This window comes from Pararge aegeria, chromosome 8, assembly GCF_905163445.1.
Source record: "Pararge aegeria chromosome 8, ilParAegt1.1, whole genome shotgun sequence".
Lineage (NCBI taxonomy): Eukaryota > Metazoa > Arthropoda > Insecta > Lepidoptera > Nymphalidae > Pararge > Pararge aegeria.
The window spans coordinates 1,587,851-1,652,248 of NC_053187.1; the positions used below are offsets into that span (position 1 = coordinate 1,587,851).

The 64,398-nt window shown below is 35.7% G+C and overlaps 3 protein-coding genes and 1 pseudogene across 3 annotated transcripts; all 4 read left to right on the forward strand.

The window, feature by feature from the left end:
- The first annotated feature begins 40,444 nt into the window (after positions 1 to 40,444).
- On the forward strand, positions 40,445 to 44,687 carry LOC120625959 (juvenile hormone esterase-like). The gene is made up of 4 exons (XM_039893239.1): positions 40,445 to 40,717; positions 42,424 to 42,567; positions 42,641 to 43,950; positions 44,522 to 44,687. The coding sequence occupies exons 1-4, from the start codon at positions 40,445 to 40,447 to the stop codon at positions 44,685 to 44,687; spliced, it is 1,893 nt and encodes a 630-aa protein (XP_039749173.1).
- Positions 44,688 to 45,376: 689 nt separating this feature from the next.
- On the forward strand, positions 45,377 to 50,864 carry LOC120625961 (annotated as a pseudogene).
- Positions 50,865 to 51,287: 423 nt separating this feature from the next.
- Positions 51,288 to 54,855, forward strand: LOC120625962 (juvenile hormone esterase-like). The gene is made up of 4 exons (XM_039893240.1): positions 51,288 to 51,323; positions 52,318 to 52,461; positions 52,535 to 53,841; positions 54,690 to 54,855. The coding sequence occupies exons 1-4, from the start codon at positions 51,288 to 51,290 to the stop codon at positions 54,853 to 54,855; spliced, it is 1,653 nt and encodes a 550-aa protein (XP_039749174.1).
- A 978-nt stretch (positions 54,856 to 55,833) lies between these two features.
- On the forward strand, positions 55,834 to 60,653 carry LOC120625963 (juvenile hormone esterase-like). The gene is made up of 4 exons (XM_039893241.1): positions 55,834 to 55,869; positions 57,849 to 57,992; positions 58,066 to 59,375; positions 60,488 to 60,653. The coding sequence occupies exons 1-4, from the start codon at positions 55,834 to 55,836 to the stop codon at positions 60,651 to 60,653; spliced, it is 1,656 nt and encodes a 551-aa protein (XP_039749175.1).
- Positions 60,654 to 64,398: the final 3,745 nt, after the last annotated feature.

Consider the following 64,398-nt stretch of genomic DNA (forward strand, 5'->3'; position numbering starts at 1 on the left):
GTCTAGTTAATGTTGAGCTATGAAGTTAGAGCAATTCATACCCAAGCTTTTTTATCATACGTGTAATCCTTAATATTATAATTGGATTTTTCTATAAGCTTACGTTTTGATGCTAAACTACTGTCTTTTTAAGAGAATGTAATGCTTAGCAAACATATGCGAAGCACTTGGCAAGGACTATTTTTTCTGGCTAGATTTTAATTCAAGCTAGATTAAAACAGAACTGTATTTTTTTTACGTCGGTTTAACATTTATTTCAGAAGTCGGTATTTTTTGTTAAATAATATTCTTCTATTGTATAACATAATTTTTGTAAAGCAATGTTTTAATAGTGTGAATTCCTCTCTTATTCGCAGAGTCGGTGCTCTTAGTGAACTGACACTCGGCGTTCAGTTCGCGCGGATGCTAACAAGAGATTAGTCGATTTGCGTAATCTACTTTGCGCGATCAAACTGTTAATCTGTTAATTGATGTCGCCCGGACATAATCTTGTTGGGGCGGTAACTGCTAGTTACTGCGCAGTATTGACGCTACACTTAGTTGGGTTTACGATTGGTTTAGTCGCAGCTACAACCACTATATATACCTACAGTTGTTGAGATATATAACAATTTTTTTGGGTACTCATTATTCAAATATTATTATATAAATGCAGGTTTGGTACTAGCCTCGGACTGATATAAAAAAAAAGCCATGGGTCGCAAATAGACTATTCACATAGAATTCCATAACCCGTCTGTATTTTCCACTACAAGTAATATCAGGTCGTAAACAATGTACGTCCATAACTCAGTGCAGCGTTGACTCGCGACAAAAAAACTATGTCGCGCGACATCTTGCAACTTGACGGATTTATACTGCACTCGGAGATTACGCGAGTGGGAAATATTATGCTATATTTTTAAAGTTTAACATAAATTTTATTTTTTCTTATATGTCTTATTATGTAAACAATCTTCCAATTACTTTCTAGTGAAAGTAAAGGTCGTTTTAAAAAATATAAGAGAATAATAAAAGCATACATTCATAAACACTATCTCTTTTTAACCCCCGTCTAAAAAACGACGGGTTGTTATAAGTTTCACGTCGTGTTTGTGTGTACTAGTGAAACGACTTTGGAAACTTTGAGAACTCTCACGCATGCGAGTATCCTCACGACGTTTTCCTTCACCGTAAAATATAAAACATGAAAGCATATGAAATGGCCGCCATCTTGGGCCGATTTTCATCAAACATAGTTAAATCAATCATTTTTTTTCATCACAAAAAAAAACTACATGATTTAACTATGTTTGATGAAAATCGGCCCTAGATGGCGGCCATTTCATATTCTTTCATGTTTTATATTTTACGGTGAAGGAAAACGTCGTGAGGATACCCGCATGCGTGAGAGTTCTCTATAATGTTCTAAAAGGCGTGTGGAGTCCACCAATCCGCACTGGGCCAACGTGGTGGACTACGGCCTTAGCCCCGTCTCGTTGAGGGAGGAGACCCGTTAAGGAGGAGACTAGTTAACCGTACTTGTACGTAACCGTAACTTTACCCTACATACCCTACAACTGCAAATATTTCGGACCATTACCATCTTAGACTGCATTCATCACTTTTTATTTTGATCATTTCAGGAGTAGGTACAGTCAAGTGATCCTAGAGGAATATAAAAAAAGAAACTGACTATATTACTGACTACAACGTTATCAGTGGCGTGCACTTGATATATCCACAAAAGCACTGCCCACCCTATAATTTTTGTATGTCTCATAAAGGAGAAGGATTTTTCCATTTCATGCCATATTCCTTCTTTATAGTCCTGGCAAGGACCTTGTGCCCGCAACTGAACGTTATAGCAGAGAGGTTAGTTGAATAATGAAAGGAAAGAAATAGCATGATTGTTCGCTAAACAGAACCCATTTGAACTTTATGCGAACTAAACTGTGAACCCGTTAAGTGGTGACGCCTAGGCTTAATCCGATTTGGAATACCATCATGGGATCAGCAGATTATTCGACTATAATACATATATAGATGACTATATACGAGTATGAAGTAGATATAATAAAATAAACCATATTTAACAATGTTTCGTGGTGATAGCCTAGGGGGGACAAGTTCGAAGCGAACTACGCAACGCACCTCTTCTTGTCTAAGTTAAGAGAGTTTTAAGCAAACAAACACTTGCTTTAAGGATAAGAAAACATCATAAGGAAACCTTCTATCTGAGAGATCTCCATAATATTCTCAAAGGCGTGTGTCTATCGCACATAGCCAACTAGTTGTGTTAGACTAAGTACTTAAGGCATAAACCCTACTCATTGTTTAGAATCAAAAATTGAAAATTCATTTACTTCAAGTTGGCCTGATGTTATCACTTTTGAGACGTCAAGTATGTCTGTTTGTAGTGACGCTACCACCTATTTACTTATTATAGATATATAAATATATATTTATAATAAGTAAACAGTGATAAATATACTATGACAACGATAGATAATGCTCCTTTACATTGTGTTTAAAAGAGTGCACCCATCGGCAGTGTCTAATATGTTCTGGTAGTAAGTTCCAAAGGTTTTAACCTCACCGACAAATATGTGCCCTCAAGTTATTATTAACTTTAGATGTCGCCAAACGTCGATGGTAAACATCTAAGTTTCGCGATAAGCCAACATCATTAGGCGTCTGATTTAAGCGTTTCCTAGGTTTAGGCATTATTCTCGCTTTTATCGAAACAATCTCCTCGATCCTCCAGCGTCAAAGCGAAACGTGCGTAGAGAGTGCATTGTGGAAGATAGGACGGTGTATAAAGCTTAAAGAAATTCTAAATTAGACCATACGCCACCACCACTTTGTCTTATTGCGGATTTGCTTTGATTTTTGCGGATTTTTGTGTGAATGTAATTTTTGATTTATTATGAAAATATTACAGGACATCATCCGAAAATCCCGTAAGTTAAATAATAGTTTAAAGACTTTTTTTATATTGTAGAAAGTACAAAAGATAATAATAATATAATTATTTATTTCACATTCAATAACGATGGGTTCAAAACTAGTATAAAAGGATTAAAATCAACTGTCTCTGAATTCCGACGCAGACAAGAAAATCATCTAAGAAGATGTAGGAATACAGATACAGATACAGAATATACAGATACAGAATATAGATTGAAACGAACAGAGGTCCACTCGGGAAATCCCCGATGATGCCTTAGAGTCGATCACTCAACATTGCAATAAGCATTCTGTAACAACGTTTGCTTTTACTTTGGCTAAAGATATGTCCCGGTGTGCGCTGACCATTATTCGCACTTAGTCGATTTTTATTGTTATTTCAGATCTCGAATATAAAAATCTGTCCTCATTTTTATACGAATCTCTGTTTGGCGTCTTCTCTAATGATATATGTATATCTGCGACGAACAAATCTGTTTGTATACCGTCATTCTCATACACTTAGACCATAAATTCACGTCTACTATTTTTACACCACCTTGTTATGAGAATAAATCGCCTCCGAGACTGAATTGTGTTCTGGACGTGAAATGTTGGTACCATTTCATAATAAATTCACGCTCACATAAACGTCCTAAATGAATTAGAGACGAATCCTGAGGGAGATTTTACGACCATTTACGAAATTTTATATCTATGAGACACTTTAACCGTATGGGGATATTAAAAGGGGTGTTAAATAACGTTTTAATTAACATATTTTGTTTGTTAATTTATATAACCACCCGGAAACTGTAGTTAATAGTAAAAGCTACACTATTGGAAGCTTGACAACGCTACGTTCCACCTATCTTCGCTTCGCGCTATCACCGCTTTCATATTGTATACTCATCGTTAACTTTGTGTTGACATGATTGCTTGGTGGATCCGTAAAAAAGTTTCTAATTAGGAAGACAATTGGAGTGTGATTTCACAGGTGTTCAACACCTAACGTTTACCTTCAGGCAAAGGTCGGTTACTGGACAACGCTTTTATTGGCACACGTTGGTTTTTGAGAGGTCGTTAAAACGGGTGTTCCTTATTTGAAAGTAACTGAATGAATGAATTAATGAATACACTTTTATTGTAAACCACAGAGAAAATTTACAGAGATACATATACAACAGCACAATAAGGTAGAACGTACAATTTGGCAACCAAAGGCATACGAGAAAATGATATACGAAATTTGTAGGTGGTACAACACACATTGGTGAAATATTAGGATTTTAACTAAATTAACATAAAATAAACATTTAACACAATACATATTGAACATAACATATTAAAGATATGTGCAAAAATATATTTTAACTTATCAGTTATAATATATTGGTGCTGATTCCTCTGGACGTATATAAATTGGTATATTGGTATATTATACTTTTCTTAGTTACTAATTTAATCAACGATTTGTCTTTAAGACAATATGAGATCAAAGTTTCAATTTGACATATCAAGGTTTTACACAAATCAGTCCTTAGTCAAACAGTATAAAATGAAAACCATAATAAATTAAAATAAACACTAAAAAAGGTACGTGCTTTTTTAATTTGAATTTGTCCACCTAAAAAAAGGAAATGAGCTTTTTATAAAAACTCCATTTATTCCTCGTGGAAATAAGATATTCAACAGTATAGTATTTGTCATCAAAGCTGATTGAACATGGGATTGCAGAAAAAAATCTATAAACGCAATGAAATGAATATTCTATGCATTCCATTCCGATATTATTGGCATTGTAATAGGATTCATAATCGTTTAATAAACTGCGAACAATTATTGCCTCCCGATATGTTGTCATGGTTACGTCACGAACAAAAAACATAGATATATTTGCATTTAATATAACCTTAACACCCTATAATAAGGGATAAAATTGTCTGTTTGATGTGAATTTTTATGTTGGTAGTCAAAGTATGTATAGTGGACACTGCATTCAACTGTTTGCTACAAATCGAAGGGGACTTAAGTTCTATTTGAATCGTCTACGGGTCTCACAATGGCCTTTCCTTGTTTTTTTCCCCTTTTGTCAAATTACAATGTCTGAACCAATGAGCAAATAAACCTCTAGTAGTGCCCTCGCGAACTAAGACCTCGTGGATATTAAAACGTCATTTTACATGAAGGCACTCACCTTTTACTTGCGGTGATAGCCCAGTGGATAGGACTTGTACTTCACTTTCGGGGGAGCAAGTTCGAATCCTAGCACACACCTCTAACTTTCTAAGTTATGTGCGTTTTAAGTAACTAAAATATCACTTGCTTCAACGTTGAAGGAAAACATCGTGAGGAAACCTGCATACCTGAGAGTTCTCCTTAATGTTCTCAAAGGTATGTGAAGCATACCAGTTCTTTCATAACCCCTTCTCATTGTGGGGGGAGACCCAAGCCCTTTAGTGGGCCGATAATGGGTTTATATGATAATGATGCTGATGATGATTAAAAGTATTAAAAACATTTTTTTTTTTTTTTATTATCTTGTACATAGTTTTTTTTAGCAAGTAGGTACCTATTTACTACATAACATTAAAACTTTAAGTTCCCCAGGATATTTTTATCTACGTCTGTTTCCACGATGCTATTTCTGCGCAAAATTATACCAAAATCGGTTTAGTTGTGCAGCCGTGCATAGTGACAAATGGGTTTCATGTACATGGAAATCTACGATTGTGTTTCGATATTCTACTACATTTACAAGCAAGGAAATGAATGTATTTTTACATGCATAAATAGTCGTCTCTCTTCTAATTCAAGAACTTTTATTTTCAGCCTGAAATTCTGTCGCCAAAACGTTCGAAACATTTCCCTCGAAAAGCTTGTTTTTAATTAGTACTAGGGAGGGTGGGAAAAAGGAAAAGTTGCAAACTGCCCTCACTGATAGGAGTTTAATTAAATTTGATTAACCCAAAAAACGTCCAACACAGACGTAGGTATAAATTGGCCGATTGTTCTCATTTAGCTTTACTCTTAGCACGAGGTTTGCATGCTCGTAATTAAATAATTAGTATCGAAATACTATTACGTCCAAGTAAAATAAACCTAATGTCTAAAAGATCGAGACTTTCAAAAGTCTTTTTTTTATTTTAATTACGTTCTGCTGGCTATTGAAGTTTGGAGTCAAACACGTATAATTATTACACTAACAGTTGTGTAAAAATATGCATATAGGCTTGTCTTACATTAAAAGGTGGTCACAGAATTTTATAAAAAATTACCGCTTCTAATAAGGCATAATATATTAGTACACTTTGGGAGGCTTATAATTTAAATACGTACATTGCAATAAAACTAAATCACAAACCACTGAAAAAGTAAATAGCTTAATGTGTTGAATGCTGGCTGAAATTAGGATAGCCAGTTAAGGTTTTTCATAGAATATACTATTATTATAATAATAATAATCATTTATTTGCAAAAAACATATCAAATTATAGCTGTTACATAAAGTTATACAGAACGTTTAGCCCATTTAAAGCCATGCAAATCTTAACAAAAAAAAAATTAGAAACATTCAGAATTTGATTAATAACGATTAATTTCATTAAAGCTTTATAATTACAATTAATATTTAATTAGTTATGTTTTAGTTTATTTTGTTTATGAACTGTAGCAAAATATGACAGATTTTCATATTATAACAAATTCATTTTTGAATAAATTAATTAATAAAAGTTCAACATAAATCACAAAAAAATATATAAAATATTAATATTTGGACTCTCGGGTAATATAGTACTTTAAAGCTTGCATGAGGTAATAAGTTCATCCCATAGAGGCTACTTGAGACAACTCACTTAAATAGAGGTATGCAACAACCAGCTCTTAAAATCTTAAATATTGGATAGAAGCATGCGTTACTTTGCGGAATTCCATGATATATAATTAAAATCAAGCTTAAAATGCTGTATAACTGGATCTCAATCTCGATACTGTAGTACTAGAGAGATAAATACCTACTATTGTAAAATTAACAAGTTTTTAATTAAAAGTGGGCCGAGTATTTGTGTTATGAGATAAGGTCAATGACTGTAACATATATTATCTAAATATATCAATGTTATTGTTTGTGCGGGTAAGTTATTTGGACATGCTTATACTGTGCTTGTGTATCTGCTGAATTCTTATCCTAGTTCGTTCGGTTTCCAATTTTACTCCCACGATACTATTTTGGTACGCGACAATGACTTATCGATAGCGGTCGTGCAAACTCATGCTAAGGTTACAATCTGGGAAATTTTCTGAAGGCCCGTTAAAGTTTTTTACGAGTTCTTCTCAAGATTTCTGGACGAATTTTTAGGAGGATCTCTCCTTTTAGGAGTCGTAAAATAATTCTATTAAATTTTTATTAAAGGATATTACGTGAGATGAAGTTTTCAGAGTTATGCGGCTTTGTTATTAGTTTTAAATAATGGTACTTAAAAACCATATTTTGTGTGTAATAGTAACGGTTTAATTTCTGTTTATTCAAAGATACTAATATCATAAATGAAAAGTGTATGTTTGTTGGCTTTATTCAGCAACACAAATCGTGGTGAAATTCGGCGTATATTATGTAGTTTGCATCTTGGATATGTATTATATGCTATATACATGACACCATTCAGATTCTCCTGCTTTTCACGGAGTATGGCAAATTAAGATTCATTTTCATAAGCCTTTGTTAACAGGTTAACCGATTTTTTTGGAATTTTTTCATATAGATAGCCTGCAGGCCTGGATAATGACAAAGGATTCTTTAAATTCGGGGAAAACAAACATTTGCGGGATTGTGATCTGCATGTGATAACTATTCGGACGAAAAAGTTATAAAACCCTTTGGAATAAAGTAAAGCTTTTTACATTAAAATATGGTGGAGGTAGGCGTAAATAAAATGTCACCATCACCAGTTAAGACCGTAGTCCCCCACTCTGGCCACGATTAAAGCTCATTCGCACATAACCTAAAAAAGTTGGAGGTGCTGTTGGGATTCAAACTAGGTCTTCGGAAAGTGAAGTCGAAGTCCCACCCATCGGGCTTTCATCGCTTCCGATATTGAAATGGCAAATGAACACTTTGAATTTATAGCAAAGGCTAAAATAAATTTCTTAGTAAATGTGTTTTGAAATTAAATCTACCTCGAGCTCGTTATAGAAATAATTTAAAATATTATCCTCAGTCTTGCGTTTTATTCAGTATTGTTTTTCTAACAATTCTATTTATAGATATATATATATATATATATATATATATTCAAATGTAATTTCTAAGAGTGCGAGCACATTATCAACTTTTAGTTTTTAGTTTCATAACTTTTTGCTTTGCGAATACTTGCCTAGACAAAGATGTAATGGGGAATTATTATAAAAAATAGACATAGGTCTGGTCTGGTGGAAAGCTTCGGTCACGCCAAATTACCACTCTTAGAAAAGAACGTATAAGCCTTGTTTCTAATACGCTCCACAAAGATCTGGAACGCCCTTTAGGCTTCCATCTTCCCCGTTACTTATAACTCCGTCAAATAAAGAGTAAATAGGCATCTTCTAGGCTAGTGTGTAGGCTGTATCAATTTGAAAATTCAATAAAAGGTTACTAATTAAATATTTACACGTAGGGCATTAGGAAATAAGTTAGTGACAATATCGGCTAAGAATAAATATGGTAAAAGCACAAGCACGTACATAATTCCGCGCTTAATACATCATCTTGATGACAGGCAAAAAGGAAATCATCATCATCATCACTTAAACCGATTGAAGTCCACTGCTGGGCATAGGTCTTTTGTAGAGAGTTCCAAAATCCACGGTCCTGGGCCGCTTGCTTCCAGCGGCTCCCAGCGACTCGTTTGATGTCGTCTCTCCACCTCGTTGGGGGGAGAAAGGATCAGTGGTAATATTAAGAGCAAAACTTAAATTCTTCCTGTCTATGTCTTTATACGAGTAGACGGTCGGGGCACCCCGTTAAACCTGAGTGACTGAAATACGAGGTTTACTACCGTCGTTAACATTATGTCAAATAAAGAGTAAATAGGCATCTTCTAGGCTACTTTAGAGCGTGAATGAATGAATGAATGAATACACTTTTATTGTACACCACACAAACACACGGAAAAAATAAATTTATAAATTAATAATAAATAAATATACTACGACAATACACACATCGCCATCTAGCCTCAAAGTAAGCGTAGCTTGTGTTATCGGTACTAAGATGACTGATGTATATACATATGATTAATAAACATAAATACTTATGATATACAGATAAACACCCAGACACTGGAAAACACATGTTCATCACACAAACATATTCCAGTTGTAGGAATCGAAACCACGGCCATAGAGGCTCAGAAAGCAAGGTCTCTGCCCACTGCGCCAGTCGGCCGGAAAAGCCTTATCGATACTTTATTTATCTCTTCCAGGCAATCAATGGCCTAAAACGCGTGGCGTATATAAGACATTCATATAAATGTGCATATATATCTACATATACATAAATACGTGGACTAAACTAATACGTGAAACGTGGTAACTAAGTCAAAATGTTGTCTAGCGAAATGTTAGTGTATTCAAAAAGTAAAGCATCGTCATACACGAACAACACATCGGGGTTCACATATTATACTTTTCCAAGAATCCCGTGCTGACGAATATTTATTAAGACATCCGTGAACGACGCGCAGAACAAACGTCGTCCACATTTTGTGTCCCGTCTCGGCCCGTAATAAGCGGGGGGCGCCATTTGTCAAACTAAACGTACCGTGCGCACGCGCAGGATATTCTGCCTAAACTAATAATGTTATGTCTTTGTATACTTTAGTTACACTATTGGATCACAATTTTAGAGGGATAATTTGTAATTTTTATGACAGGTTTGTGCTTGACTACGGTTTCACTTCGCCTTACTCTCTTCAAGGCTAAATCCAAACTGTACAGTGTACATAATTAAATCAAATTTAATATTTACCTGCCTGTTACTGAGCTCATAATTAGGATATAAATAGGCAAAATTATGATGTTAAAAGAAATATTTAGTTTCGTTTTTGAAAAAGAAAAAAGACATTTAAATGTCTTTCTTCTCTTTCATGTAACAAACTGTGCCGCCGTTAAAATTGAATTCTCATTTTAGTATAGACGCTTAATAGAAATAAAGTTTTATAAAAAAAGAGAAAGCTTTGCAAGGTGTGATCTAGGCTTTAAACCGCGTCAAGATGGGAAAAAAAACTACCTCAACAAAGTTTTATAATAAGTTGTTTCTGGACTGCGTTCTCACATTGATAACAGTGCAGTCCAAGATAGGAGTGCGTTAATCTGGAACGGGTATGGTTTGTTGAACTCAAAACCCTAAATGGTTTCTACGCAACTTTGTTTTACTGTTCTTAGGCATCGTACCGGAACGCTTATTACCCCTGAGTCAATTAACGAATTATAAAATTTACAATATGGCCCAAGTCTGAGAACCGTTTTTTAATCTGGACATTCAAAAAAAGGTTGAAATGAAATAGTTAAACGTAGGGCATTACAAAACAAGTTAGTGACAATATCGGCTAAGAATACATATGGTAAACACACAAGCGCGTACATAGTTCCGCCTTAATAAATCATTTGATGATTTGGCTTAGAAAGGAAATAATCAGTGATCATATTAAGAGTAAACTTAAATCATATTTCCCGTCTATGTATTAATATGAGAAGATGGTTGAGGCACCACGTTAAACCTGAGTGACTGAAACACTGGGCTTACTACTGTCGTTTACATGAGCATTATTTAAATACTAGCTGTTTCCCGCGTTATACGCCAGTGTTTATCAAAGTTTTTTACAAATCTCGTTGTAATCGTTTGTTCTGCTGGGATACCAAGTAGCCCGTGCTACTCTTTGTCCTTTCAAATAAATATATGCCAAAAATCAAGTTTCTTCGTGGCTTACTTAGGGCGCGAAGGAAGGACAGACAAATAAACACGCTTTCACATTTATAATATTACTAAGGATTCTTGACTCCCTTGTTTCATAATTATAATCCTTATTTTGTGGACAATAAGGTAAACCGCCTTGTGGTCTTACGTTATTCTTCCCCGAACGAACAAACGAGCTCTGTACTGAACTTAAAAGTTTCTTATTGAATTCTCGTATTAAGGGGGCGTGATAACTTATAAATAAATATACTAAGATAATTGATGAATAATTTTATGAATAATATACATAAATACTACCTACCCGGGAAATAAGAGAGTTCCGGCGGGAATAAAAAACCTTAATTCATGCTAACGTGGTCACAGGTATCAGCTAGCATATAAACACCCGGACACTGAAAAACATTCATGTTCATCACACACAGTGGCGTGCATAGCCCTTGGACCCAGGGTATGCACAAGGTGTTCAGCACAAACATAAAGTAAAATTTATATTTTAGATATGTCGGTTTATAATCAAATTACTTTACGAAAGTTATATTTTTGATTGATTTAATACTATCGTCTATCTACTGCTAATTGAATAAAAGTACATACGTACATTCGGCAGCATTATCTAAGCACACTGAAGATGATAATATTTTTTTCCAACAAATGTTTTTAGCGTCTTGATGAAAATTATTAATAACACAATATCCTTTATCATTCCACACTTTACGTATATTGGACAATAAAACAAAAGGAAAGCAAAATAATCGATTGGTGTGTACAAAGCCGCTTAGTCAAGAATAGTTTTCGTAATATTTATTATTACACATACGTTTTACTTTATCACCTTTTTTTGTGGATGTTTGTAACATTGGTACACACCTTCCTTTGCGAATGATTTCTAATTTTACGATAAAGGGATAGAAATTAAAGTTGTCTCTAAGTACTTTTTCCAGGCACACTGAACCCAAACAAAGACCGCACGAATATGCTTTCATTATAAAATGAATGAATAAACTATAAAATAACGTTAACACATTAAACTATCACTACTCAAACTTTTATAAGTTGCTGAATGCACTTTAACCGTTTATTTATCACCAACGCCATAGAGCATTGTTCGAAGGTAAACAATAATGGCGATTGAATATGCTAATGATAATATTGCAATCGAAATTAGTCAAAATATGTCTTTAATTTTTTTGTAAGTATGGGTACGAACGCTATTTTATTTTGATATGTCAACAATAAATAGAAACAATATTTATTGTTAACTTTCTCACTTTCCAATAATTCCTGGAATACTTTTCATTAAAAAAATCAAACACGTAATTGATTATCCACTTCCGTAAGCAGTGCTTATAGACACCCATACATAGAGAATTTATGAATGAAACTGTTCACACAAGACCGATGCTATTCTTGTAAGTACAAGCGCACGATTATAACATTACACGACACACACTACTAACTTGCACGCACACACCTAACAGAACGATTCTTTCTTTGGGCGTGCTTATTTTATTTGATATTTCTATGCAACAGTAGATGGCGTCATATGTCGAGTGATTCATAATAATTGATTTACCCTGCAATCGATAACATGAGATTTAAATGATAATATAGGTATTTTTACGTCTTTTAAAAGGTAAATGTTTAGCATTTACGGTTAAAAATTAAAATACGAAGTAGAAAATTTTATTTTATAAGCTATACCCACGCCTCGCGCGCGCTGGTTGCACTGCCGCCTGTCTAGCGACAATTGACCTAGAAGTTTGGCCGCTCATTACTAGATGGCGCTTTCATATATTTTCTACTTAGTGTTTTTTTTAATTACAAAACTTTAATGGTCCTATCTGAAGGTTCTTTAAGACCCTGAGGGTAGGGTATGCACTGCTTATTTGCATATATGCAATGCACGCCACTGATCACACAAACATTGTCCAGTTGTGAGAATCGAACCAACGGCCTTTGTCCTTGGTCTTAAGCAGGGCCGCTGCTCACTGCGCCAATCGGCCTTCAAATGGCTCCGAAACGTGTGCGCTGGCTTTGGCTCTCAACAGGCGATGGGAGAAAGCTATGTTAAAATCAGGGAAGATCCATAGAAGAACCTGATTTAACATCATAGCTTAACATAGTCACGAAGCTGAAGTGACAATGGGCTCGGAGTCCAATAGAGCTGGAATGGAGATCTCACCGGTTAACGCAGCGTTAGTAGACCCCTAATGAGATCAAACGAGGCTCAGTGAGCGGCACAAGACCGCCGTATTAGGAACTCCCAACAAAATACCCATGTCTAACCGTGGATGATGATGAATAATGGTAATCTATTCTTTAGTTATCTCATGTAAAAATCATTTATTAAAATACGACCAATTACTTAAGTAAATCGGGCGTTTGTATGAAGCATTCCGTGAACGCAATAAATCGGCTCGAGTCGGAAATATCAATTGGGATTCCTTTAAATTCGATACCACATGCGCGTGAGCGGAACGCCTTTTGCCAATTAGAGGTGATCTGACAAATGAAGATGAGTTATGGCGTCATGTGACGCGCGGTTAAAGCGAAATCAGTGACACATTGGAGTTATCTTTAAGCTAATAATAAATCTGAGGTATTTGATCCTTTTTGTTATTAATAATAATAATAGTAATTATAATCTTAGTCTATTGTCTATTGTTAATAGTCTATAGTCTATTGTTAATACAAGAATTTGAACTGAATTATAAACAATTTTTTTTAACAATACGGCAAATGGCCGTAAACTAGGCCTTATGCTGTGCATTGGCTACAATGCTCAGCGCTGATTTTCAGTCTGCGCCAGTATCAAACTAAGCAAACAACCGCGTCGCCCGTTGCGTTTCTATTATTACTAACAGTGAGAAATTTTAATAAACACAATCAGTACATATTTAGCAGTGAAAGTAAAAAAAAAGGTATAAAATTAATTGTATGAAAAACCAAAATAAAGAAAGTTCAAAATAAACAAAACTATAAATAAATTAATTAACTGAATAAAAGACTTACTATTTATTAATTTATTTCAAACAAAACTCATTTGGCATAGATAAAACCTAGCTGCTTCGATTCGTAGAGCTAAGGTACTGTGGGGTAATGCTGCTGATATTGGAACTTTTTTCGTGGTGCAGAAGAGGGCTGTTCGTGCGATCTATAAAATGGGTCCGAGAGAGTCATTGAGAGATAAATTTAAAGATGTTAAGATAATGACTGTTTTTAGCCAATACATATTTGAAAATTTAATGTATGTTCACAAAAATATATCTAAATTTAAGAGAAAATGTAACTGCAATAAATTGAACATTAGAAGCAAAAATAAACTTACAATACTAGACTGCATAAAATAAGTAATTCATTAACAGGAAATTGTATACAATTTTACAATAAATTACCAGTTGATATCTTGGAGATGTCTCTGAAAAAGTTCAGTTTGTATTAAACGTAAGCTTATAGAAAAGTCCTATTATAGTATTAAGGACTACGTCAACGATAAAAATGCTTGGTTGTAAATTATTGCTCTAACCAGGTTGCTGGTTTATTAGTTTTTAAATGACAAAGTGAGATGGTAAAAACAAAAAAAAATAACAACCGACTAAGTTTGTTGTGGGCTTCTTCTTAGACCAGGGCGCGTTTGGAACCCTCGTAGTTTTAGTTTTAAGTCGATGAATTTATTTATCGCCATCAACTCACTCCTATGTCATATTTTACATGTAATGTACGTATCAAAAGTGCCTATTTGAATAAAGAAATATTTGTGTTTGTTAGAATTTCTTTAGTAGTGTTTTACTACTATTTTGCCAAGAGTAGTATCGATAATTTTTAATTATCAGTACTAAATTGTTGAGTACCAGAAGAGAAGATGAAAATTTGTATAAAATACTATTTATTTTCATTGTATATAATAGAGTTACTATTAAGTGACGCTTATATTCAATAGTATTACATCGTAATAAAACATTTTCTTGCGAGTGCAGTAGGTACTGGCATTCAGGGAGGTCGAATCATTAAAGGAATGTTTCAAACAAAACGGCCGATTTATTTAAGTAATTGGTCAGTTTTATTGGACGGTTTTCGTTCATTAAAGTTGATTAACGTATTCAGGCCGCCGTCCGCCGTCCGCCCGTGGACGTGGAGATTGAACACACACTAAATTGACAGATGTAGGTATTTATAATTAATGCAATTTTGTTAAGTTCACCAGTACGGCTTTGCCCGCGTGCAATTAAGCGGTAACTTAACAATTGTTCATTGTAAAGTCAACATCTGAGGATGCTCTGGTCTCGGAGGGTACATTGCCGAAGATCTGTTTGGTGTGGAGTATAAGGAAGAAATTACACCATACAGATTCTCCTGGTTTTCGTGGACTATAGCAAATTAAGCTTAATTTTCTATTAATAATATATCATGGATTTCCGCCTGCTTCTGTCCAATATTAAGAGTTTTATATTCCACTACAAGTCAGCCCTCAACTGCAATCTGATCTGGTGGTAAGTGATGATGCAGTCTAAATGGTAGCGGGCTAACCTGTTAGGGGGTATATGACTATCATAAACGGTTTCAACGCGACATCGCACCGGAACACTAAATCGCTTAGCGGCACGTCTTTTTCGGTAGAGTGGTAACTAGCCACAGCCAAAGCCCACCAGACCAGACCAGAAAATATTCAGAAATTATAAATTCCCAAAATGCCCCTGCCGGGAATCGAACCCGGGACCTTCTTCCTAAATTCACAACGCCCACCGTTGCGCCAGGGAGGTCGTCTTCTTCTCTAGCTAAAGAGCTGAGCGCTTGTTGTTGTAGCCCTATCCAAACTTCTTTTTGCCCTTTTTATTATTCCCCACCCCAATCTTTCGTTTTTTGCCATGTGGTGACGGCAGATCAGTATACAGTAGTCACCACTAGCGTGCACAGGGTTTTGACCAGGTTAGGCATAAAGCAGGTTCACGGTATAAAATAAAAGAATTCCCCTCCTATACTTTATTTATTTTATTTTTATTTATTTATTTGTTAACAATAATATATCTTAACCACTAATGAATGAAACGATAATCACTGTAAAAGTACGAAACTGCGTAACAGTGATACGCCCACCTCCAAAACTTCAAATTGACCACTGTTCACTAGATATTTATCAGAAAATCTAAATACGTTCAACAAATATTAATTAAAATAACATAAGATACAACGAGTAATACACAAATAAACACGGGTAGGCAGTGCTTTTGTTCATGTATAAAGTGCACGCCACTGGTCACCCCCCCTCGTCTTCCCGCGGGTGTGGTACGAGGCCACTATGGGAATATAACGAAGAACGTGCAAAGTCCTCTGTGCTAGTACTACCATGTACTGCGATCCAAAGCCGTTTGCACGGCGTAGTGATTGTGGGCAAAGCCTTGGAGTGGCCTAGTGGACTGTTACAAACCATTGCTGAGTTCGATTCCCGGTTATAACAATTTAAGAACAAAATAAAATAAATAAATATACTACTGCCCCAAAGTAAGCGTAGCTTGTGTTATGGGTACTAAGATAGCTGATGAATATTTTTATGAATATAATACACATAAATACTTATAATATACATATAAACACCCAGACACTGAAAAACAATCAAGTTCATCACACAAACATTTTCCAGTTGTGGGAATCGAAACCACGGCCTAGGACTCAGAAAGCAGGGTCGCTGCCCCCTGCGCCAGTCGGCCGTCAATCGTCGTCTATGATATCTCTTAAGTATTTATTTATTAGCACATAACTTAGAAAAGTCAGCAGCCCGTGCTTCTGTTTGAGTCCCTCTGAAATTTAAGCCGAGAACAAGACCACTAGGTTGTCACCGCTTCTAAAAGTCTATCTATATATATATATATATATATATCTAGTTCTATTGATTTTAGTAAGGTGTTTCATGCTACGGAACACTACTTTATTCGTGCTCCAACACTTTATGTTTTGATGGTTTGGGTGGTCATATCACATATCACTGTCAACAATATTAATATTTCTCACGTGAATCTGACAGTCAACAGCCACAATTATGTTAATAGGCTTGTAATAGAAAAGAAATGAGTTGACACTATTTGCATAATCCGAGTGACGGGTGGAATTCGGAGGCAGTGATTGTGCGTACACATTGTGTAGGTGGCTACGTCATATGTCACTACGTGGACAGACGACGTCAAGGGCAACGTCGGGAGTCTTTGGACGCATGTGAAATACGACAGAAGAATGTGAGAGTCCTTACGAAAGGTTAAAATGATAGCGATGATACGTCATAACGTACCTATGTTAACCCCTTACGCGAAAACGACGATGTTTTACAACTTTGACGGGTTTGTGTGTGCCTGTCTATGGGATCGTTTTTCCGGAACGGATGAACAGATTATGATTTTGTTTTTTTTTATCTAAAGAAAATCGGTCTTAAATGGCCAACAAATAGCTGATTCCAATTTACTTCACAATTCCCTCAATATGGATATAAAATGAAAGATATAATAAAGAACAAGCTTAAAATTCAAGATGGCCGCTTCCTCAAAATGGCGAATTATATTTTGTTTTACAATTCACCAATATGGGTATCAAATTAAAGGGTTTGTCAAGTAAAATAATGTAAAAGTTTTAAGTAGTGTTGTGTAAGGCTTTATTTATATCATAATAATTTATTTATTTATTTATATAGGAAGCCAACGTTATATACAATGTCTTAAAATTATTATAAACATAACAGTAATATTCTGAATTTTACATTGTATACACCACTTACAGGCTAACTCTGCATGCATCATGAAATATAGACGTTTTTCAATATACAGAACCTAAAAATAAAGATATAAATTAAAAAAAATATATAAAAGTTTGTAGTATACAAACTAAAATAAAAATAAAAGAGGATTACGTAACAGTTTTTTAATTTTGCGCTTATAACACAGAGCGGAATTGTGAAAAATATCTAAATCAGCGTTTTTAAATGCACAATTGTAGGCTGAGACAATTCTATTTATCGGGGCGGACCGGCCTAGATAAGTTTTTGTGAATGTAGGCCTAAAAGTTTGCTTATTCTTGATATAAGATCTCGCATAAGACTTAGGTTATAATACTTAGGTTTATTACCATATTAAAAAGAATGTCAATTGCAAACACTTTTTTAGTTTAGTCCGTATGTACTCGTATCCAATAGGCTCCAATAGGCTAACGTTTAAAGTTCCGGGAAAATAATTTAAGACTAAACTTATCAGTAGAATTATATTGACATTCTGCAATAAGTAAGTATTAAGGTTATTTAATTGATAACTAGCAAACTCCACAACTGTAATATACGTTATGATAATTCAGCATTTGTTCAAAATCGTCATCGTTAAAAATAAAGCAAGTTTTGAAGTTTGATTCTTGCGCCCCTATCCATCAATTTTAGAATTTGGTAGGGAAATTAAGAGAAACATAAAGCTTCGTTTTATCTAATCGCCTGTCCTAAGCCTTCCTGACCGGTCAATTTATAAATGACTTTTCCATTTGCAAAAACTTTAGAGCGATTTCACAAACAAGCAACTGTGTTAGAATAAAATAAAAGTTAAAAACTAAAACCCTACTAGACATATATTTTTAAAACATGTAGGCTACTATCTAAATTTTTAACCCTGACTTTAAAGAAAAGAACTTTTAATATTATACATAAGCCAGAGACAATTTAATGCCTACATTATTTTCTTATTATACAGGTTATTTTCTGACGTCAAAAAACCGTTTAACAGCATTGGAAACAATTCCTAAATGCCTGGAAGAGAGAACATTTTGTACTTGACTTAACCAATATTCATCTTTAAATGCCTCGTAACAAGAAACATAGTCAATGCTAGCGAAAGGTAGCGATTTGATAACGGTTGATGTAGATAGTCTAAATATGATGAATGTGTAACAGATAGGATAAAGCGACAAAGTGAACAGCATTGGAGCAAACAGTTATAGTAAGATCACTAATATAAATAAACGAAGATATAAAGAATTGACGTCCAAAATATTTTTTTTGTATAACTTCTCAACGCTTAAATCAAATCTTAAAAGGAAAAGACTTTAAATTAATGATTCAAACTAAATTACTTAGAGTTACCGACGTAAGTTTTATTATAACGCATTATCTAATTATCTCACCACCTCTCACAATGAGAAGGGCCGTAGTCCACCACGCTGGCCCAGTGGGGATTGGTGGACACCTTTCAGAACATTATGTAGAACTCACAAGTATGCAGGTTTCCCTTCACCGTTGAAGCAAGTGATATTTTAATTACTTAAAACGCACTTAATTTAGAAAAGTTAGGGGTTGCTGGGATTCGAACTCGGCCCTCCGAGAGTGAAGTCGAGGTCCTATCCATTGCGCTGTTACAGATTTTTATGTTAATTTATTTATTCATCTTGTATTCAACTTTTTTATTCCTAATAGCCACTCTAACTTGTAAGTGGATCTCTTGCGATGTGTGACAAGTGGGTTGTCACATGTTTGTTTGTGTTTTTATTGGACGTTGGCATGTTGGCCCGAGGCTGTTTGCGGTGTATGGACGCAATATGGGCGCAATCATGTGGGAGTGACTTTGCGTTGCAGTGAGATTGAGTGTTGAATAATAGATGTAGGTCGATAGAAATGATTTAATGCCCGTTTTCAGAAACGACCAACAAGGCCTTGCCTACGTAAGTAACGCCTAATCAAAGAAGATTCCTAGGCATACCTTTCACCAATCGATTTTAACTAGGCAACTTATATAATCTATGTCCATAACCAAGTCTATGATTCTTGCCAGCTGTGTATTTTGTGTTTGTATTATTTTTCGGATGGATTTAAGATTTAAGGTTATGAAAAAAAATCGAATTGATATTTTTTCATCATCAGTTTACTAGTTACCTAAACACAGTAAGTATAGTAGTTACGCACCGCCGAATCGGTGGCGTAACTTTAGATGGCGACTAACATCATTAGTCATCATCTAAGTGAAATATTAGTTCCAGCATTAGGTATCTCATTTAGGTAGTGAAAATGGGCATAAGCAAGCTAAAATATGCCTACTATATATAGTTATATTGTAAACTCATACCAGTAATGTTGACTGCAATCTCACGTAGTAGGAAGTGCAGTCTGACGGTAGCAGGCTCACCTCTAAAAGGTTATAATCAAATCAAATATTTTATTGCAAAGTAGGTACCTAACTGTACACTTTCTGAATGTCATATAAATAATAATTTTTATTATTACATGAATTGGTTCAACCATTTGTTAATTAAATTTAAAAAAAAAAACAATTTTTGCGATGTGTTAGCGGTTGCTCCCCCTGGCTGATACCTACGCTACGCCATAAACATGTTGTGACGTCACTACAATATTCATTAATATAGAATTGCTTTAATAGTTCTATTTTGCTTTATATAATTCGTAATAATACTTGTGTAAATAATTAATGATTTCCAAATAGAATTTGTGGAATAACTTACCGGAAACTAATATCGTAAAATATTGGTTCGTTTTGTTGTCAACATTGTAAACGGTACCTGAGCCGTATAAAAGTAGAAGCATTACCTTCTCAAGCATTCATTCTGTATCAAGTAGTTGTAGGGCGAAACTCTGCTCGATTATATGCCAAGTCCTATCTCCGCGTTCTTCAACAGATGTTACAAAAATAATACATGACCAACGTTTATAATTATTAGTAGTTGTAGGGGGAAACTCTGCTCGATTATATGCCAAGTCCTATCTCCGCGTTCTTCAACAGATGTTACAAAAATAATACATGACCAACGTTTATAATTATTAGTAGTTGTAGGGGGAAACTCTGCTCGATTATATGCCAAGTCCTATCTCCGCGTTCTTCAACAGATGTTACAAAAATAATACATGACCAACGTTTATAATTATTAAAATAAATTACCGAGTAAATTATGCAAAAATTAAAATAATAATAATAATTTAAATATAATTAATAAAACATTTTTAGAAATACCAACTATGTAGATAGGTACTTTTCAATTTAGAAATGTGTTTTAGTAATAGCAGCCTTCCAAGCGTTCCTGTCACATATATCCTCTACGGTGTAGTAACCTTTTTTACGTGAACCCTGCTTAAACCTTTTTTATTAAACCCATAACCCTACCAGTAAACCCTACCCTACCACGTATATCGTAGTGAAACGCGCAATCGCTTCTTTGTCGGTAAGGTCACGTCTTGAACGATTAGGTGTATGCCGTAAGCGTTTAAAATAACTATAGTACGCTAATAACACCTACCACACGTGCGATAGCAGCCAAAGCCTTAACTCAACTGGAATAAAATATGAACACCATTTCTTAGCTGCCAAAGGACATTGCCCATTTTCTTAGGAGCTTTGGGCCCCTAATGACATTGTGTTATGTCACGGTAGTTTTAATTTTATTACGTAGAAAAACAATTATCTTTCAAAATTTGGCAAACTATTTCGATCTATTCACCCAGGTTTAAGATAAATCTTTGTTTAAGTTGCTGAAATTGAGGTTATATCTTATTGTTATCTATGATGTAAACAAAAACAACTTGCGGCAACCGGCCGAATGTTTATATATGGTGTTGCTAGGTATAACTATTTTGACACTCTATTTTTGAAATCGATTTGTGAAGTCGTTTTTATTATTAAATAATATCGTAATTACTTATTACGCAGGACTAGGATTTCCGCAAAATAAAACAAATATAACTTCGGGCAGAGTAACACCCTGGTTCAATCTCACACGTATAATGTTCGCTTATTTAATCTACTACCCTATTTATAGTATTTTTATCAATGTATCAAATCAACATTTAATATTTAGATAGCTTATACTATTTGATTAGTTAGTCATATAATTCATGATTACATAAATAACCAATTATTGGAATATCAATCAAATAATTAAATGAACATAAAACAGCATCTTGTAATAATCATGTGCCAACTACGTCACGTCCGTCGGGTGCCTATTGGGTACTTGTTAACATACTATTAATTTTTGCATTATTTTTTAAGGAAAAATGATATTTGAATCGTTGTAGCTTTCTTTGATTAGAAAAAGTTTAGTTTAGGACGTAATTATTCAAGCAATTTTCGATTTCACGTTATTCGTTCAACCAAGTAGTTAGATATTTTATTATTATTATGAATTTTGAATAAATGTAGGTAATCATTTTAATCAGTCAAATAGTATCGAGATTTTTGAATCGATTTCTAATAAATAATTGATTGAAATACTGCTCCGATATCTGGCAACATTTAGGTTCTATTTTGTAGGTTGGCGGTTTTGCAAAATAATTTAGACAATTAATCAATTATTTATTGAGTTTTTTAATGGTAGGGTAAAAGAAATGTTGATAAAAACAAATAACCTTATGGTTCATTGTTTTCAGACACTTTTTTTGGATTAAATATACATGTGACATGCCACCAAATCCTGGGCCTGTCCACGGGCAATGTCCTTTCAGCCTAAGCGTATGGTTGTATGAATTGCTTAAAAAGTGGATTATAAGATTGTAGCCGAATAAACAGACAGACTAACGTTGCAAGTTGAACAAAAGCTTGTAAAAACACATCCTTCCCCGCCCCCCAAATATTTTATTTATTCCGTAACATCAAAGTTGTCGAAGTTAATAATGCAGCGCTTTATTACAAAATTCTATTTGTTATGAACGCAAAAAAGTTTGTTTTGCGATTGGGGGAATCGGGTAATTTCCTTGGAAAAACAAGGGAAGGGACAGAAACAGGTGAATTTTTAAAGGGAACTATATGCGCCTTAAGCGTTTTCTTTTAACGTTTTCAAAGGAGCCTTCTACTTGGATTGGTAATGGGAGAGCAGAAAAATGTTCATGCATCTTAATGGATAGTAATAAACGAATTTAAGGGGTGACAGCCTAGTGGTTATGACATCGGACTCACTTTCGGGAGGCCGAGTTCGAACCCCTGCACGCATCTTTATCTTTTTTTAAGTTATATGATTTTTTAGCTAAGTATTTATGGGGCTCTATAAAGTGTTATGATAATGATGGTAAACGATTAAGGGTCAGCAAAGACCGAGTGAAATGCTACAATTATGAGCTGTTTGACGATCTTCCTGGCGCAACAGTGAGCGCTGTAAATTTAAGTAGGAGGTCCTGGGTATTAGTAAAATTTGGGAATTTATTAATTCTCAAATTTCTCTGGCCGTGGCTAGTTACCTAACGACGAAGACGTACCGCTAAGCGTTTTAGTGTTAGCGTGTTAAGTCGTGACTCGTGTAAAAACCGATTAGGGGGTATGACTGCCATACAACCTAAACGGTTAGCCTGCTACAATCTTAGACTGCATCATGTAAATAACCTGTAGTGGAATAAAAACAAAACCAATTTTTTTGGTGGTGGAGGGCTGTGGACACGACTTGTTTAGTATGGCACTTATGAACTTATGAAGAAGAGGTATACATTTTATAAACTGCTATTACCCTTTTAAATATGCTTCCATCTACGAAGAAATATTTGAATAGGAACCTATTCAATATAATTATAATCGTGAGGGAACGGCAGCTCTGAACACAGTTGCCCCCACCTACACTTTCCGTTTGAGTGGTACGAGGCGATTAAGGGAATAGAATAGCGGCATTCTCGGTGCTACTACTACCACCTTCCATAACTGGTTTCCACTCAAAATAAAAAAGGCATGGCAAAATATGTGGTGGACTCCCGCAGTGCCGGATTTGTACGCTTCAAACACTCCTGACAACATTATGGCGATCTTTCATGCAGATTTCCCCACGATGTTTTCCTTCAGCGTTGAAGCAATTTATATTTAAATAGCTTTTTTTAAATCTTTTTTAAAAGATGATTCGCTGGGCGAATATGCATATCTGTAATGTTACATTACGTACCCCTACATACAGTAAAAAGTAGCTAGGATTGTCATCAAGAGACGCATTATTATTGTCTCTTCTCGATACCAAACCCAACCAATCGCAACAGTTTTCTCGCTGACATTGAATGTGGGTAGCTTAAATTTAAAAACAAACTTAACTCCCAAAATTTAAACGTGCGTATCGGGAATTTAACTGAGTCCCCGATAGGAAGCCAAAGACCTTACAAAGTGGCCTCTCCCCCCTTTTTTCTATATAAATAATATATAAATATCATTGTTTGGGCTTAAAGGCACCGAAGTTTGATAGAAAAAATACCGTGTTATAAATGAGCATAATCGTAACTATAACGTATAACTGCTTACAACTTACAAACTATTAGAAGCCGATGAACATGCAAAAACTAGAGCCACTTAAGATTTTTCCCAGTCGTATGCAAATCGTTACCATTACTTTGACGGTAAGTAACGGCTTAACAAGTTCTTTCACCGCGGCATCTCGGTAATCGTGAGATAAACAGTAAATGCCCGTCATTATTGTTAATTATCTAACGCTACTGGATAAAGCAGAATGTAGTTAAGCGAACCAGAGTCGAACGACGTCCGCTTGAAGCGAAAAAATCATTGAGCGACGCAAGTTCGTTGGGTCTTATCTATACTTATAATAAAACTGTAACTGGAAGATTTCTGTACATTCCATATCATATGTATTTTGAAAACTTTGACCGGGGGATGCTTTATAATCGATAAATTTTTGTCGATCCGGATTTAAAATAGCGGACCGGAGGGTCCGGTAGTTTAAAATAAAATAGCGTTTGTTACGCCTGTCTTTTATAAGAAAAAAATTTATCAAAAATAGCCAATAAAAGTCCACTGCTGGACTAAAGTCTTCTCCATTTGGGGGGATTTGACCATAAAAACCAATCATACGTACGGTGTGATGCAAAAACTTGTGAACCATTTAATCGAATTTGGGGAAAACCCGTAAAACGTTAGTCGTGAGTAACATTGCAGACGTGCGAAGCCGGGGCGAGTCGCTATTATTTTTATTGTTAATATTTCTGTTATGAGATATTAATATATCTGATACTGATACAGAATCGCCGAAATCGTATTCTCGAGAAAATGTCCCGGCACACGGAAACGTCATATGCCAGTCACGATGGCTTCCTAGAAAGCGTATAAAATTTGTATTTTCGTTCTCCGAATCGCGCATAACTCATAAAACATGAACGTTATGGTCGGAACAGCTTTGGACCCATCTAATTAGTTTTCCAGAAATTATGACGTAATCACTTTACCCTAATATCACCCTTGTAGTCATAGTTTTTAAGATAAAAATCGCATAACAATAAATAATGTGACACTTAAAGAGTATTTTGCAATTATTCATTTCATCGAAAGTGCCGTGATATTTACTCTCTGAAATAATTTACGTAAATCTTATAAAGAAGCGGTGTTAGCCCAGTGTGTAGGACTTTACTTTCACTTCACTTTCATGGGGGCCGAGTTCGAATCCCAGCACGCACCTCTACTTTTTTAATTTATGTGCGTTTTAAACAATTAGGGGCTGTGGCTTTCTTTTCTCGATCCATACAAAGATTTGCCCGGTAATGACCACGCTGGGCAGTTGGGTTGGTCATCGCAGGGCTAGACTGATCGCATCGGCGTCGCTGCTGCCCGACACCGGTCTGTGCCATTTATTCAGCCCAGCCTATTTGAAGTGGTTATACCACTTGTCGGTTTAAAAACGAGGTGGACAGATGTCATCAGGCGAGTAGCTGGGAGCCGCTGGAGGCAAGCGGCCCAGAACCGTGCATTGTGGAACTCCCTACAAAAGACCTAAATCCAGCAGTGGACGTCGATTGGTTGAGGTGATGATGATGATGATGAAGCAATTAAAATATCACTTGCTTCAACAGCGAAGGAAAACATTGTGAGGAAATCTGCATGCCTGAGAGTTGTACATACTGTTGACAAAGGCAGTTGAGTCCACCAATCCGCACCGATTTGATGACGTAGAGATACCTACTCCGAGCATCGCCACTCGCCCACTGAGTGACTCTGAGCCTTATTATGAGGCCCATTTTACTAGTAATCAATTTCATATACTCTAATTTTGGAATACATAGTATCTTACTGAATGGATTATCAATTACGTCACAATTAAATTGAATGCCATTTCACCTAATCCAGCGATCAGATTAGCGCAGGAAATTGAATTCACGTCCACTACGCGACACTGTGTTCCGGCGGCCATGATTTGTGGCCCGCGCGTGACCGCTTCGTGGGCTGCCTGGATATAATACTGGATTTTTGATGACCTCTCTGGCGCAGTGGTAAGTGCTTTTGTCTTATAGGTGCGGGTCCCAGGTTCGGTAAAATAAATTAAAAATAACGTGACGGACGTTCAAGGATTACGTTCTTTATAGTGCCGTCTACGCAGGCATGACTTGTAGTTACAGTAATTACTTTATATAGATGACGTCCCTGATGTAGCTGTCAGCACTGTATATTTAAGTAGGAGGTCCCGGGTTCGATACCGGCAGAGGCAATGAGAATTTATAATTCTCAATTTTCTCTGGTCTGGTCTGGTGGGAGGCTTTGCTTGTGGCTAATGCTGCTTACCAACAAAGACATGCCGCTAAGCGATTTAGTGTTCCATAGAATGAGAAGATGTTTCATAGAAACCTTTTAGGGGTATAACTAGGCACCATGCTACCTAACAGGTTAGCCCGCTATCATCTTAGACTGCATCATCGGAGTGAGGGCCTAACTTGAAGTGGAAAAAACCTAAATAATAATATAAGTATCATTTTATTGTAACATTATTAACGACAAAAATTAAAAAAAAAACAAAAGTATGTATTTTCGTATGGCGTTTTTGTGAATATTTATTTAATATATTTATTTTATTTCAGTCATATCAAGGACATTGGTAATGACCTCGCAACGGTAATCGCAGCATTAAAACACAGACGGCCGACTGGCGCAGTGGGCAGCGACCCTGCGTTCTGAGTCCAAGGCCGTGGGTTCGATTCCCACAACTGGAAAATGTTTGTGTGATGAGCATAAGTGTTTTTCAGTGTCTGGGTGTTGATCAGTATATTATAAGTATTTATGTATATTATTCATAAAAATATTCATCTGTCATCTTAGTACCCATAACACAAGCTACGCTTACTTTGGGGCTATATGTGTTTTGTCGTAGTATGTTTATTTATTTATTTATTACAGACCTTGTCAAGGAGTGCAGACGAAATCAAACGAGTCGCAACAGACGCTGTACGGAGGTCGTAAAGTTCCAAAAATTACCCGGCATTCTGAGCCAAAGGCTATTGGTTCCATTCCCACGACTGGGGAATGTTTGTGCGATGAACATGAATGCTTTTCAGTGCCTGGATGTTTATCTGTATATTATAAGTATTTATGTGTATTATTCATAAAAATATTCTTCAGTCATCTTAGTACCCATAACACTAGCTACGCTTACTTTGGGGCTAGATGGCGGTGTGTGTTTTGTCATAGTATGTGGATGTTTATCTGTATATTATAAGTATTTATGTGTATTATTTATAAAAAAAATCAGTCATCTTAGTACCCATAACAGCTACGCTTACTTTAGGACTAGATCGCGATGTGTGTATGTCGTAGTATATTTATTTTACTAAAAAAAAAATACTAGATGATTATAATTATGAACCACGGCATTAATTAGGCAGTCATTTGTGAGTAGGAATGATAGATGAGTTGAAGGCGTAGTAGGCCCCTAGGCCGGTCATTTGCGACTGGCTATGTTTATTGCGAAAGTCAGTCTGTCTGTTTGTTTGGTGTCTATCTTTGGTTCAAACTTCATGAAATTTGGCACAGCAACAGCTTGCATTTTGGAGACGGAGATAGAATATTTCGTACGGAAGCAAAGGCAAAAAAAATCCTGTTAAAACAAAAACGTTACCTTAGGATCAGAAGAAACCCCCCATAGATAGGTAACTTATCTATGGGGTTCTTATAAACCACGAGAAACATGAACTAAGGCGATTACAACAGATAGTTAAAAAAGATAACAACATTTTGTTATGTAGTACGCCTACAGAGCTAACGTCCCTAAGGCTCCAAAACGAGAGGAGGGTCAGAAGAATAATAAGTATTTTTTTTGTCACATCCAAAATTGTGTTTAAACTTCTTGAACAATTACCTTGAGGTAGTTCAGCTATAATATATATATATAAGGTAAAGTACCCGATTTACGGGACGGTACAAGTTGGGAATTAATTTTCATAAATGGCGGCAGGTGCGCCTAAGAGTCATGTATCCCAAATTTCCGATTAATCGACGCTGTTGTTTGATTTATGAAGGAAACGAATTGGCTAATGGATCCCAGCGCACAGTGTTATTATGAATATGAAATACATTTTTTGTTATTTATTGAATTTGCAATATGCATCTTTGTTACGTTTATTACATTTTTTAGTTGATACGTTTTTGCGGGGGATTAAAAAAACCAATTTTATGATTATAATTTTTTGTTTATTGAACTACAAGTTAGCTCTAACTGCAATTTTAATCGTTGGCAGTTTCTACACGTCACGTACCGGAACGCTTAATCGCTCGGCTGCAGGTCCGCGTCGGTAGGGTGATAACTTGCCCTCCAACTACCACTGACCAGAGAAAACTCCGAAATAATTATTTCTCAGATTGCACCTGCCGGGGATTGAAACCTAATCCTCCAGCTGAAAATCACAGCGCTCATCGCTTCGCCAGGGGGTCGTCAACATATTTTATTTAATTGACGACCAAGCGGATGGCCCTTATAGTACCTAAGTAGGAATCCATCACCTATAAACAGACCATGTAGTGCATGCCAGGAACACGTCTTGCAACACGTCTTGCAACACGTCTTGCAACTTGCCGTTCTGTGTCCATCAACCTGAGGCGTAGGTGTGAAGCCTCATGTGTGTTATAACACCGGCAACCACGTTTTTCAGACCGGAACACAACATTGCAACAATGCTGCTTAGCGGTATAACTAGCGGCAGAACGGCAGAGCTCTGTCATAAAAAGCTCTACTAAGACTAATATGTTATGCACTGCAAATAATTTTATGAGCACTAACAAATAGTAAACCGATTTACAAAAACATTTATTTGGCCGTAAATTAAAAATTCAAAGTTTAAACGCCTTTTCAGCGGCAGTCGGCTTGTCCCTTTTGCGAACATTTTCGCTGACTTGCCGGCAGTTGTTTGAATACCCTTAATTTAAATCCGTTCGCAAACTATTTGCTGCCAGCTCAGCGGTTTTCGAATAATTGACGTTTCACCGAGGCAGTATAAATTTACTATTTTTCTGTAAATAATTCTCATATTTTTTAGTTGAAGTAAGCTCTTTTAAATCAGTGGAGTCAATTAGGTGGGTACGTTTGATTTTTTGTATCCCTATCCCTACTATTATAAATGCCAATGTAAATTTGTTTGTTACGCTTTCACGCAAAAACTACTGAACCGATCCTAATGAAACTTTGTACACATATTCTTGGAAGTGTTAGAAGTAATATAAAATACTTTTTATCTCGGTTCCTTTGGGAGAGAGGATGAGTGTTTGACGATTTTACACCATCACTCCGACAAATTATAACCGATTTAAATAATTATTTTTTTCTATAGAGGTTATAATATGTGTTTATTTTGCCCAAACTGTGTTTGGAGATAGAGGACAGAACTCCTCAGCGGACAGCAGCAAACCTTAGCGATACTGAATATTTTTTTAGATCAACAACTAAATTTAATGCAACATGAAAAGACAAAATCAAAAGCAGACGAAGTCGCGGGCAACAGCTAGTTGTAGTATAAAGGACTACGTAATTGATAAAAAAGCTTGCGTTTGAATATATGCTCTAACCAGGTTGCTCTTCTAATAATTTTAAATGACAATGTGAGATGTCGATAACAGAAAAAAATACGCGACTAAGTTTGTTGTGGTCTTCTTCTTAGACCAGGAGGCACTTGGAACCCTCGTAGGATTAGTTTTAAGTTTATGAATATGGTTACCGCCATCATCTCACTACCGTGTACTTGAATAAAGATACTTTTGAGTTTGACTTTGACTATGCAGTTTAGAGTTGATAGATTAAAACTTCGGTTTACCTCACGGGGGAGTTCCTCTTTCACTCTAGAGTTATGTGAGAAAAGAAATTGCAAATAAAAAAAATTAAAGCGGTGGTATCCTAATGGGTATCTGGCTTTCCTTTTCGGGCGACCAAGTTCGATACCCGGCACGCATCTCTAACTTTTCAGCGTTATGAGCGTTTTTAATTTAAACCATTAAGTATCACTTCCTTTAACGGTGAAGATAAACATCATGAGCGTGATCGTGGAGAGTAAAATTAAATCTTATCTCTCTGAAATAGACAAGAAAATGTCCTACCTACCAACCGGTGTTCAATGCGACAACAAAATGTCCTACCTACCTACCGGTGATGCCAGGATTATTTGACACTCACTCGACTGCCAGTTGCGAAACCAGAGAAGCCTCCACTGCACACTGCTTCTAAAAGCAGTGTGCAGTGGAGGCTTCATGAGGAGATGATCATTTAATTTGTACGAGTAAAATTTAAAACGGTTGCTTCTGGTGTCTTTTTAAATAGTTACAATTGACAGACAAGCAGATGGCTCGTCTAATATAATGGAAAACCAATGCGTATAACTAGGACAGCAGAAAAAACTTCGCTGGCCCGGCCAATTGACGGCAAACTGGCAAAGGGGGCAGCGACCCTGCTTTCTGAGTCCTAAGCCGTGGGCTCGATTCCCACAACTGGAAAATTTTTGTGTAATGAACATGATTGTTTTTCAGTGTCTGGATGTTTATCTATATATAAGTATTTATGTCTATTATATTAATAAAAATATTCAAAAGCTATCTTAGTACTCATAACACAAGCTACGCTTACTTTGGGGCTAGATTGCGATCTGTGTATTGTCGTAGTATATTTATTATTTATTATTTTACTCTTTGTATTCATAAAACTATCATCATTTTTCTTCAAGTTAGCCCTTGATTGCAATCTCACCTGGTAGTAAGTGAAAATGCAATCTAAGATGGTAGCGGGCTAACCTGTTAGGCAGTATGTTTGTAGTCGTACCCCTAATCGGTTTCTACGCGTCATTGCTTAGCGGCACGACTTTGTCGGTAGGGTGGTAACTAGCCACGGCCAAAGCCTCCCACCAGACCAGACCAGAGAAAATTTGGAAATTATGAATTCCCAAATTGCCCCTTGCCCGGCCGTTGTTCAACACGCTCGGCAGGTGCGGTTTAGAGGACTTCAAACGCTTTCGAGAACATTATCGAGAATCTCAGGCATGCAGGTTTCCTCACGATGTTTGTGATAATAAACGGCTTAGAGCGCACATAAATGAGATACGTTAGAAAACCCCAAAAGTGAAGCCGAAGTTCTTACCACTAGGCTTTCAACGCTTCAATAAACAATACTTGAACTAATAGTTAAATAACGTACATAACATTCAAAGAGCAAAAGACACGTCCTCTCGAAGCGAAGTATCATTATTTTGTCCGTATTTTTAAACATGCATGTATGCATCGCTAGACTACGTGAGGTATCAAACGTTCACAAACTGTTTGCTTGCGACAACAGTACAAAATAACTGCAATACATTTTCCGTACGTTTTCCCTTTGCATAAGAAAAGTATTGCATTACTAAATAAGCGGGGGCGGAAAACTGTTTGTATATCCGAACCGTTTATTCTTGAAAACTATATCCTTCTAGTGAAGGAAATTATTTATTCGAAAACAGTCGTTATTATCTTCGTGCTAGTGTTGATAGTGACCGCAAAAGTAATGTTGGTGAAAAAATATTTTTATTAGATTTCCCGGTGTAGGGTAGGTCGGGAAACGGTTGTCATGGCAACGGCACGAATCGTGACGAATGCTGGCAGGGTTCGTTTGTTTTGTACTAAACGGTGTTACGACGAACTGTGTCCACTTGTTTTTAAGGGAAGTGTATGCTTGGATACAATGGCCCTTACAATGGTCCATACATATAGCATACTAATAAATCAATATATTTTATCATGACCATCAAATAGACTAGGGTCACCTAAACTCACAAGAGCGGTCATAGCTTAGTGATAAAGCCTAGAGTTTCCCCTATATCCCCAGATATATCTTACTTTACGGAGTTATGTGCCTTGTAATTTAAGTAACCCTTCATTTCCACATACCGATTTTACCTTACACCATCGTGTTAAAGTTAACTACGATTGATATAGTATCGAGGGAGCGGCATCTACTTACAATATTGGGAATCCACTGATGATGATGTTACTCACAAGAAGGTGATGAAGATTCTAGACTCTATTGATCTAATCAGAAAGGACGAGATCCGTAGAAGAAACAGTTTTACTGACATAGCTCAATGTGTCGCGAATTTGAAGTGGTGATGGGCGTGGCACATAGCTCGGAGAACCTATGGACAATGGATTCACAAGTTTCTTGAAAGGATTATCACATAACCGCATCGATAAACACAGCGTTGGTTGGCTCCAAACGACGTGGACAGACGATATCAAACGAGTCGCTACGAGCCGCTGGGACCAGACGTAGATTTTTTAACTCTCTATAAAAACCTTTGTCAAGCAGTAAACGTCATTGGTCGAAGTAATGATAATGATGTTGGTACTGACATTATAAATGAAAAATTCTAAATGATATATTCATTCCAGAATCACATGGGAACGGCTGAACGGATCTAGATGAATATTAGCATAGCAATAGATTATAGTCTGGAGTAGTAGGTACATAAGTTACTTTTATCCCGGACAAATGTGCGGTTTCCGTCGGACGGATTTGTTTTCGTTTTTCACAGAGCAAAGAGATGTACATGTTATTTTTGCATAGTGGTAGAACCAAAGTTTTTATTTACAAGTTAGTCCTTGACTGCAATCGGAACTGCTTGTAAGTGATTATGCAGTTTAAGATGGTATCGGGCTAATCTGTAGGGTAAGGCACTTATATTAATTTAATACCCCTAATATTTTGATTATAATTTTCTCTTGGTTTTGCTAGCTTGTTTTCTTGAGGCATATAGACACCGCAGGCAACTTTCTAAATCTTGTACAGGAGCTATGGCAATACGCTAGACCGTAACAAATAGAAAGATCTCCCGTCGAGCGGGTGTTCTGTGCTCGGGGACCGAGGTCCAACAATTCATCTTTGAAAGTTGTATATATGGTAATTTTTTGTAAAAACTTTGTTAGCGCGATGCAAGACCTTTGTGGCGCCATCTAGTTTGGTAATGTGAAGACCACCAGAATATCACAAAATAAAAGAAACTACGCAGATGAAGTGGCCGGCATCTGCTAGTCATGTTATAAAAACATAAACTTGACCCCTGACTATAAATAAACGTTACGTTTTACCTGCAACAAAGATGTGAGATAAAACCTTGTATAATTTGGCACAAGAAAATTCTATAGTAGATACCATTGACCATGAATTTATTTGTTCAAGTGTTTTTAGTTTCGCTTATTGTGTCGAGTTAAGAGCGGAATTCAATATGTGCCGCTTCCTTTTTTATTCTTGCAGTTTTTGATAGTTTTTAAGAGTCGATTCTGTATGAATTTGAATTAATGCTAAAAACGTTACTTTAATATAATATAAATTGATTCTGTTTAAATTGGAAATTATGCTAAGAGCATTAATTACTAAGTGGTTTCAGGCAATGATATAATACTTGAAGGCAATATCTGAATTAATTAGTAATTAAAAAAAATTTAAATAACCAAACCATTCAGTAATATATTCATTAAACATAGACCCCCTTACTAATAAACGTTGTATATTGGTTGCATTTTTACGCGATGTTTTGTCTTCCTCTTTCGAATGTGAAAATATTTATGACAGATCAAGATAAAACATTTTATAAATAATCACCTACACATAAAGCGTTTATTAGTAAAGTCTATAGTATAATATTATTTTATCCCAAAAAATGTGTTTTAAAATAAAAGCCTACTTCAAATTTCGTTAGAGGCATCTTTTTCATTATCTATTGACATAACTTTATAAAGCAGTTATGCTTTTTCATAAATATGGACAAGAATAATTATTATTTTTTCTCTGTGAAGATCTACATAGATTATTAATAGTTTAAATTATTTTAAACTTATTTAGTAAGACTCAGCACCTTAATGGATATGAATTATATATTTTTTGCATTTACACAGATGTACATTCATAATTGGTATTTACTAAAACAACAATTCGAACAAATATGAGAAATTTTTTTTGATGAGTTACATACATAAAAAATTTGTACCTACACGATGGTTAGATGATGGCGATAACCATATTCGTAAACTTAAAACTTAAGCTGCGAGGGTTCCAAACGCGTCCTGGTCCAAGAAGAAGAAGTCCACAACAAACATAGCCGGTTGCTATTTTTTGTTATCACCATCTCACATTGTCATTTAAATGAATGGAAGAGCAACCTGGTTAGAGCATTAATTCACACCTAAGCTTTTTTATCGATTACCTAGTCCTTTATACTATAACTTTATACGAATATACAAAAGCTAATCTCTCCGTGAAAAAATTAAAGAAATAGGTATAATTACAGTAGATTCGCAATATATAACAATTTAACCTTTGCAAAAATAAAACATTAATCTTTATAAAAAATAAGTGGATATACTCAATCGACTTACTAGAAACGGTCATAAATTAGTGATATCAGCAAATCGTCTTAGGAAAGTACAGAACACCTTTGTGGGGCTGAGTATATGCTTTTATAACATGATACCGAGGGTAATATTAGATTTACCATTACAAAAGTTTAAAGAATGTATAAAAACACATTTAATACATCGAGGTTATTATACTATTGATATATTTCTTAATGACTGTTAAATTGTAAAATTAGGTAGGAAAAGAGCAACTGCTGGGTTTTTGCCGGGTTCTTCTCGGTAAAATCTGCCTTCCGAACCGGTGGTAGAGTCACTACACACAGTTTTACTTGACATTTCAAAAGTGCTTATAACTTTGAACTTTTCCAAGATGTCAATGGGTACTTTATTGTAAAATTGTCTTTAAACGAATTATGAATTTTATGTAACCTAGTTTATTGTACTGCAAGTTTACTCTTACTAATGTTGAAATTATTGCACTTACATTTTTTCTTAAATTTAGAAATATTTTTATAAACGTCCACACACAACAAGTTTGTTGTGGGCGTCTTCTAGGACCAGGGTGCGTTTGAATCCCTGGTAGGATTTTAGGTTAACGAATGTAGTTTTTGCCATCGACTCACTACCATGTACCTACATATTTTTATGTTATGTACAGATCAAAAAATCCTTCTTTGGGCCTATTTTAATACATACATATTTGCTTTGTCTTGTCAAAAACATAGAAAGGATATCTCGAAATATCTCTTCGTGATCAAATCAGGAATAGGAGGAGATCGGTAGAAAAACTAGAGTTACCAATATAGAGGTGGACACCGATGATGATGAAGTTTTGATTGTTTTGACTTGAGATTGGGACAAACAGCGATGTCGAAACGCGAAGAAAGTAAGGAAATAGTAGAAGGCTGTTGCAAAAGAAACCTGAACAGAACACCATAATGTATACCAAATAATATTTGAACAACTGCATTATTATGAGACAGCATAATATGTAACGACTAAAGAATACGTAACCCTTCTAGCATGAATGGGTCTAATAGGCCCAATATAAAATTATATATGTCGCAGCCGGAAATGAGTACAGACACTAAAATGAAACGCAAACGCGCCAACTAGCGGCTAGCACGCATCAACAGTTTTGGCGCGCTTCGACAGAGTCGTGACGGGGTCTACTAACTAGATTGGGATTATTGATTAGTTGGGACTCAAGGCAGAAAGACGTCGTCACGGAACTGTCCTACGTTTCTCTTAGTGGTTATTATTTTAAAAGTTTGCTATTACGATATTAGTTAAATTCAGTGTAAGAAGTTAAATTCAGTGTTCGAACAAAGCGAGTCAAATTTAAAGGTGTTCTTATTGCACGATACCTGAAAATTGCCCACACGATGTCGGACGGATCAAGTTAAAATCCGCCCGATCCTACATCAGAAGTGGTATCGCATCGTGCAAATGAGAATCACACCGAAAACAGTGAAACTCAATGGTAGCTCTGTAGTCTGCTATAAGTGCGGAACCCAGGGCCACATCGCCAGCCGCTGCACAGCCAGCGGACCCAGTGTCCGAACCCCGGTGGAGAAACGTGTTGACATTTGCGAGGTCAAGTCCCCATCCGGAGTGCTAAATCACTTTGGTGAGTGTTTTAAATTTGACTTTGACTCAGGAGCTGAGTGCTCATTAGTGACAGACTGTTGGGTGTAAATTAAGAGGCAAACGAATTAATAATTTGATTTCATTAGTTGGTATTGGAAATAAAAATGTACACAGTACTTTGCAAATATTAAGTCAGGTAGAAATTAATAACTTCGCGACTGAAATTTTATGTCACGTCTTGCCACATGCTAATTTACGTAGTTACATTATGATTGGCCGTGAAATCTAAAAAATGGGTTATGCGTTAGCGTGACTGCAACGAAACTTACTTTGGCGAGAGAAAAATGTAAACGCGTGTAACGCAACGGATGTTTGTGTGCCTTACAATAATTTTGACCGTTTTGACACTGATGTTTTAACCGACAGGCTAAGCAAGCTGGTGAATATTTTAGAACTATATTCCGAATATTTCATTAACGGTTTTCCAACTACCCGCGTGAATACTGGAGAGTTAGCGATTAGGCTGATAGACCCCAGTCGAACAGTACAGAGACGACCTTACAGGTTATCTCCGGATGAACGTCAAATTATGCGGGGTAAATGAATGATTGCAAGCCAAAATAATTCAGCCTAGTGATTCGCCTTTTGCTAGCCCTGCCCTTTTAGTGAAAAAGTCTAACGGGTCTGACCGGATGTGTATAGACTACAGGGAGTTGAAAAAGAACACAGTACCAGATCGTTATCTACTCCCATTGATTTCGGATTAGATTTTAAGGCTACACGGTGCCAATTTCTTTACAAAACTAGATTGCGTAAGTGGTTTCCATTTAATTCCTGTTCAGGCTGAATCAATTGAACGCACCACCTTCATCACTCCTGACGGACAGTATGAGTTTGACAATGCCCTTTGGTCTCTGTAACGCAATCTCTGTTTTCCAGCGCGCAACCATTAATGCTCACGGTGACATCGCTAATCAATACGTGGTAGTATACGTCGATGATAATTTTACTTGTATCAGACTCAATTTCCCAAGGGATAGAGAGGCTGCATGTTGTGCTCGATAAGCTCTCAAAAGCTGGGTTCTCGCTGAACCTTAAAAAAATGTTCTTTCCTCAAGACGCGAGTAGAATTCTTAGGGTATAAGGTGTAGAAGCAGGTGAGGTTAAGCCTAATAAGCGTAAAATAGAAGCTCTGTCGTCATTACCTTCGCCCCCAAACTATTACGCAGGTGAGACAATTTGTAGGTTTGGCTTCTTACTTTCGCCAGTTCGTGCCAAACTTTTCGCGCCTCTTGGGTCCGATCTATAAGCTCACTTCAGGTAAGTGTCTATTCGAATGGACACTCAAATGCGAGGAAGTACGACAAAAGGTAATTGAAATATTGACTAACGAACCAGTGCTTATGATTTTTGACCCAAAGCACCCGACTGAACTTTATACCGACGCCAGTGCAGAAGGATACGGAGTAATATTATTTCAAATTGTAGCAGGCAAGCGTCGGCCAGTGGCTTATTTTAGCAAACTAATGACGCCAGCTGAGTCGGGATACCACTCATATGAATTAGAAGCGCTCGCTGTCGTCAATTCGGTAAGACATTTTAGGCAATACCTACAGGGTAGGAAGTTTACAGTTCTAACAGACTGTAACTCGCTAAAGTTATCACGCAATAAAATGGACTTGACGCCGCGAGTTCATTGGTGGTGGACCTATTTACAGTCGTTCGATTTTGACGTTAAATACAGAATCGGTAAGCAAATGGCGCATGCTGATTTCTTTTCACGGAACTTGCTACCATTAGCTCCTAGAAATTAAAAATTGACAAGGTGGAACAAAAGCTGGTGAATGTAGCTGATTTATCCAGTAATTGGATTCTCGCAGAGCAGCAGCGAGATGAGTAAATTTAAAAAATAATTTCCGATCTCTACCAAGTTCGAGAGCATGAGCCGGTATGTACGTAAGTTCGTGGATAGCTGCGTGACCTGTAAAATAACTAAGCCTCATTCAGGTAAGGTACAGGCCGAACTTTACCCCATTCCTAAAATTGCTATCCCATAGCATTACTGTGCATATTGATGCTACCGGTAAGCTGAGATTCGTGATGATCGACGCGTTTACCAAGTACGTATTACTCTTTCACACTAAAAATATAGACACCAGGAGCAGTGGAGGATAGTGTGGCATTATTCGGTGCTAAAGTACTCACGGACCAAGGTCGTTGTTTTGCCAGCAAAGAGTTCCGTGACTTTTGTGACAGTAAGAACATCCATCTTCATCTTATTGCTACGGGGTCATGTCGTGCAAATGGGCAAGTAGAGAGGATCATGAGTGTACTTATATCCATGTTAACAGTTGAATCTGACAAGGATAGGTCATGGCAAGATTCTTTAGGGGACTTGCAGCTCGTTTAAACTGTACCGTCAAGCAGTGAGAGTCAAGAGTCAGCGTGAGTACATTTTCAGTCGGTGAATTCGTTTTGATTGAAAATGAAGAACGCAATCAAACAAAACTAGATGCTAAATTTAGAGGTCTGTTTCAAATCTTAGAAGTTCTTAATCTTAGATGGAGACCGATATGTTCTGAAGTCATTGATTAATAAGCGTATTTACAAGTATGCGCATGATCGTATTAGGAAGATGCCTGAGGGCCAAGTACCATTGAGATTGTAGATAAAGACGAGATAGATGATTATGAAGAATCTAGTTAATTAAATGCACAGGTTCGCGATTCGTTGGGTCAGACACTGTACCAGAATGCTGTAGCCGTAGCCTAGTAGAAATCGGTGTCTGCTCTTTGAGTAGTCCGTGGGTAAGCGGTAGGCAGTAGTTCTGGGTAGTACAGTCGGATCTTGCCTTGTAGCAAAGATCATAGAGTCGAGGGTAGACTCTGGCTTCCCGTGGGGAAGGGCTTAGCAAATGTGGTTGCTAGAGCTATGATTGGACCGCGAATGTGTAACCTGGTGCTTGATCAAATTATTTTGATTGGTTTTAAGAGGATTTGTGTTCTTTTTGATTAACAATGCTCTATGGTACATGGACTCAGTAATCTTTGGAGTTTTTGTAATAATTTTGTCTAACTAGTGGGGAAAGAAACATTGTTAAGCTTTGGTTTATATTTGAGGGTTAGTTTAGAGGGTAAGCTTTAAAGGTTTTGTTTGGGATGATGGTTAAATTTGTCAACAAATTGTTGTTAGTAAAAATAAGCAAACTAAAGACCATAGTTTTATTTTCTGAAGCGAGGTTGTTAGAAATAGGATGAGCCGAACGATAACAGTGCTGGTGTGTTTTGTTATCACATTATATTTCAGATTAACACACGAGGGCGTGTGTCATGCAGGATGGCAGTGTCGCAGCCGGAAATGAGTACAGACACTAAAATGAAACGCAAACGCGCCAACTAGCGGCTAGCACGCATCAACAGTTTTGGCGCGCTTCGACAGAGTCGTGACGGGGTCTACTAACTAGATTGGGATTATTGATTAGTTGGGACTCAAGGCAGAAAGACGTCGTCACGGAACTGTCCTACGTTTCTCTTAGTGGTTATTATTTTAAAAGTTTGCTATTACGATATTAGTTAAATTCAGTGTAAGAAGTTAAATTCAGTGTTCGAACAAAGCGAGTCAAATTTAAAGGTGTTCTTATTGCACGATACCTGAAAATTGCCCACACGATGTCGGACGGATCAAGTTAAAATCCGCCCGATCCTACATATATATATTTAACGAAAATTAGTTTTTCTGTTGGCAGTCTAATGAGAATTGTTTCGAATTTAAGGCGGCCTTGCGACAGCCATATGCTGTGTCTACGTATTAAAACTATAAATGGACTACAAATATGAATCTTAATGTAGCAGATTGTAAACAATTTTAGTAACGTCCTGCTTCTCTAGTCGAATGCAAACTTTTCTCTCATAAGTTCAACGTTGTTATTATCATCTTAGAAAGTAAAGAACACCATAACCGACGAAATAATTAAGACCTTGGTACCTAATAGGAACTAGCGGTCCTAGCAACATGAGAATTATGGTCTGAAGGTACTGGGAACGTACTTATAAGCGTTGAGAAATCTTATTAAATGGTTTCATAACAAACAACAACTAACAATAAACAGGCGGATAAAGCAGATTCTTGCCGAGTGTTCTAAGTGCTCAGTTTTTATGCACTTTCCACTAGGGGATTAAAGACAGCAAGTTGGACCAGTTTGTCTTTGACATTCGCTCAAATTTTTAACGGCTCCATTTTAGTTGAAGATGTGTTTGCTTGTTCTGTTTGCGGAATCCATAATAATAAATAATGCAAAAAATTAATTTATTATTATTAAATTATTTATTGCAAATTTATTTATAACAACAAAATAATAAATTTCTACTTTTATACAAGAAAAAGCATTTTTACAATAGAAATACGTAATGTGTAAATAATGTACAAGATTAATGAAAATGAGACGCGGTGGCGGCAGAACAAGATGCGCACAAATAAGATCGAGAGAGGAGTCGTCGTCGTCGTCGTTGAACGAATTAAAACCCCACCGACATCTGCAGGGGATGTGACGCCTCCTCCAGTTCGGAGAACACGCAAGGGCGTCACCACGCGGCGACATCAACATCAAAAAGACGACGACCAGCCACCATCGGCCAGCTTGGGGCAACGGGAGCGACGGGCTCCCGCGAGTGCTCCCGTTGCCGGTGGTGTAGTGCGTCGCATGAGATGATCTCAATCCATCAATGAGAGCGTCATGCGTGCGTACTATAGGGGGGCGACAGAGTGGGGAACTAACCTCACTTCGTACCGATGCTGTCTATGTTTCAGGCGCTTCAACCAACAATGACTGTGACTGCCCAACGATTGTCGGGTCAAGTGCGGGCTATCCAGTGACGTCACCTGCTGGATGACATAACTACTCCACATGACGATAATCTGGTGAGAGCTGAAAAGGAAAAAGTATCTAAATACTTGGACCTTGCTCACGAGATTACCGCCATGTGGAATGTTGAGTCGACCGTTTTTGTTCCGATCGTCGTTTCAGTCAATGGTCTTCTCGCGAAAAGCTTCGACCAACATCTCAAGAACCTTTCGCTTGGTTGTTGGATCAAGGGTCGGATACAGAAGGCAGTAGTCCTTGAAACGGCTTATTGTGAGGAGGTTCCTCACTCTGGAGCCCTGACTACCGGTTGCTTGGGTATTCAAAAGCCCCGCAAGCGGAGGGTGGAAGTTTTTTTTTATAAATTTTTAATAGTGTTTTTTAATTTATTTTAAGCATTGTTAATAATTTAAGAAAAAAAAAAGAAAAATAATAAATGATAGAAATAATAATAAAGCAAAACACATTATTTTGATAAATTGCATGATTTGAAAATATCAAGTCCCTCCCACCAAAAACTTGGAACTGTATGTGTTGTGCATTATTTATTATTATGAATTCCGCAAACAGAACAAGCACACACATCTTCAACCAAAATGGAGCCGTTGAAAATTTGTGCGAATGTATATGCAGGCCCTAAATAATAATTATTATTTAAGGGTATGGCAAGAATTTATTTATGAAAACAAGCTCTATCTATTGAAAAGATTACCGGTTCTCTAATCGTGCGAATAATTTATGCATTTTAGGCTACCAGGACAACGAAATTTTTTTTCGGAAAATTTAGCTTATAATAATAATGGTCAACCTACAAAAGTTCAAAAATTTAACTTATAGCTATTGCTCGCGGCTTCGTTCACGCTTTTTGGTTTCTTATAAATCCCGCGGGAACTGTTAATTGTTCCGGGATAAAATAAGACATTGTGTTAATCTAATTCATTTCAAATTTGAGTCAATTTGGTTCAGTTTTTGGGTGAAAGAGCATCAACCATTTATAAATACCATCGTTACAAAATTTCACATTTACAATATAAGTAGGATTAGTAGGATAGGATAGTATACATTAAGGGTCATTAAGACCTTGAACGACTTTGAAAGTGTTTAATTACCCGGCAAATAAATTCATTGCAGAGTATAAAAATATTTCTAGGTGAAAAATATTTCCATAGTATTTCACATTTTTGAAGAAAATGTTTTTTTACGGAGTCCTCAATTTATTAATATTGGTATTTGATTCAATTTTATTTTTCACTATGGTTGAAGTACTTAGTCGTAACTATTAAAACTGCGGCTACAACTAAAACTTGTTTAATAATTTTCCCCACAGTTAGAGCAGTCTAGTTGTAGTTTAGTTTCAAGTCAATTGATTCCTTTGATCTCACATCAGTCTCTAAAGCAGAATATTGATTGACCTTTTATGATAATATAAGAGCCAATAGAAGAAAATAGGGTTCCAGATATTCTTTTCTGTTTCTCATGTGCCAGTCATATATATTTACGATAGTTATAAACAATGGATTCTTTATGTCAAACTTCAGCACAACGTAGCGGCTATAATTGTACCGGTAGAGCAAGGACTATTAGAAGGAGAACAAAAATGGACAGTAACTGGAAACACGTTATACAACAGTTTTAAAGGTATCCCATATGCCGCTCCTCCGACTGGTGAATTGAGATTTAAGGTAAGCGATATTTAGTAAAATTAAATATATCCTAAAGCTGGATCATTATCATTAACTAGTAAATATATTTTAGGCTCCTCAACCTGCGCTTTATTGGGAAGGAATCCGAAATGCTACGGAACATGGAAATGTCTGTCCTCAAGTGGATCAATTAACTAATCAGTTTATACCTGGAAGCGAAGACTGCCTTTTTTTAAATGTCTATACTCCCAATTTAAAAAGAGACAACTCTCTTTTACCAGTCATTGTTTTTATTCACGGTGGTAGCTATGTATTTGGTTCGGGGAATGACGATAATTATAAGTGTGATTATCTTGTGGACCAAAATGTAGTTGCAGTGACAATAAATTATAGACTTGACGCTCCTGGATTCTTATGCTTGGATACTAAAGAAGTACCAGGAAATGCAGGTATGAAAGATCAAGTAGCTGCATTAAAATGGGTCCAGAGAAATATAGAAAACTTCGGTGGAGATCCACACCAAGTAACAATCATGGGACAGAGTGCGGGATCTGCGTCTTGTACTTTACACGCATTGTCACCAATGTCAAAAGGGCTATTTAAAAGAGTTATAGCTATGAGTGGAGTACCATTAAGTGAGTTCACCGTTGAATTTGAATCAAAACGTAGAGCATTGATACTTGGTAAAATTCTAGGCTTCGAGACAACAAACACTTCCGCTCTCTTAGAATTTCTCCAAAATGTGCATGTAAAAAAATTAGTTGCCACTAATCCTTCCGTTATAGCAATTGAAGAATATATAAATCTCGTGATGAAATTATACTTTGTACCTGTAGTGGAAAAAGATTTTGGCCAAGAAAGATTTTTAATAGAGCCACCTGATGTTTCACTCAAGAATGGAAGAATGCATGATGTAGATATTTTATTAGGATATGCATCCGCTGAAGGAGTGATTGGTATATTTTTGTATGAAACGCCTCCTACGATTGATAATTACGAGAGATTTAGGGAAGCTTTAGTGCCAAGGAATATTCTTTATCAAAGCACACCAAAAATTACTGTAGAATTAGGAGATTTAATTAAAGATCACTACAGTGGATCAGAACCTTTGTCTTTGAAAACTATGCCACAGTTTGTACAATTTGTGACGGATATGTATACTTATAATATTATAAGATACGCAAGGCATCTTTCTAATTCCGTTATCAGTAACATTTATTTATATCAATTTTCTTGTATGTCCGAACGAAATATTTTAAGCCAACAAGGTAATAAATACGGAATAGCTGGAGTTGCACACAATGATGATCTAATGTATGTGTTTAATGGAAATCGATACAATTTACCAATAACTCAAAATTCTACTTCTTATAAAATGATTCAAAATACATGCACATTACTGACCAACTTTGCCAAATATGGGTAAGTGTCTTAATTTTTTAAAATGTTGTGATGATTTCTTAGTATGTATGACTGTGCTTAATTGGAAATTAAAATATATTCATGATATTCTTAATAACTGTATGGTGGTTTGGTAAATTGGTGGCACATTGGTAGCTCATTTGTATTCTCTTTTTTTGAATTAAAAACAGATTACTGAAATGTATATATATAAAGGTCCGCTTGCACTGTATGTTTATTGGAGCAACCTCCATTCCATAAACAATTTACAATTATAAGTGAAACTAAAAGCAAATAGTATAAATATGGAATAAAAATATGAATTGTTGACAAAACAATGAAGGTACTCGTAATTTCAAAGCCGCAACGCATTTGCGGCTTTTCTGATGCTGCAGATTTCTATGGATGTGGATGATCACATAGGTGACCAACTTGCTCGTTTTCCCACTATTTGTATATTTAAAAATAAATGGTATTTTCTAAAACATGGATAAAAGAAAACTTAAGAATATTAAGATTAAGTTTAAAAATTACACTTCAATTTTATATACACTGATTGATATACACTTAACTTTAAATATTTTTTTTATAGGAATCCAACACCTGATTCATCACTCGGTGTAAATTGGCCCCAATTCACTGCAGAATCCGAAACATACATGGATATTGGAGAAGAATTAACCATCGACACGAAACCAAGGGCTTGTATGATGGACTTTTGGAAAAGAATTTATGAACGTGCTGATCTACCTTTTTGAGTTAAAAATATTAAAATAAGCGTTCAGTAATTTATATTACTATTTGTTGGATATGTTTCATTTACCTCCGCCATCCTTTCTTAGAATTTAAAAAAAAAATAAAAATCTAATTAAATTTTTCGAGATATTAATATTATAATAAATAAATAAATGAATATACTACGACAATACACACATCGCCACCTAGCCCCAAAGTAAGCGTAGCTTGTGTTATGGGTACTAAAGATGACTGATGAATATTTTAATGAGTTATATATACATAAATACTTAGAAAATACATATAAACACCCAGACACTGAAAAACACTTATGCTCATCACACAAACATTTTCCAGTTGTGGGAATCGAACCCACGGCCTTGGACTCAGAAAGCAGGGTCGCTGCCCACTCCGCCAGTCGGCCGTCAAAATAAAAAAATGATTTATGCTACAAGTTATTAAAAATTAGACTTATTAAATAAATCTTAAAATAAATCCATAAAAAAGGTGTAAATTGAAAAATTATACATGTTCAAATAAGTTAAAAGATACAAGAGTCAGACTCATATTACTTGTAATAAATGTAAAGAAGGGTTACCCAGACCCTATATAGTTTTGAAGTGTTTAGCTTTATGTTTACATTTCATTTGGAAGGTATATAAATTATTCCGTGCTTGAAATAGTTTTATAGTATTTCACAGTTTTACCGACAATGTATTTCTTCGTAGTGCTTGGTTTGTTCATATTAGTATGTTGGTAATTTTATATGTTATTCTTTTATTTTTATACTATTCATGGATTCATCCAGGCCAAAATCATATTTACCTTTTTACACGATTAAGACGATCTATCAAAAATACTCCTCTTCCTAAATAAAATAGTTTTATCAAATCATTCGAAGGTCACAAAAAGACATACACTCAATTTTGCATAGCACATAATTTAAGTGAAGATTTAAGTGCTTAAGCGAATTTCCAAAGAATCTCGGCTTTCCTTGTGTTGCCGTAGCAGAAATTTTATAAAAAGTAATAATCGCTCTTATACATTTCTTCATACAAGGTTTAACATCCAAACTTTAATTAATTTTTCTTCAAACCCTTCAACATATTAATACTCACCTTCATGAGCCTGGATCTTAAAATTCTTTTTGAAAACACGTCTATGCCTTAACTGTCAAACCCATCTTTCGATATTCATGTAATTAAACTTAATAATAGTTTAAAACCACTAAATGTTTCATCGCCCCGCCTTTAAAACCATGTAGGCATAATTTTGCAGGTATTTTATTGCTCAAGAGTTATAACACTAAATGCCAATTTAAAAGGTTTAATAGTGACTAATCAAGTAGAAGATTATGAGTAGCATTTAAATATAATATCATGTAATATTATGTCTACAAAAAACATAATATTTATATATAAGCTCATTTGTCTAAGATACCAAACGTAGAAATTATCACATATATTATTATCAAAACAAAAATAAAAATTTCCAAATTGTACCCGCCAGGGATGGAACCCGGGGTTTCCCAATTATAAAACCCCAGTCCACCAACAGTTCAGCAAACTCAACAACAATAGGGACTGTATTTACCAGGTTGATATGCGATTATTTACGTAACAAAATTTATTTGGAAAATGTTAAGAAATTTATATATTTATTTAAATAACTCAGCACAACGTAGCGGCTATAATTGTACCGGTAGAGCAAGGCCTATTAGAAGGAGAACAAAAATGAACAATCACGGGAAACACGTTATACAACAGTTTTAAAGGTATTCCATATGCCGCTCCCCCAATTGGTGAATTGAGATTTAAGGTAAGAAATATTTAGTAAAATCAAATATATTCTAAAGCTGGATCTTTATCATTAACTAGCAAATACATTTTAGGCTCCTCAACCTGCGCTGTACTGAGAAGGAATCCGAAATGCTACGGAACATGGAAATGTCTGTCCTCAAGTAGATCAATTAAATAATGAATTTATACCTGGAAGCGAAGACTGTCTATTTTTAAATGTTTATACTCCAAATTTAAAACTAAACAATTATCTTTTATCTGTTATAGTTTTTATTCACGGTGGTGGCTATATGTATGGTTCTGGTAATGACGATTATTATGGGTGTGATCATCTAGTTGACCAGAATGTAGTTGTAGTTACAATGAATTATAGACTTGACGTTCCTGGATTTTTATGCTTGGATACTAAAGAAGTACCAGGAAATGCAGGTATGAAAGATCAAGTAGCTGCATTAAAATGGGTGCAAACAAATATAGAAAACTTTGGTGGTAATCCCAGCCAAGTAACAATCATGGGACTAAGTGCGGGTGCTGTGGCTTTTACTTTACACGCACTGTCACCAATGTCTAAAGGGCTATTTAAAAGAGTTATAGCTATGAGTGGAGTGCCATCAAGTGAATTCTCGGTTGAATTTGAATCAAAACGCAGAGCAATGGTACTAAGTAAAAGTTTAGGCTTTGAGACAACAAACACTTCCGCTCTCTTAGAATTTCTCCGCAAGGTGCCTGTAAAAAAATTAGTTGCCACTAATCCTTCCGTTATAGCAATTGAAGAATATATAAATCTCGTGATGAAATTATACTTTGTACCTGTAGTGGAAAAAGATTTTGGCCAAGAAAGATTTTTAATAGAGCCACCTGATGTTTCACTCAAGAATGGAAGAATGCATGATGTAGATATTTTATTAGGATATGCATCCGCTGAAGGAGTGATTGGTATATTTTTGTATGAAACGCCTCCTACGATTGATAATTACGAGAGATTTAGGGAAGCTTTAGTGCCAAGGAATATTCTTTATCAAAGCACACCAAAAATTACTGTAGAATTAGGAGATTTAATTAAAGATCACTACAGTGGATCAGAACCTTTGTCTTTGAAAACTATGCCACAGTTTGTACAATTTGTGACGGATATGTATACTTATAATATTATAAGATACGCAAGGCATCTTTCTAATTCCGTTATCAGTAACATTTATTTATATCAATTTTCTTGTATGTCCGAACGAAATATTTTAAGCCAACAAGGTAATAAATACGGAATAGCTGGAGTTGCACACAATGATGATCTAATGTATGTGTTTAATGGAAATCGATACAATTTACCAATAACTCAAAATTCTACTTCTTATAAAATGATTCAAAATACATGCACATTACTGACCAACTTTGCCAAATATGGGTAAGTGTCTTAATTTTTTAAAATGTTGTGATGATTTCTTAGTACGTATGTGTTGTATAGATATACCTATGTGTGCGGGCTGCGACCCGCGACGCCCGCCTACCTTTATATTATACTAATCAGTGTGCTAATGGCTGGCTTGTTTTACTGACGTATACGTACGCCCTCCCTTGCTAGATAGAAACACAACAGTGGCGACGAGTGCGGATTAAAAAAGTTGTTCGAAATGTCTACGGGAACGACTTATGGGGTTCTGACGACCTTTGACCATCTCTCACAAGAATGGGACAACTACAAGTCGCGTTTAAATCAATGGTTTATTGCTAACGACATAACCTCAACAACGGACAAAACAACAATTAAAAGGAGGGCGATCTTGTTAACATCATTAAGTGAGTCATCATTTAAGTTAGCAAGTGACCTGGCGTCTGGTAAGCGTGATTTCCGAAAGTACGTACAAGTCGCATTTTAAACAATTACCATTGTCAGTAACCAACAAAAAATTATTTAGTTATACGGGCGAAAATATTAAAACAGTCGGAGTTGTATTATTGCCTATATCATATAATGGCCGTACGCATGTTTTAAATGTATACGTGGTATGCGCAAGCGGGCCGCCATTGCTAGGCCGTGATTTCATTAGGGAGTTTGACCTTCAGTTGGTACCTGCAAATGCAGCGGCCGTGCATACGTTACACGCGGAGATGCAGGCCGAATGCAAATCTAATATTGTCAAACAACTCGTCGATCAGTATCCGAAAGTTTTCTCAGACAATCTTGGATCGTTTAACAAATATGAAATAAGCTTGCGCCTTAAACCAGATGCTAAGCCGATTTTTTTTAAAGCGAGATCAGTGCCCTACGCTTTAAAGGAAAAAATAGACAAAGAACTGGATCGGTTATTATCATTAGGCATTTTAAAACCTGTGGAACACTCCGAGTATGCATCGCCTGTGGTACCTGTTTTAAAGAAGAACGGCAGCATACGGTTATGTGCCGACTATTCGGTTACAATAAATAGACAGTTGGTTATGGACCAATATCCGTTGCCGACAGTAAACAATTTGTTAGCTAAATTACATGGGGGCGTACAATTCAGTAAAATAGATTTATCTATGGCATACAATCAGTTTATATTAAATAAAGATTCGCAAAGTCTAACATGCATCAACACGCATCGCGGTCTCTTTAATTTTACCCGTTTAGTTTTTGGGTTGTCCAGTGCGCCGGCCATTTTCCAGCGGGCGATGGAATGCTTGCTTTCGGGTATAGATGGAATCATATTTCTGTTGGACGACATTCTCATCACAGGAGCTAATAAAGACCAGCATATACATAGGCTGTATGCAGTGTTACAACGCTTAGATAACGCGGGTTTAACGGTACAGATGAGTAAGTGCGAATTCTTTAAAGATGAGATTTCATATTTAGGTCACATCATAGACAAGTACGGAATAAGGAAGTCGCTCGATAAGGTAAAAGCAATATTACAAGCTCCTAAGCCTACAAATGTGTCACAACTACAGTCGTTTCTGGGTCTCACTAATTATTATAGGAACTTTGTGCCCGACGCGTCATCCGTGTTAAGCCCATTATACAATTTATTAAATAAAAATACAAAATGGGAGTGGACTAGCATTCATGATGACGCATTCGTTCGAATAAAAAACATTTTAGCTTCTGACAAGACACTAGCGCATTTTAATCCTAGGGCCAGGTTAATATTGACTGTGGATGCGTCGCCAACCGGGTTAGGTGCTGTACTGTCACAAGTCGGCAGTGACGGGTTAGAAAGGCCAATATCGTACGCATCTCGGACGTTGAACTCTGCGGAAAAAAATTACGCACAAATTCAAAAAGAAGCTACAGCTATCATTTTCGGCAGCTAGCGACGACCAGACCTGGGACCCGGACGTGATACCAGACCTACCATCACATGCTGCAGTCCACTGCGATGCTGTCGCGGCACCAGGAGGGGAAGGGGAGTCAGCTAGGGAGCCTGGGCAAGGTGCGTCGCCGGTGGGTTGCCCGGCAACACCGCTGCGCCCTTGCAACGACGCTCAAAGGCGACGGGCAATAAGTCCGATTTTCTCCACACCAACTTCAGACCCGCATCATGACAGTGAATAGTGATGGATAGTAAGATACAGTTAGCTAGTATAAGTTTAATCGTGTTTCTGAATCTAAGGGGAAGGGATGTTGTATAGATATACCTATGTGTGCGGGCTGCGACCCGCGACGCCCGCCTACCTTTATATTATACTAATCAGTGTGCTAATGGCTGGCTTGTTTTACTGACGTATACGTACGCCCTCCCTTGCTAGAAAGAAACACAACAACAACTGTGCTTAATTGGAAATTAAAATATATTCATGATATTCTTCATAATTGTATGGTGGTTTGGTAAATTGGTGGCACATTGGTAGCTCATTTGTATTCTCTTTTTTTGAATGCCAGATTACTGAAATGTATATATAAAGGTCCGCTTGCACTGTATGTTTATTGGAGCAACCTCCATTTCATAAACAATTTACAATTATAAGTGAAACTAAAAGCAAATAATATAAAAATGGAATAAAAATATGAATTGTTGACAAAACTATGAAGGTAATTTCAAAGCCGCAACGCATTTGCAGCTTTTCTGATGCTGCAGATTTCTATGCATGTGAATGATCACATAGGTGACCAACTTGCTCGTTTTCCCACTATTTGTATATTTAAAAATAAATGGTATTTTCTAAAACATGGATAAAAGAAAACTTAAGAATATTAAGATTAAGTTTAAAAATTACATTGATTGATATACACTTAACTTTAAATATTTTATTTATAGGAATCCAACACCTGACTCATCACTCGGTGTAAATTGGCCCAAATTCACTGCAGAATCCGAAACATACATGGATATTGGAGAAGAATTAACCATCGACACGAAACCAAGGGCTTGCATGATGGACTTTTGGAAAAGCATTTATGAACGTGCTGATCTACCTTTTTGAGTTAAAAATATTAAAATAAGCGTTCAGTAACTTATATTACTATTTGTTGGATATGTTTCATTTACCTCCGCCATCCTTGCTTAGAATTTTTAAAAAAAATAAAAATCTAATTAAATTTTTCGAGATATTAATTTTAAAATAAAAAAATGATTTATGCTACAAGTTATTAAAAATTAGACTTATTGAATAAATCTTAAAATAAATCCATAAAAAAGGTGTACATTGAAAAATTATACATGTTCAAATAAGTTAAAAGATACAAGAGTCAGGCTCATATTACTTGTAATAATTAATGTAAAGAAGGGTTACCCAGACCCTATACAGTTTTGAAGTGTTTAGCTTTATGTTTACATTTCATTTGGAAGGTATATAAATTATTCCGTGCTTGAAATAGTTTTATAGTATTTCACAGTTTTACCGACAATGTATTTATTCGTAGTGCTTGGTTTGTTCATATTGGTATGTTGGTAATTTTGTTATGTTATTCTTTTATTTTTCTACTATTCATGGTTTCATCCGGGCCAAAATCATTTTTAACTTTTTCCACGATTAAGACGATCTATCAAAAAAACTCCTCTTCCTATATAAAATAGTTTTATCAAATCATTCCAAGGTCACAAAAAGACATAAACTCAATTTTGCAGAGCACATAATATAAGTGAAGATTTAAGTGCTTAAGCGAATTTCCAAAGAATCTTTCCTTGTGTTGCCGTAGCAGAAATTTCATAAAAAATTAATAATCGCTCATATAGATTTCTTCATACAAGGTTTAACAAAAAAACTTTAATGAATTTTTTTTCAAACCCATAATATGTTGAACATATTATTACTCACCTTCATGGGAGTTGGATATCTTAAAAATTTTCTTGAAAACGCGTCTATGCCTTAACTGTCAAACCCATCTTTCGATATTCATGTTAGTAAACTTAATAATAGTTTATAACCACTAAATTTTACATCGCCCCGCCTTTAAAACCATGTAGGCATAATTTTGCAGGTATTTTATTGCTCACGAGTTATACAATAACTCGTGAGTAAGTAACACTAAATGCCTATTTAGAAGATTTAATAGTGACTAATAAAGTTGAAGATTATGAGTAGAATTAAAACATAATATCATGTTTTATTTCTACAAAAAACATAATATTTATATATAAGCTCATTTGTCTAAGATACCAAACGTAGAAATTATCACATAAATTATTATCAAAACAGAAAATAAAAATTTCCAAATTGTCTCCGCCAGGGATGGAACCCGGGGTTTCCCACTTATAAAACCCCAGTCCACCAACAGGTTGACAAAGCGCGGCAAACTCAACAACTATAGGGACTGTTTTTATACCAGGTTGATATGCCGATAGGCCTTTTGCATAGAAGATAAAGATAATTATTTACGTAACAAGTTTTATTTGAAAAATTTTAAGAAATTTATATATTTATTTCAAAAACTCAGCACAACGTAGCGGCTATAATTGTACCGGTAGAGCAAGGCCTATTAGAAGGAGAACAAAAATGCACAATCACGGGAAACACGTTATACAACAGTTTTAAAGGTATTCCATATGCCGCTCCCCCGATTGGTGAATTGAGATTTAAGGTAAGAAATATTTAGTAAAATTAAATATATTCTAAAGCTGGATCATTATCATTAACTAGCAAATACATTTTAGGCTCCTCAACCTGCGCTTTATTGGGAAGGAATCCGAAATGCTACGGAACATGGAAATGTCTGCCCTCAAGTGGATCAATTAAATAATGAATTTATACCTGGAAGCGAAGACTGTCTTTTTTTAAACGTATATACTCCAAATTTAAAACCAAACAACTCTCTTTTATCTGTCATAGTTTTTATTCACGGTGGTGGCTTTATGTATGGTTCTGGTAATGACGATAATTATGGGTGTGATCATCTAGTTGACCAGAATGTAGTTGTAGTTACAATGAATTATAGACTTGACGTTCCTGGATTTTTATGCTTGGATACTAAAGAAGTACCAGGAAATGCAGGTATGAAAGATCAAGTAGCTGCATTCAAATGGGTGCAAACAAATATAGAAAACTTTGGTGGTGATCCCAGCCAAGTAACGATCATGGGACAAAGTGCGGGTGCTGTGGCTTGTACTTTACACGCACTGTCACCAATGTCTAAAGGGCTATTTAAAAGAGTTATAGCTATGAGTGGAGCGCCATCAAGTGAATTCTCGGTTGAATTTGAATCAAAACGCAGAGCAATGGTACTAAGTAAAAGTTTAGGCTTCGAGACATCAAACGCTACGGATTTAGAATTTCTCCAAAATGTGCCAGTTAATAAATTAATTGCCACAAATTCTTCCGTTATTGCAATTGAACAATATATAAATCTCATGATGAAAGTATACTTTGTACCTGTAGTGGAAAAAGATTTCGGCCAAGAAAGATTTTTAATAGAGCCACCTGATGTTTCACTCAAGAATGGAAGAATGCATGATGTAGATATTTTATTAGGATATGTATCCGCTGAAGGGCTGGTTGGTATATTTTTGTTTGAAACGCCTCCCACGATTGATAATTACGAGAGATTTAGAGAAGCTTTAGTGCCAAGAAATATTATTTATCAAAGCACACCAAAAATTACTGTAGAATTAGGAGATTTAATTAAAGATCACTACAGTGAATCAGAGCCTTTGTCTTTGAAAACTTTGCCACAGTTCGTAAACTATGCTTCGGATATGTATATTTATAATATTATAAGACACGCAAGGCATCTTTCTAATTCTGTTATCAGGAACATATATTTATATCAATTTTCATGTATGTCCGAACGAAATATTTTAAGCCAAGAAGGTAATAAATACGGAATAACAGGAGTTTCGCACAGTGATGATCTAATGTATGTGTTCAATGGAAATCGATACAATTTGCCAATAAATAAAAATGCTACTTCTTATAGAATGATTCAAAATACATGCACATTACTGACCAACTTTGCCAAAAGTGGGTAAGTGTCTGGTTTTAGAAATTCATAATACGAATCATCACCATCAATTTAAGCCGATTATCGTCCCACGACAGAGCGTGCGTCTTCTCTGAGACACAGAAGCGTTTAGGACGCAGTCCACTACGCTAGCGAAGTATGAATTGGTAGACTTCACTTGGGAGCATTATGGAAAACTTTAAGGCATGCAGGTTCTTCACGATGTTTTCCTTCACCTTAAAAAAGCAAGTGATATTGAAATGCTCAAATTAATAATGCACATAACTCCGAAAAGTTATAAGTACGTTGCGGGGATCAAACTCGGTACCCCGAAAAGGAAACCGAAGCCTTACCCCCTCTCTAGGCTGGCTTCGATTTATATATGTTTATATATATTTTATTTTGTCTTCCTCGTTATTGGATAGCAATCCCAGCACCTTTTACTAAATCCATCGGCTTTAATATTGTCTCATTTCCATTCTATTTATCTTTGTCAAATTACGTTCGATGTGCTGCCGTTTGCAACTTATTTTTATTCAGACATCCCTCGTTTCCATATTATATATTGCGATTACAAATTGGAAATAAGAATCAATAAATATTAAAATGGAATAAAAATATAAATTGTTAACAAAATTTAAAAGGTAATTTTAAAGCCAGCAACGCCTTGGTGGCTCTTTTAATGCTGCGTATGTTTATGGGCGATGGTTAGCACTTTGAGGGTTTTCCACTATTTATATACTTAAAAATAAATGTTAGATTCTGTATGTAGCTGAAAGAAAACTTAAAAACATTAAGTTTGAGTTTAAAAATTACACTATATTTCCAAATGAATAATTTAAAATATTATTAACTTTATATATTATTTATAGGAATCCAACACCTGATTCGTCACTTGGTGTAGATTGGCCGAAATACACTGCAGAATCCGAGACATACATGGATATTGGAGAAGAATTAATAATCAACACGAAACCAAGGGATTCTATGATGTACTTTTGGAAAAGCATTTATGAACGCGCTGATCTACCTTTCTGAGTTGATAGTATTAAAATAAGCGTAACTTCAGATACTGTTTGATTGGTCTTTTATTAATTTTCCTCCGCCGTTTTTGCTTAGAATATTATATATTACTAGCTGTGCTCAGCGTAAATTACGGGGCGAAACGTACTGCTATATATTGTAGAACCAACCTTAATGAATTAGATACCTAACGTAAAGTTTTTTTAATCGTACTGCTAGTGCCGAATATACTTGTAAGTACAACAAAGTACCTATGAAATTACTCGTAAGTACAAGTATAAAATATTGTGATGAAAATCCTTCGAACATATTTGTTAAAACCAACGACTGCGGTGTGGGATATAAAAGTGGGGGGGTTTGCCGCACGAAATTTTGGTTAACATGTACAAATTATTGTATGTATTTTAATCGGTTTACATTTCACGGAGTTTTGGTGTTAAATCGTCAAAGCACTTTCACCTCTATCCTGAAGGAACCGTGTTGAATTTCGGGATTTAAATTACCCTATGTTGTACATCGTAGTAACTCAATTCAGGCAAAGTTTCATTTCAATTCATTAAGTAGTTTCAGCGTAATGCACGGCCCAGATACAGACAAACAGATAGGCAAAAATGAAAATAAAAAAAAAAAACAAAATATCTTTAATGTAAAGAATTCAAGTCGATACAGTTTTATTATTTTTAATTGACAACAAAAAAATATAAAAATAAGATTATTAAATGTTTTGTAATATTTTTTTTAATTAAAATAAGTTATACTAAAATTAATTAAAATATAGTTTAAAAAAAGATGTAAATTTAAAATCATAGATGCTCGAATAAGTTTTAAGATAAAATAATCAGACGCATATAATTTTCAATAAATATAATGATGGGTCACTCAGACCATACAGAGTTTCGTAGTGTTCATTTTTTATGCTAACATTTTTTTGGGAGGTATATAAACTATTCCGTGCTAAAAATAATTCTGTAGTATTTCACATTTTAACCGACAATGTATTTATTCGTAGTACTCGGTTTGTTCATATTGGTATGTATTCATTAATTTAATATGTTACTTGAAGCTCACTTTTCGTATAATACGAATATAATTTAATTTTGTTTTGTTATGCCGATATTTTTTTACCTTTTTTCACGATTGAGGCGATCTAGCAAATAAAAGTTCTCTTCCTAACTGAAATAGTTATGTTAAATCTTTCGATGGTCACAAAGAAACATAAGCTTAATTTTGCATTAAACATACGTTAGATTTTTTTTTATTGACAAAAAAAAAAATTTAATACATAACCTAATATACTAGGCCATCCTAAGAAAATAAACGGTCAGAAATAGCACGTTAAAAACAGTATTCTACAATTATTTTTAAATGGTAACTAGATATAGGGAATATCTAGTGTTCCGGTATGATGTTTAGAAACCGATATGAGTATGACTACCATACTTCCTTACAGGTTAGCCCACTACCATCTTAGACTGCATCATCACTTACCACCAGGTGATATTGCAGTCAAGGGTTAACTTGTAGTGGAATAAAAAAAAATCTACGTTACCTACCTACATTATAGCTAATTATTATAGCTACAATATTTATCACAGCCTTGAAAGTAGTAATTGCAGATATAAGGCATTCACACAATGAAAGTAATAAAAGTGTTAAATGCTTAAGGGAAGAAAAGATTACCGGCTTTCCTGCGTTCCCGCAGTAGAAATTTCATAAAAAAGATATACAATTCTTCATAAAAACTTTTATATCCCATTTTCTTTTAACTATTCTTCTAACATTCACCTTCTTAAGAGCATACTCTGTGAGAAACACATCTCTCGATTTTCAAGTATGTAAGCTTAATAATATTTTTTACCGCTTAATTTTTCATCGCCCCTCTTTCATCACACTGAAGTGGTAATTTTCAAAAAAATTTAAGCCGGTTGTTTATTACACAACAGTTATTACGCTTAATTTTAATAGTGTGCAATAAAGTTGATGATTAGGTTTTATATCCACAGAAAGATTATATATTGATATGCACGCTAATTTGTAATTGAGGTACTAAGACACCAAACACAGAAATTGGGATACTTGATATCAAAAAAGAGTTTAATTCAAATATAACAAAAAAAATCCCTCTTCAGCGGTCAGACAAATGTACATTTTCTTTTTACAAGCCAAGATATTATACGAAAGCATAAACTATTACATTTTGATCCTGACACACTTCTAAATAAAAGAAGGTCGGACAAAGTTTGCCAGATCAAATCATGTAGAACCGAGAAGGCATTTCTATGATGCTAGTCCAACATTGAATAACAAAATGAATTACCTCCAAAAAAATATACCCGATGAATCACAGAAATTGTAAATATTATAATAACAAGTGGCTTAAGACGCTGTCCTATACTGATACGGAAAATATCGTCACTTCAAATTAAAGGCAGTAACTTTGCAGATCTTGCTTGCAAAACATACTCAAAAAACAGGCAACACTCACACGCACATACACTCACACACACTCACATAAACTTACACACACACACACGTGCGTCACACACGTACGCATACACAAACACGTACATTTAAAAATTAAGTTGTATTGTTTTAGTTGTAATATTTTCATTTTCTTTGTTTTAGTCTTTTTGTATTTAGGCAAACCCGGAGGTGGGCGTTAATCGCTGTAACACAGTTTTTAACTAATACAGTTTAAGAATCCGTTGTAAATGAGACACAATAAAGACAATTATTACTAAACTCTAGTTCACCAAAACAGTGATATATGGAAAATGTTGTTGAATTAAAGTTTTTCAGTATCATGACGAAAAACTTTAAAAATAACTTTAATTTTAATTCTACAATAATAGGGACTGTGAATAGGAAAGGTATTATACCCATCGATGGGTATAGTACCTTCTTTCCAACTTTTTGTTTGGAACAACATTTTTCCCATGTGCCAAATTTAATTTTTAAAATTTTTAAGGAATTTATAAGTACCTATTTATTTTTCTCAATAATATCAGCAAAAAGCAGCGGCTATTATTGTACCGGTAGAGCAGGGACTATTGGAAGGAGAACAAAAATGGACAATCACGGGAAACACGTTATACAACAGTTTTAAAGGTATCCCATATGCCGCTCCTCCGACTGGTGAATTGAGATTTAAGGTAAGAAATATTTAGTAAAATTAAATAATTTCTAAAAATCTAAATCATTAATAAACTAGTAAATATATTTTAGGCTCCTCAACCTGCGCTGAACTGGGAAGGTGTCCGAAATGCTACAGAACATGGCAGTTTTTGTCCTCAAGTGGATCAATTAACAAATAAGTTTTTACCTGGAAGCGAAGATTGTCTTTTCTTAAATGTTTATACTCCAAATATAAATACAGATGATTCTCTTAAACCAGTGATGGTTTTTATTCACGGTGGTAGCTATGCATTTGGTTCAGGGAATGATGAGAATTACGCAAGTGATTATTTAATTGATAAAAACGTTGTTGTCGTAACTTTAAATTATAGACTTGACTCTCTCGGATTTTTATGCTTAGATACTAAAGAAGTACCGGGAAATGCAGGTCTTAAAGATCAAGTAGCTGCGTTGAAATGGGTACAGAAAAATATAGAAAACTTTGGAGGTGATTCAAACCAAGTTACAATCTTCGGACAAAGTGCTGGTGCTGTGTCTTGTTTTTTGCACGCACTATCACCAATGTCTAAAGGGCTGTTTCATAGAGTAATTGCTATGAGTGGAGTGCCAATAAGTGATTTCTCGGTTGAATTTGAATCAAAACGTAGAGCAATGTTACTTGGTAAAAGTCTAGGCATTGAGACAACAAACACTACGGCTTTCTTAGAATTGTTACAAGATTTGCCTGCCAAAAAATTAATCGGCACAAACCCTTCTGTCATAGCAATTGAAGAATATATCAATCTCGTGATGAAATTATATTTTGTCCCTGTCGTGGAAAAAGATTACGGTCAGGAAAGATTTTTAATAGACCAACCTGATGTTCTACTTAGGAATGGAAGAATGCATGATGTGGATGTTTTATTGGGATACGCATCCGCTGAAGGAATCGTTGGCATATTTATGTATGAAAAAGCTCCTACAATTGAAAATTATGAGAGATTTAGAGAAGCCTTAGTGCCAAGGAATATCCTTTATCAAAGCAAACCAACGATCACTGTAGAATTAGGAGATTTAATTAAAGAACACTACAGTGGATCAGAGCCTTTGTCTTTGAAAACGATGCCCCAGTTTGTGAACTTTACGTCGCACATGTTTACCTATGGTGTTCTAAGATTCGCAAAGCATCTATCCAATGCTGCTATTGATAACATATATTTGTATCAGTTTTCTTGTATGTCAGAACGAAACATTTTAAGCCAACAAGGTACAAAATACGGAATTAATGGAGTTTCACACAATGACGATCTTATGTATGTGTTCAATCCAATACAATACAATTTACCAATGAATAAGAGTGCTCCTTCTTATAAAATGATTGAAAATACCTGCACATTACTGACCAACTTTGCTAAATATGGGTAAGTGTTTAGAGTTTCTTGAAATGAATAGATATGTAATATTTTTATAATACGTATGGGCTTCCTGCGAATGTCGTACGAGGTGATTTAGGAAATATAACGGAGACCGGGCAGCAGCGTGCTCTGTGCGACTACTTACTAGTATTTACTAAGTATGTCGACCCTACTTTCTGAGTCCAAGGCCGTGGGTTCCATTTCTACAACTGGATAATGTTTGTGTGTTGAACATGAACGTTTATCGGTGTATGGGTGTTTATCTGTATATTTTAAGTATTTGTGTACATTATTCATAAAAAAATATTCATCAGTCATCTTAGTACCCATAACACAAGCTACGCTTACTTTGTAGCTAGATGGCGGTTTTTTTTTGTCGTAGTATATAAAAAAAAAGAAAAAAAAAATTACTGCGATCACGACCCGTCTGCCGAGCGTGATGTTTATGGGCAAACCCTACCCTAGTTGGAGAGGACTTAAATTCAGCAGAAGACTATTTGGCTATTAATGATGACGTAAGCATTTCATAAATCTTAAAAGCTTAGCTTATCTTCTAAGTCATCTTCCGACGGACCGACGTGTCATTGATGAGTGCTGGATGCCTTAATACATATGTTTTTGAAGGGAATTAGGTTTTGTGCCGCGTGTATTCAACAGCTTATTCTTTTTGATATTGTCAGTCCAGTAACGCTCTAGGGGGGTTCAACCTATGTTGCTATTTCTTATAAAAAACTATTCTAAAAAAGTAATAGTTGCAATATGGAAACCATCTATTGTTTACTTTTTTTTCTAAGAACCAATTTGATAGTGAATGAGAGAGTGATTTGAATTGTGAATATTTCACATAACAAGCGTATGGCTTGTTATTTATGCATTTAACTTAAATGCTCAAGTTATAGATGTAGTTAACTTTAATTATTGTAATGTGAGGCATAAAAGCAGCCTAGTCGTGAAGACGTAGGCTTCATATCCCTAAGCTACGTTCTAATCCCAAACCGCACCTCTAATTTTAAGTTATGTCTAATTTAAATATATCTTGCTTAAACGGTGCAGGAAAACATCGTTTGTAAAGTACATAATATTAAGGGAAGTTAAACTTTAAACATTTTATTTTATAGGAATCCAACACCTGATTCGTCACTCGGCGTAGAATGGCCCAAATACACTGCAGAAACCGAAACATTTATGGATATTGGAGAAGAATTAACAATCGACACGAAACCAAGAGCTTGTATGATGGACTTTTGGCAAAGAATTTATGAACGAGCTGATATACCTTTTTGAATTGAAAATATCATAATTAAATAATAAACATATCTATTTAAATTTTTTTTTTTAACAGATACTATTTTCAATGACAAATTCAATTTCACACAATATTCTATCTAAATAAAACAGCATAACATCAAATTGAAATTCGAAATTCTTTATACATTCATAAATATATGCTTATATAATTTTTGTGAGGTTGATGGTGATAACTACGTACGTCAACTTAAACCTAAAGTTTCTGACTTTCTGCTATTTAAGAATAACTGTCTTTTATTAAACTGCTATGATTTTCTAAAGCATCTTTTATTTTAAAATAGTTATGTACCCTGCTTAAAGATTTCTTTACTAGCAATGATTATTCCCACAACTGGATAATGTTTGTGTGATCACATAAATGTTTCCAGAAGCTGGGTGTGTATCGAAATATTATGGGTAAGATTTATGTTTTTTTTTATTGGATTATTAAACTGGTAACAATCAATGACGTTAACATGAGAACAACATAAATAAAAGAAAAAGACAGGAGATTAACATGCTTAATTAAAATAATCTAAAAGCTAATCAAATAACAAAGCAAAATTTAAAACTGAATACCTGCAATACTATACAAAGAAAAGTGATGAGATGAAATTAAAACGGAAAATAAATTAATTTAAGCTATGTAAGTAAATGTTTGGGCCTCATAAGAAGGCTCAGAGTCACTCAGCGGGCGATGGAGAAAGCTATGCTCGGAGTATCTCTACGCGATCAAATCAGAAATGTGGAGATTCGTAGAAGAACCAGAGTTACCGACATAGCTCAACGAGTCGCGAAGCTGAAGTGGCAATGGCTCGGGCACATAGTTCGGAGAAAGGATGGACGTTGGGGTCCCAAGGTGCTGGAATGGCAGCCCCGAACTAGTAAGCGCAGCGTTGGTCGGCCCCCAACGAGGTGGACAGACGACATTAAGCGCGTCGCAGGTAGCCGCTGGATCCAAGCGGCTTAGAACCGTGGAACTTGGAACTCCCTACAAAAGACCTATGTCCAGCAGTGGACGTGTATCGGTTGATGTGATGATGAAGATGATGAAGTAAATGTTTGACATGTTTTTGAATGAGGTGAAAGTACTACTAAAAATGTCACAGTTGTTTCTGTAAGCATTTAAAAGTGAGAAAATTCAAAAAAAATTATTCATCAGTGAGTACCCATAATACAGGCTACGCTTACATTAAGGCTAGATGGCGATGTATGTGTTGTTGTAGTATATCTATTTATTTATTTATTTTTATTATTATTAGCTTAAGTAACGATAAAACATTTGCTTGAAGCCTTGTTTACTTGTATGATATTGTTTGTTGTAATTTAGTTTCAACTTTTATATCTATCTCGGTTGATATCTTATTGATGATTATGATAATTAAAACAATAAGCTATTGTTCTATATGTCATCATCACATCAACCTTTTACCGGCCCACTACAAAGCACGGGTCTCCCCCCACAATAAGAAGGGGTTAAGGCCGTAGTCCACCACGCTGGCCCAGTGCGGATTGGTGGACTCCACACACCTTTCAGAACATTATGTAGAACTCGCAAGCATGCAGATTTGCTCACGATGTTTTCCTTTACTATTGAAGCAAGTGATATTTGAATTACTTAAAAAGCATATAACTTAGAAAAGTTAGAGGTGCGTTCTGGGATTTGAACTCGGCCCCCCGAAAGTGCAGCCAAGCTCCTACCCAATACGCTATCACCGCTTGGCTATGTATACGGTGGGTCTTAAAGAACATGTACCCAACAGTATGGACGGTTTCCAGGAGATATTATAATCGTCCACCATAATCGCAGCCTTTTTTTATAATTAATATTTAATGGACCAAAAACCATCTTAGATTGAATCATCACTTACGATTAGGTGAGATTGCAGTCAAGGCTAACTTGTAGCGACAAAATGATGCTGTGCCCATAGAGCAACACAAATTTACAGAGGATAATTAATCAAAACGTCAACGTGTTCACAAAACAATCTATCAGTTTGCACATCACAGTTTGAAACCCAAAACTAGCCATTTAACTACCCGCTCCCGTCAAAACATACTGCTGCATAATGGATGGTCGATCAACTCGCTCAACTATTGTGACCATTCAGCAACACTTGCTAGAGAATACATGTTTTCGCGTGTTAAAAGAAGGATTGATTTAACCCTATTCAGGAATGTTGCATTACTAGAGTCGGTATTTCGGTTAATAAATGAGACACTGACTGCCTCGTTGGTCTAGGAGTTTAACTACGGATCACGAAGTACTGGGTTAGAAACCCAGGTCAGGTCAAAAATTGTAAGGTATTGAGTTTTTCTGTCAAATCCTGTCGAACAAATAGGATGCTTTTACTCGATTGACGAATTCCATTTCAATGTATTTTTTTGTTTAATATTTCAACATTACACACATCGCCATCTAGCCCCAAAGTAAGCGTAGCTTTTGCTATATACACTAAGAAAATTGATGAATATAATTGAATAATATACATAAATACATATTATATACAGAAAAACACCCAATCACTGAAAAACATCCAAGTTAATCCCTCAAAAATTTTTTCGGTTGTGGGAATCAAACCCACAGCCTTGGGCTCAGAAAGCAGGGTCACTGCCAACTATGCCAATCGGCCGTCAAACGGGACGAGCATTAGTTTGAAGCAAAAAACTAAACACACGTTATTTTTTTCGTATAAAAACGCTTAATACACAACACAGAACACAAATGTATGCATTATCATAGATAAACTCAATTTCACAAGTCATTGCCGGGTGTCACTCCCAACATATAATAAGAATATAAGATAATGGTAGGTCGCCAGACCGGTATCCTCTGTAGGTATGTACATAATTTGTACATTCATTGTAGCGCTTACAACACAGAGAACATGGCAAAAAAACATAATTTGTTTTCCGCTGGAAAAAACGATCTTCTCAAGGCTTCCTTTTGTTCGGGTATAACAAATCCAGTTGAAGATAAGAAACACTTCATATTAAAAAATAGGCCTCACAATTACTTGACCCATTGGTCTACCACTCAGCAAGATTTAAAATAAAATGTGCATTCTCTGAAGGGATAGATCGCGTTACTTTTCGATTGTAGCCCATGTAGCAAAGTGAAAGTTTGTTATAATTAGAACTCTATATTCTACGAGCTAAGGGTCAAGGGTTTGTTCGGGTGCCCTTCACACGGTTGAACGGTGCTTGCAAGTGACGTGTTAAAGTCGCCAACTATAGCCTGGACACGTGTAGTTCGTTAAATACAGACCCTTAATTTAACGATAATGTTCTAATTCATAAGCTTTAGCGGGAAATGAATCCCTTGTTCTTCTATTTACTTACTAGCTATCCCTCGCGACTTCTTCTGCGTGTAAGTAAGCATAAAAAATCGACACTTGCGTGGTGGGATACGGCCTGAACCCATTCTCGGTGGGTAATTCTCGATAATGGGTTGATATGATGGTGATGATGACGATTGGTTTTGTGGTTCGTCGAATTGTTTAAATGCTGTAATCTGTTATGGACTGTATACTGCTGTAGACGCAGTGATAGCCTAGTGGTTGGGTATCTATTTATATGATTGATTTATACGACAAAATATCATAAAGTCATACAAGATTTTATCGAAACTTGAACCGTTGGGGAAGCTCTCAAAAGGAAAAAACCGTGATTTCATTCTTCATGGTGCTATGCTGCTATTGGTCTCAGTGTAATGATATATAGCTTATAGCCTGCTTCGATA

Bases quoted from the DNA above. Each gene is read 5' to 3' on its own strand.
- LOC120625959 (XM_039893239.1), top strand. From the start codon at position 40,445: ATGTACAAGATTAATGAAAATGAGACGCGGTGGCGGCAGAACAAGATG. The intron at 40,718-42,423 runs GTGCGTCGCATG...GTCAAACTTCAG, and splicing joins CTCCCGTTGCCGGTGGTGTA to CACAACGTAGCGGCTATAAT. The intron at 43,951-44,521 runs GTAAGTGTCTTA...TTTTTTTTATAG, and splicing joins ACCAACTTTGCCAAATATGG to GAATCCAACACCTGATTCAT.
- LOC120625962 (XM_039893240.1), top strand. From the start codon at position 51,288: ATGTATTTATTCGTAGTGCTTGGTTTGTTCATATTG. The intron at 51,324-52,317 runs GTATGTTGGTAA...TCAAAAACTCAG, and splicing joins TGCTTGGTTTGTTCATATTG to CACAACGTAGCGGCTATAAT. The intron at 52,462-52,534 runs GTAAGAAATATT...AATACATTTTAG, and splicing joins TTGGTGAATTGAGATTTAAG to GCTCCTCAACCTGCGCTTTA.
- LOC120625963 (XM_039893241.1), top strand. From the start codon at position 55,834: ATGTATTTATTCGTAGTACTCGGTTTGTTCATATTG. The intron at 57,993-58,065 runs GTAAGAAATATT...AATATATTTTAG, and splicing joins CTGGTGAATTGAGATTTAAG to GCTCCTCAACCTGCGCTGAA. The intron at 59,376-60,487 runs GTAAGTGTTTAG...TTTATTTTATAG, and splicing joins ACCAACTTTGCTAAATATGG to GAATCCAACACCTGATTCGT.